This window comes from Theropithecus gelada, chromosome 11, assembly GCF_003255815.1.
Source record: "Theropithecus gelada isolate Dixy chromosome 11, Tgel_1.0, whole genome shotgun sequence".
Taxonomy (NCBI): domain Eukaryota; kingdom Metazoa; phylum Chordata; class Mammalia; order Primates; family Cercopithecidae; genus Theropithecus; species Theropithecus gelada.
This window is the reverse complement of record NC_037679.1, coordinates 125,789,209-125,861,297: the sequence shown is the minus strand read 5'-3', so window position 1 is coordinate 125,861,297 and position 72,089 is coordinate 125,789,209. Positions and strand designations below refer to the sequence as shown.

General features: G+C 43.3%; 1 protein-coding gene and 1 pseudogene across 2 annotated transcripts; both read right to left on the bottom strand.

The window, feature by feature from the left end:
* Nucleotides 1-28,972: 28,972 nt before the first annotated feature.
* KIAA1551 (KIAA1551 ortholog) lies at nucleotides 28,973-62,196 on the bottom strand. 2 transcript variants are annotated; one of them, XM_025403206.1, is made up of 6 exons: nucleotides 62,125-62,196; nucleotides 60,757-60,851; nucleotides 51,597-51,765; nucleotides 35,769-40,845; nucleotides 34,396-34,479; nucleotides 28,973-29,695 (listed from the first exon to the last, which is right to left on the bottom strand). In XM_025403206.1, exons 4-6 carry the CDS (start codon nucleotides 40,765-40,767, stop codon nucleotides 29,538-29,540), a joined length of 5,241 nt encoding a protein of 1,746 aa, XP_025258991.1. In that variant the 5' UTR covers nucleotides 40,768-40,845; nucleotides 51,597-51,765; nucleotides 60,757-60,851; nucleotides 62,125-62,196; the 3' UTR covers nucleotides 28,973-29,537. The 2 variants fall into 2 exon arrangements, with proteins under 2 accessions (XP_025258991.1, XP_025258992.1); XM_025403207.1 differs by lacking the exon at nucleotides 62,125-62,196 and adding an exon at nucleotides 61,720-61,957.
* A 9,171-nt stretch (nucleotides 62,197-71,367) lies between these two features.
* On the bottom strand, nucleotides 71,368-71,931 carry LOC112635287 (annotated as a pseudogene).
* Nucleotides 71,932-72,089: the final 158 nt, after the last annotated feature.

The following is a 72,089-nucleotide window of genomic DNA, read 5'->3' as shown; positions in this document are numbered from 1 at the left end:
TTCTGAGGCTACTTGACTAGTGGATTTTAATTGTTCAGCTATTTCTTTAACAGCATGTTTAGTATAGTTAATAAATTGCTGCTGGTTGTAATAAATGTAGTTTATTTAATCTGCATTTTTATTAATTGTTACTCACTAAAACAACATTGACTTAAACCTAGCAGCTATTTGATCTCTGGTTTTAAATTTATTTGGTACTCTGCGAGGAACTCTAATTGCATCTGAATAGACATGGGAATCAAAATATCTATGAGGGGCTGCTTCTTTTGAGGCTTCTCTTATTTGCTTATGTCATAATTTCTCTTTTTCTGATTGATGAAATGCCAGGGTAAAAGGGATAGCTAATTGAACTAGAGCGTGAGTACTGCTCTCATTATTTGGCAGAGTGTCTAGTAAAGGTTTTTTTACAATATTACTATGCATCTGCTTGGGGATGAATAACGGTGGACTGATGGGTTCGCTTTTGGAAGTGCCTGACCTCGCTGCATATTGTTAAGTTTTCAAGGTAGGCTAAATTTTCCTTTTATTGTTGGAGACACGAGGTAAAATTGGTCTTGGAAGATGGAGGCTGAATGGTCCTCAGGGGGCTGACCCACAGGGTACTGCACTTTAGGAAATAGTAGAGAGAGTTTGGCACAGTTTACTCTCTTAGGCTGTAGGATTTTGAAAAGGAGCTACCATGCAGTCCGTGTCTTGTCGATTAGAGGACTATCTGAGTGGAAAGGGGATAACTTGCACTTCTAGCCTACTGTGCGCACAAGCGTAACAATTGCTTTCATTTAGAGTGTGGACAGAATAGTTAATCTATTTTAGCTAGTCATTTACATCTTGATACTTCGTTTTAATTGTTGTGGTTTGCTTTAGATTTTTTTCCTTTTACTACAAAGACTTTGGTTTTGTCATTTGGTATGAGAGGAGTAATAACTAAACAGGTATTAAAAGTAATAATTTGAGGTGAGTGAGATTTCGTTACATTAATAAGATGTGGAGTAAAGGAAAGGAAAGAAAAAGAAAAGATAGATGAAGTTTTCTTAGCTTTAACTTGGTAGGACTTGACCCTGGAGCCTATGACTGATGGTGATGGCCTCCCAAAGTGCTGGGATTACAGGCATGAGCCACCGCGCCTGGCCCCAGATGTATACAAATCTTTCTAAAGCCTCTTGTAAATTTGTAAAACCCAGGAATGTCTTTCTCAAGGACTTGAGATCTCTTTGAAATATAAGCATCAAAAATGATAGTGCCCCTATCTACCAGTGATACAGCTCCGATGAGTGGAGGAACACCAGGGTTCTTGGTCCTCATGCTGGTTTAGATAAAACGACGCGGACACATGTGGAGTGGTTTTAAGGAGTGGAGAGCTTGAGAGCTTAATAGGCAAGAAGAGGCAAGAAGGAAGGGAGAAGGAAGAAGCTCCCCTGTAAGAGACAGAGGGAGGGAGGTTCCAAAGCTGAGAGAGAGGAACCCCACCTGCCACAGATACCAGCTAGGTATATATATACAGAGGCTGGAGGAGGCGGTGTCTGATTTGCATAGGGCTCAGGGGATTGGTTTGACTAGGCATGTCATTCACCTATCCTGCCAAAAAGCTGGCCCTCCTACCCTAGTCTTTTAATAGGCAAATACAGGGCACCTTGATGTTCTAACACACGTGGGGATACGCGGGTGCGCCATGTTTCCAGGAACATGTTGGGAAAGGGCAAGAAGGTAGGGGAATCACCATGTTTGGGTGGACCTAGTTTCTAATAGTTTCTAATGGCTTGTATTTGCATATCAAAGGTTGCCGGCCTGTTTCTAAGAGACGGGGCTATACAAGAAACTTTTCCCAAGATGCTTTAAAAAACGAAAACTTTCCGACAGGGTGCAGTGGCTCACGCCTGTAATCCCAGCACTTTGGAAGGTCCAGGCGGGCGGATCACGAGGTCAGGAGATCGAGACCATCCTAGCTAACACGGTGAAACCCCATCTCTACGAAAAAATACACAATCTCAGCTCACTGCAACCTCCGCCTCCCAAGTTCAAGCGATTCTCCTGCCTCACCCTCCCGAGGATCTGGGACTACAGATGCCCACCACCACGCCGGCTAAGTTTTCATATTTTTAGTGGAAACGGGGTTTCACCGTGCCCTGCTTAGTCACGGTTTTTTAGCCTGTGTGTGTGTGTGCAGACACAGTTCCCTCTTCTGAGACACAACTAAGATTCTGTTAAGGTGGTATTCTCCGTTGCTGCAGTGAATCTAAGTAAACACAGCTTTACTTGATCAACAGTTTAATTTTCTGATCTTCTTTCGGATTTGACAGTTAACACCAACAAGTGTCATTTCACTCGTACTAACAATTACCTAAATTATAAGAAACTTTTTTTCTTGGAGACAGGATCTCGCTGTCTCATCCAGGCTAGAGTACAGTGGTGCCCTCACAGCTCACTGCAGCTTCCATCTCCTGAGCTCAAGTGATCCTCCCACCTCAGCCTCCGGAGTCACTGACACTACAGGCACTTGGGCACCACTGGGTCTGGCTTTGGTTTTGGTTTTGTTGTTGTTGTTGTTGTTGTTTTGTTTGGTCTTAAACTTCTGGGCTCAAGCAATCTTCCCACCTCAGCCTCCAAAAGTGCTAGGATTACAGGTGTGAGCCATCAAGCCCCGCCATAAAACTTTTCTTAACAGCTTTATTGAGATAGGATTCACAGTCATTCAATTCGTCCATTTAAAGCATTCAATTCAATGGTTTTCAGTGTATTCATAGAATTGTGCATCCATCATCACAGTCAATTTTAGAATATTTTTATCATCTCCAAAAGAAACCACGTACTCTTTGGCTGTCACCCCCAATCCTTCCACCAACCCTCCCTGCCCTAAGCACTAGGAAACCACAAATCTACTTTCTGGGTCTATAGATTTGCCTATTCTGGGCATTTCATAGAAATGGAATCAGACGATATGTAACACTTTGTGACTGCTTTTTTCATTTACCATAATTAATGTTTTCAGGATTCGCCCAGGTTGTATAAGTACTTCATTTCTTCTCATTGTTGAATAATATTCTAATGCATGCATTTTCCACCTTTTGTTTATTTGCTCGCCAGCTGCTGGACATGTGCATTGTTCCTCATGTTCTTTATACATCAAGGCCCAGTCCTCTATGTGAGATGAGATTGCCTTTCAATTCTTTTTTTTTTTTTAATGTATTTAGTATATATATGTGTGTGTGTGTGTGTGTGTGTGTCTGTTTTGTTTTTGGTTTTGTTTTTGAGATGCAGTCTCACTCTGTTGCCCAGGCTGGAGTGCAATGCCACTATCTTGGCTCACTGCAACTTCTGCCTCCTAGGTTCAAGCAATTCTCCCACCTCAGTCTCCCAAGTAGCTGAGATTAAAGGCGGGAGCCACCATGCCCGGCTAATTTTTGTATTTTTAGTAGAGACGGGGTTTCACCATATTTGTCAGGCTGGTCTCGAACTCCTTACCTCAGGTGATCCACAAGCCTCGGCCTCCCAAAGTGCTGGGATTACAGGCATGAGCCACCATGCCCTGCCTATAATATATATTTTTAGAAGAGACAGGGTCTCACTATTTTGCCCAGGCTGGTCCCGAACTCCTGGGTTCAAGTGATCCTCTCACCTTGGCCTTCCAAAGTGCTGAGATTACAGGCATGCGCAGCGGCCCACCCCCTGGCATGGCTTTTAATTCTTAACCTTTTTTTTTTTTTTTTTTTTTGAGGAAGAGAGATATTTTTATCACAGCTCCAAATTATTTATTGATTTGCTCATGGAGGTAGTCCCTGCCAGAACACTATATTCTGAATGTTCATAACAAAATGAAATAATTTTTTCTGTTTTTATTTTTTGCAGTTAGTTTATAACACTGTCCGGAAGAAATGGTTCTGATTATACAGTTTTTCTGATTATACAGTTTCTGTTAAATTATATTGTAGGGGACCAGAATATGCCACCCCCAAATAAGGACTGTTTTGAGCTGAAGATGATTCAGGAAGAGCAGATGCAAAAAAAAGAGAGAGAAGGAAGGAAGGAAGGGAGGGAGGGAGGGAAGAAAAAGAAGGAAAGAAAGAAGAAAGAAAGAGGAAAGAAAGAGAAAAAGAAAGAAAGGAAAGAAAGAAAAGAAAGAGAGAAAGGAAGGAAAGAAAGAAAAGAAAGAGAAAGGAAGGAAAGAAAGAAAGAGAGAGAAAAGAAAAAGAAAGAAAGAAAGAGGAAGGAAGGAAGGAAGGAAGAAAGGAAGGAAGGACAGGAAAGCAGGCAGGCAAGCCCTACTCTTTCCTTCATTTGCTTAAAAAGACTTTAGTGAAAACTCTAGACTCTGTCCAGGAAGACTGAGAAGAATCTGCATAAGAAACCTTACTGAAACAACCCTGATCTTCCATTTGTTTCTTCCCAGTTTGCTATCCCTGGAAACCTTCACCTTCACCTTTGTCTCCTCACTTCTTTACAAATTTCTTGTTCTTTTGTTAAACACAAATTCTAACTGCTTCTTTGATGGTATTATTTATCACTGAATTTCCACATGTTTACTTGTCAATCTGGTTTTTGTCAGTTTAATTTGCAGCTCCCACCCCTAGGAGGGCAGAGGAAAAAGGGTTCTTTCCCTCCCCTACAAGATGAGTATAAGCTTTTGTTTTTTTTTTTTTGAGTCTTGCTCTTGTTGCCCAGGCTGGTGTGAAATGGTGTGATCTTGGCTCACTGCAACCTCCGCCTGCCGGGTTCAAGCAATTCTCCTGCCTCAACCTGCCGAGTAGCTGGGTCTACAGGCGCGTGCCACCATACCCAGCTAATTGTTATATTTTTAGTAGAGATGGGGTTTCACTATGTTGGCCAGGCTGGTCTCGAACTCCTGACCTCAGGTGATCCACCCACCTCGGCCTCCCAAAGCTCTGGGATTACAGGCGTGAGCCACCGTGCCTGGCCGAGTAAGATGTTTTTAACATCAAGAGTAAGTTGTCTTATGAGTGAGAAAAATAAAATAATCAAAAACCATCTTCAAATAAGAAGAAACATTTTTTAAGGAGACTTCAGGATGGGAGCATATGGAATTAGAACTGGGAACCCCCAAATCTGAGACAGGTCTCAGTCAATTTAGGAAGTTAAGGTCCTGTGTCCATGACACAGCCTCAGAAGGTTTGTTTTGTTTTGTTTTGTTTTGAGGAGTCTCACTCTGTCACCCAGGCTGGAGTGCAGTGGCGTGATCTCAGCTCACTGCAACCTCCACTTGAAGTCCTTCTGAGTTCAAGCTATTCTCCTGCTTCAACCTCCTGAGTAGCTGGTATTACAGGTGTGAGCCACTATGCCGGCTAATTTTCTTATTTTTAGTAGAGACAGGGTTTCATCATGTTGGCCAGGCTGTTCTGGAACTCCTGGCCGCAAGCGATCTGCCCACCTGGGCCTCCCAAAGTGCTGGAATTACAGGTGCACAGCCAGGAGGTCTGGATGACATATGCCCAAGGTGGTCAGAGCATAACTTGGTTTTATACATTTTAGGGAGATAGGCGACATCAATCAACATATGTAAGATGAACATTGGTTCCATCTGGAAAGGTGGGACAACTCGAAGGAAAACTGGGACAACAGGAAGAGGTAAGGGGGCTTCCAGGTCATGTAGATAAGAAACAGATGTTCCCATTCTTTTGCGTTTCTGACTATTCTCTCCAAAGGAGGCAATCAGATACACATTTATCTCAGTGAACAGAGGGATGACTTTGAATAGAATGGGAGGCAGGTTTGCCTTAAGCAGTTCCCAGCTTTACCTTTTTTTTTCCTTTTAGCTTAGTGATTTTGGGAGGCCAAGAATTATTTTCCTTTCACACAACCTTCTTACCCCCTTTTCAGTTCCTTCATCAATGTATGATTGCTGAAGAGTGAGTCAAAAGTTAATGAAGGCCGGGCACGGTGGCTCACACCTGTAATGCCAGCACTTTGAGAGGCTATGGTGGGCAGATCACAAGGTCAGGAGATCAAGACCATCCTGGCTAATAGCGTGAAACCCTGTCTCTACTAAAAATACAAAAAATTAGCCAGCTGTGGTGGCAGGCGACTGTAGTCCCAGCTACTCGGGAAGCTGAGGCAGGGGAATGGCTTGAACCCGGGAGGTGAAGGTTGCAGTGAGCCAAGACCGCACCATTGTACTCCAGCCCTCCAGCCTGGGTGACAGAGTGAGACTCCGTCTCAAAAAAAAAAAAAAAGAAAAAGAAACCCTAATGAAATTTAGGAGACACCCTTTCTTACTCTTAACTTCAAAATACACAAAATAGCAGTGTGAGGCAGTGTTATCTTCTTGCCTGTGTTTGTAATCTGACTCTGGCACTTGTCATCCATGTGTCTTTGGGCAAATTATTTTATGTATTTTTGTTTGTTTGTTTTTTGATTTTTGATTTTTTTGGTTGCAGGGTGGGGAGGGGGGCAGCCTGGGTCTTGCTCTGTTGCCTAGGCTGGAGTGCAGTGATGTGATCTCTGCTCACTGCAACCTCTACCTCCTAGGTTCAAGCGATTCTCCTGCCTCAGCCTCCCGAGTAACTGGGATTACAGGTGCGGGCCACCACGCCCAGCTAATTTGTTTATTTTGTATTTTTAGTAGAGATAGAGTTTCACCACCTTGCCCAGGATAGTCTCGAACCCCTGGCCTCAAGTGATACACCCTTTTCAGCCTCCCAAAGTGCTAGGATTACAGGCATGAGCCACCGCGCCTGGCCTGGGCAAATTATATAACCCTTCTTGGTCTCACTGTCTTCACCGAAAATAGGATTATAATACAGGCTTGTTGCGAGATTTGTATTATGCAATGTAATGTTTCACAACATGTGGGCATCAGTATAAGGAAAAGGCATGAAATCAAATGAGAAAGTATCTTTAAATTATTTTCAATTTCATGCAATTAAATCAAGAAGAGTCCTGGTCTGTGCTGATAAGATCATTCATTAATACCTCTCTCTAAAACATTCGAAAGACAGGGAGAGTGGGTAATCATCTGCCTAACTTTTTAAAATAATTCTGATTTAGCATTTATTAATTTGAATAAACTTACTCCACCCTCTCCAACCTCCTTACCCCTGAATTCTGTTCCACTGCCTAGGCTTTAGGTCAGGCTCAAGGACAAGTTACTTAGATTTTATTTCTATCTTCTGCCTTAAAAAAATAGATAAAATTGTCCTTGGCCTGAGGGGTAAACAAAATCAAGTTATAAAGTGAATATTGCTCTCCAGCCAGGGCGTCCCACTGTCTTAGCAAAAAAATTGGAAGGAAGGGAACAGATAAATGAATGGGAACTGTAAACAACCAAATATTTTTCATTTTCTAAAAGTGGGAAATCATCCAAAAGGTGCAAATATTTGGTTGGGTGTTTACATTTTCATCTCCATTGTTGACGTTGTGGAACTAGGAGCAAGCTAACACTAGGAAAAAGTTTTGGACACTAGGAAGAGTTTTGGACTGCAACAGCCAAAACTCTTGGCTTTCTGTGGCCGGGGTTATTTGCTCTTTCTTCCTTCCTCCTGCTCCTCCCCTGTAAGCCCCCCATCTTCCAGCTTTCCCAGTTGTTAAGGTAAACTGAGGCTGGAGCCGAACCGAGAACGAAGACACAAGGCAAATGGCAGTGAGAATAGCCTTTATTAGGACTGGCAGGCAAGGTTCCTTGGTCCAAAGGTGCCGGCGGAGGAAGTCGCCCGCCCAGGGAGGAGGGTAGGGGCTTTTTATAGCCGGAGAGGTAGGGAAGCTGGTTGTGCAAACAGGGCCTGGGGGGTCTTGAAACTACTAGGGCCGGAGTGGAGTAAGGGTCATGAGGAAGGGGTCTTTGGAAACTGTTAACCAAAACTGCTGTTTACCAGCTTGTGGAATGCAGGTGAGCTGCAGGTCATAGGGGAGTGTGGTTGCCCAGCCGGAACCTCTGAGGTATGCAAGTCTGCCGGTGTGTTCAAAGAGGAAGGGAAGTCTTGAACAAAGGGCCTGGTAGGACGGGTGGCGCCGCCATGTCGGGTCTAGATCGGTGCCTAACACCAGGGAAGTGCCCTCTCCTTAGGGCCTTACTTCTTAGAGAGTGAATGTGCTTCCCTCTTCACCATTATAGGGTGCACTCCAGGCAAAACTTGTCTTTTTTTTTTTTTTTTTTTTTTTGAGACTTTGTCTCGCTCTGTTGCCCAGGCTGGAGTGCAGCGGCGGGATCTCGGCATAGTCTCCGCCTCCCGGGTTCAAGCGATTCTCCTGCTTCAGCCTCCGGAGTAGCTGGGACTACAGGCGCGCACCACTAGGCCTGGCTAATTTTTTGTATTTTAGTAGAGAGGGAGTTTCACCATGTTGGCCAGGGTGGTCTGGAGCTCCTGACCTCATAATCAGCCTGTGTGGGCCTCCCAAAGTGCCGGGATTACAGGCGTGAGCCACCGCGCCCGGCCTTAAAATTATTTTTAAAAAATAGAGATGGGGTGGGGGGCCTTCTCACCATGTTTGCGTCTCGAACTCCTGGGTTCAAGCAATCCTCCCACCTCAGCCTCCCGAAGTGCTGGGATTATAGGTATGAGCCACCATGCTTGGCTGAAACATGTTTTAAACATGTTTTAAAAGTTTATCCTAAACTCTTGTGCAGATTTGCATTTGTTGGAACCGAACTGTCGATTCTTTCCTGGGCAGGGGTCCCCGCGAAGGATCACCTGACACGAGATTCACAGCAGAGAGCTATTTATTACTAGCGCGCTAGGGTCCTAAGCTCTAAGTTGGTCCTGGGACCCCGAGTGCTTGTCACAGGTTGTTTATATATGCAAACATAAGTTCAAACACAGCTTAGGGCGCGAAATTCAAAGCTTTAGGCGCGTGATGATTGGGTCTAGCTATAGCCTGAGCAAGGTGTCTTGTTCTGATTGGTTGGGGCGGGACCTTAGGAGGTTCTTTCCTGGAATTGCTGATTCCGGGAATATTGAGTCAGGGTGGGACCCCATGAGGTTATCAGGGTGGGACCCCATGAGTCAGGGTAGGACCTCATGAGGTTATCAGGGTGAGACCCCATGAGGCTATTTCCCGGAATTTTTGTTTGAGTTCGGGGAACATCGGGGGCTATTCATGGCCATCTGGGGTTATTAATTTAAGTTTCATGAGGCCGAGTTTTTTTAAGTTTTATGAGGCCTAGGAATTATGAGGCCTAGTTTCACATTCTGTTCTAACACATACTCCTGTTTGTTTCATTTTATTTTATTAATTATAAAAAATAGAGGGCCGGGGGCGGTGGCTTATGCCTGTAATCCTAACAGTTCGGGAGGCCGAGATGGGGGATCACCTGAGGTCAGGAGTTTGAGACCATCCTGACCAACATTGTGAAACCCCGTCTCTACCAAAAATACAAAATTAGCGAGGTGTGGTGGCACTTGCCTGTAGTCCCAGCTACTTGGGAGGCTGAGGCAGGAGAATCGCTTGAACCCGGGAGGCAGGGATTGCAGTGAGCTGAGATCAGGCCATTACACTCCATTCTGGGCAACAAGTGTGAAACTCCGTCTCAAAAAAATAAATAGGCCCGGAGTGATGGCTCATGCCTGTAATCCCAGCACTTTGGGGCGCTGAGGTGGGCGGATCACGAGGTCAGGAGATTGAGACCATCCTGGCTAACACGGTCAAACCCCGTCTCTACTAAATAAACAAAAAATTAGCCGGGCTTGGAGGCGGGCGCCTGTAGTGTCAGCTACTCAGGAGGCTGAGGCAGGAGAATCGCTTGAACCTGGGAGGCAGAGGTTGCATTGAGCCAAGATCACGCCACTGCACTGCAGCCTGGGCGACAGAGCGAGACTCTGTCTCATAAAAAATAAAAATAAATAAATAAATAATAGAGATGGGGTCTCCCTATATTGGACAGGTTGGTTGAACTCTAGACTTCAAATGATCCTCCCACCTTGACTTCCCAAAGTGCTAGGATTACAGGTGTAAGCCACCACACCTGGCCTCCTGTTTGTTTTCATTTTAAATTCATAAACTTTCAGGAAAATTTTTTCCCAGGTTTATTAAGGCGTAATTGACAAAAATTACATATATTTAAGCTGTACAACATCATAATTTGGTACACGTTGTGAAATGATTACCACAACCAAACTAATTGATATGTTCTTTACATCACACAGTTACCTTTTTTTTTTAAATGGTCTGCGTCTGGCTTGTTTTTTATTTTGTTTTGTTTTGTTTTGTTTTAGACAGAGTCTCAGAGTGCAGTGGCTCAATCTCAGCTCACTGTAATCTCTGTCTCCCAGGTTCAAACGATTCTCATGCCTCAGCCACCCAAGTAGCTGGGGTCACAGGCATGTGCCACCACACCCAGCTCATTTTTTGTATTTTTAGAAGAGATGGGTTTTTGCCATGTTGCCCAGGCTGGTCTCAAACTCCTGAGCTCTGGCAACCTGCCCACCTCAACCTCCCAAAGTACTAAGACTGCAGGCTTGAGCCACCGTACCTGGCTGCTTACCTCTTTTATAATAGCCATCCTAACAGGTGTAAGGTGATACCTCATTGTAGTTTTGATTTGCACTTCCCTGATAATTAGTAATGTTGAGCACCTTTTCATACACCCGTTGGCCATTTGTATATCTTCTATGGAAAAAGGTCTATGCAGGTCTTTGCCCATTTTTCAATTGGGTTATTTGGTTTTTTGCTATTGAGTTATATCAGTTTCTTACATAATATTTGAGATATTTGAGCTTGGAAGTGGACATAAAATAAAAATAAAGAAAAAAAGGAGAAAAAAAGAAAGAAAATAGTTGTGATATTAACCCCTTATCAGATATAGAGATTGTAAATATTTCTCCTATTCCATAGGTTGCCTTTTCATTTTGTTGATTGTTTCCTTTGCTGTGCAGAGGCTATTTACTTTGATGTAATCTCAGGGAAAAAAATGTAAACTTTTTTTTCAAATCTCTCAATCTAACAATTAATGCATTAGAAAGTTGCCATCTCCCACAATGGTTTGTGATCCAGACTTCAACAGAACTCAAGGAATACACTAGGATTTAAAGTTACAGAGCAGGCCAGGCGCGGTGGCTCATGCCTGTAATCCCAGCACTTTGGGAGGCCGAGGCAGGCGGATCACTTGAGGCCAGGAGTTCAAGACCAGCCCAGACAACATGGCAAAACCTCATCTCTACTGAAAACACAAAAATTAGTTAGGCATGGTGATGCGTGTCTGTGATCCCAGCTACTTGGGAGGCTGAGGCATAAGAATTGCTTAAACCCGGGATGTGAAGGTTGCAGTGAACTGAGATGGCACCACTGCACTCCAGCCTGGGTGACAGAGCAAGACTCCTTCTCAAAAAAAAAAAAAAAAAAAGTCAAGTCAACTCAGAGAGCAGTGATTACATCCTGACCTTCCTACTAGCTAATAGTCAAACCTTGTGTTAGTCATTGATACCTATAATTCAAAGATGCAATGTCTGCCTTGAAATCAAACACTAGTTAGAACTTGATCAAAGGAAGATCACACAAAACACTTTTTTATCCAACTAGCACTTATTAAGTACCTACTATGTGCCAGGCACTATTCTGTATAGTGTAGAATATGGTCAAAAGTACAAGCACTGGGCCAGGCACAGTGGTTCACACCTGTAATCCCAGCATTTTGGGAGGCCGAGGCATGGGATCACCTGAGGTCAGGAGTTCGAGACCAACCTAGCTAAGATGGTGAAACCCTGTCTCTACTAAAAAAAATACAAAAATTAGCCAGGTGTGGTGGTGCGTGCCTGTAATCCTAGCTACTCAGGGGGCTGAGGTCAGAGAATCACTTGAACCGGGGAGGCAGAGGTTGCAGGGAGCCAAGATCGCGCCATTGCACTCTAGCCTGGCAACAGAGTGAGACTCCATCTCAAAAAAAAAAAAAAGAAGAAGAAGAAGAGCACTTGAGGGCTGCAAAAAAGGCCAGTGTAACTGAAGTGAAGTAAACTTACACAAATGTCCACTGCATCCAAAAGAAGACACTTAGAGCTCTGGAAGGGGCCCTGGACACAAGCTATTTGAAATATAGGCAGATATTAATCATTGTTACTGCTACTGGATGGGATTTTAGATGATTTTTAATTTCTTTTGAACTTTCTACATCATCTTCTGAAGGCCTAATCCCTTTGGAATTAGGTGATACAACAAACTTTAAAAATTGTAGTGTGAAACTCTTCTTGTTTTTTTTTATAGGTGAAGTAACTGAAGGAAGAGAACTTACACTTCTAGATGTTGCAGAAGCTTAAATTCTGGTTGCCTGAGGCCTAGTCTAGGGGGTCATGGCAGCAGCAGGCTGAGACCGATAAGCCTCACCAGCCTCCTGAAGGTGCTTACTGATCATGTGCCAGGACACTCCTATCACCAACAGGCATGCGGCAACTGGAGGGCAGTGGTTAAAACAGCAGGTCGGCAACAGAGATAAGCCAAGACAGAAAAAGCTGGGGAAGAATCCTTCGGCCCACAGGAACTTTTGGAATTTTTTTTTTTAGATGGAGTCTTGCTTTGTTGCCCAGGCTGGAGTGCAGTGGCGCAATCTCGGCTCACTGCAACCTCTGCCTCCTGGGTTCAAGCGATTCTCTTGCCTCAGCCTCCCGAGTAGCTGGGATTACAGGTGCCTGCCACCACGCCCGCCTAATATATATATATATTTTTTGAGACAGAGTTTTGCTCTTGTTGCCCATGCTGGAATGCAATGGCATGATCTTGGTTCACTGCAACCTCCGCATCCCAGGTTCAAGCGATTCTCCTGCCTCAGCCTCCCGAGTAGCTGGGATTACAGGCATGCGCCACCATGCCTGGCTAATTTTTTGTATTTTTAGTAGAGATAGGGTTTTACCCTGTTGGCCAGGCTAGTCTCGAACTCCTGACCTTAGGTGATCCACCAACCTCGGCCTCCTAAAGTGCTGGGATTACAGGCATGAGCCACTGCACCCAGCCCAGCTTTTGGAATTTCATCTGGTATGAGAGGGTCAGAAAAGTGGGACTCCTCCAAGTCATTCTAATTAAGAGTAGTTGTAGCTAAGCCTCCTAAAAATGTATGTTAAAACTTGCCCATCAGGAGGAGGACTTCAGCATAGCAAAGGGAGTTTTTTTTTTTTTTTTTTTTTTTTTTTGAGAGGGAGTCTCGTGCTGTTGCCAGGCTGGAGTGCAATGGCACTATCTTGGCTCACTGCAACCTCTACCTCCTGAGTTCAAGTGATTCTCCTGCCTCAGCCTCCTGAGTAGCTGGGATTACAGGCATGTGCCACCATGCCTGGCTAATTTTGCATTTTTAGTAGAGATGGGGTTTCACCATGCTGGCCAGGCTGGTCTCGAACTCCTGACCTCAGGTGATCCACCCACCTTGGCCTCCCAAAGTGCTGAGATCACAGGCATTAGCCACCATGCCCGGCCAAAAGGAACAAAATATTGATACATGTTACAACACAGATAAGCCTTGAAAACATTATGCTAAATGAAAAGAGCCAGATGCAAAAGGTCATATATTACATGATTTTATTAATATAAAATGTCCAGAATATGTAAATCGATAGAGACAGAAAGTAACTTAGTGGTTGTCAGTTGCTAGGGATTGGGTGGTGTGAACGGAGAGCAAACTGCTAATGGATATGGAGTTTCTTTTGGAGATGACGGAAATCTGCTGAAATTAGAGTGTTGATGGTTGTACAACTTTATAAATATACTAAAAAAAAAATCACTGAATTGTATGCTTTATATATATGTTTGAATTATATTTCAATTCTTTTCTTTAAAAAGGGAAAATGTTGGCTGGGTGCAGTGGCACACACCTGTAATCCCAGCACTTTGGGAGGGCAAGGTGGGTGGATTGCTTGAACCCAGGAGTAGGAGACCAGTGGGGCAACATAGTGAGACCCCTTCTCTACTAAAACCACAAAAAATCAGCTGGGGGTGGTGGCGCACGTTTGTAGTCCCAGCTACTCGGGAGGCTGAGGTGGGAGGATCACTTGAACCTGGGAGGTGGAGTTTGCAGTAAGCTGTGCTCACACCACTGCACTCCAGCCTGGGCGACACAGCAACTCCTCAAATAAATCAATTAAAATAAAAAGGGAAAAAGTGAAAGGGGCCATTCCAAACCTCCACCCCTTGGTTCTTTGGTTCATGTGGTATTTGGCTATGCGGTGACATCACCAAATATTGGCTACTGGCTTAAATCATATATTCATTCTGTTAGACAGCCTTCTAATCCTGTAGGGTAATTTTCTCCAGCTAATGTAGTAACTAAGCTGTTAGCAGGCATTCTGCCATTTTGTCAAGTCAGATGCTCCTGGGTCCTTGGGGCTTGTGGTAGTGCTAGTAAATTGTATCAGTGTAATTCTCTCTCACTGTGTCCTTCACTGTAGACAGGCTGCTTAGTGATTTGTATGGAACATCATAGCAATGAATAGGCCTTCTGCTTAGTGTTGGGGTCCATGTGTTTCCTAAACAAAGGAATGAACACACAAGACAACACAGGACGAGACAAACATGGCGGCCGCCCCGAACGACACGCTCTGCTTTATTTTATACAGTCATTTGTGGAATGTTGCCAAGTCACAAGACACATTGTTGTTTTTCTGACCGTTCCCTTTCTGGATTTTCAAGATGTTTACACATAAATCAGCCCCCAGGGTCTGCTGTTTGCAGCTGGCTCCTTTGTCCTCCCTGTTTGCAGGGAAGGAACGCCCTGCTTCGTTTGCAAGAGCAGGACTTAGTGGGAACATCTCTTTGCGAGCACGTAGTCCTCTACAGCTTAGTGCTGGCAGGACCATGTCTGGCAGGCAAATTCATATTTGCAATATGTTTCTATTCCCAAAGGGACAAATTGCTTCTCCTTCCGTATAAAAAGGGTCCAATGTATCAATCTACCACCAAGTGGCTTATTGGTTCCCTGGAGAATAGTGTGATCAGTGAGGGGCCCGGCACAGCCTTGACTATTGGTGCATGGGCAGAGAAGCCTCAGTGAGAAGTCCATACAGACCTCCTTTCCTGTTGCCATGGCACTTTATAAATGGGCCTATTAAGCACCAGGGTGGCTGGGGAAAAAGGCTGACATCCATAGGACTAGCTATCTTACCCACCTGATTGAAAGCCTACTCTGCAGTAGATGCCAAACAGGGCATTTTCTACATATGTTCCAGTAGTTATTTACCATTGCTTTTTGCCTGTCTGCACTATGCCAGTTTGCAGATGCTATGAAGTACTATTTTTGCTTTTCATTTAATCATGCCCCAGAATTTGCTCTTGTAAAGGCTGTGGTGTATTATATCACAGTATAGATAACTCAAAAGCTATTTATTTATTTACTTAATTTATTGAGGCAGTGTCCTACTATGTTGTCCAGGCTGGTCTCAAGCTCCTGTGCTCAAGGGATCCTCCCACTTCACCCTCCTGAGTAGCTGAGATTTTAAAGCCTCTTAAAAGAATTACTCTCATCTGCTTCTGGTAGCAAGATGTGAGGTTGGCTTTATCACTGTCTTTTAGGGTCATCTCTAAGTGAGGCTATATAATACTTCCAGCTGGACTCAGCAGACTGTGCAGACCAATTCATAAACCAGGACCCTCCATTCTTGTTTTCGGTCAACTCTCATGAAGCCTTTTGTGTGGACTGAGGGAAAGCCAGAGAAGCAGAAGGAAGAGGTGTTATGGCACCCTGAGCAAGCTACTTGCTTGTATGTTTTAATTGTGTCCTCAGGAACTGCTTGGGCTAGTCTTATATATACTATTTTCATTTAACAATGAAATGCTGCCGCACAACTCAAATTTTATGGTTTTTGGAATCAGATAACATCAAATTCATGAATAGTTCAGGTTTTACAATTTGTGTTCAAATGGAATGTACTTGTCAGAAAACAGGACACGGTCATAGGGGGTTTACTAGGATTCTCCCAAAAGCAAGAGGTTTCATACAGAGTAGAAATTCCCTGTACCATTGGGCCTGCTGGGCCACTAGGCCTGAGGGGCAGGGCAGGTTGCATCACAGCCTGGTCCTGCTGTGGAGTCTTTGCTTGCTTGAGGCTTCACATAAAATTAGAGCTGTGTGGGCTGGGCGTGGTGGCTCACGCCTGTAATCCCAACACTTTGGGAGGCCGAGGCGGGCGGATCACGAGGTCAGGAGATCGAGACAATCCTGGCTAACATGGTGGAACCCTGTCTCTACTAAAAAATACAAAAAATTAGCTGGGTGTGGTGGCGTGCGCCTGTAGTCCCAGCTACTCAGGAGGCTGAGGCAGGAGAATGGTGTGAACCCGGGAGGTGGAGCTTGCAGTGAGCCGAGATCGCGCCACTACACTCCAGCCTGGGTGACACAATGAGACTCTGTCTCAAAAAAGAAAGAAAGAAAGAAAGAAAGAAAGGAAGGAAGGAAGGAAGGAAGGAAGGAAGGAAGGAAGGAAGGAAGGAAGGAAGGAAGGAAGGAAAGAGAGAGAGAGAGAGAGAGAAAGAAAGAAAGAAAGAAAGAAAGAAAAGGAAAGAAGGAAGGAAGGAAGGAAAGGAAGAAAGGAAGAAAGGAAGAAAGGAAGAAAGAAAGAAAGAAAGAAATTAGAGCTGTGTGAGTTACCTGATAAATTGCTTAGGGTGGCATGTCCATAGACGGTGTACGTTCCCTCCAAACTTCACACAGGCTCATCAAACATTCCTCTTTCTTTGTGGTAGATAGTACAATATACACAAGACTACAATCAGACCCTAAAAACTTCACGGATGTGGTCAATCATGAATTTTTATTCAAGATTTCCTTCCCATCCCCTGTCATGCATGTGTTTTATTAAGTCTTGTAGGATGTATATTATTTTCTGCTTGTCAGGTCCAATTAGCACATCATCAAAGAAATGGACCAATGTTGTGTGGGCTATCAAGATGACAAAATCCACTCTATTATAACAGAAAGCAGGATACGGCCAGGCATGGTGGCTTATGCCTGTAATCCAGCACTTTGGGAAGCTCACATGGGAGGATTGCTTGAGCCTGACCAGACTGGGCAACACAGGGAGACCTCATTTCTCCAAAAAATAAAAAATTATCCAAGGATGGTGGTGCACGCCTGCGGTCTCAGCTACTCGAGAGGCTGAGGTGGGAGGATCACTTGAGCCCAGGAAGTCAAGGCTGCAGGGAGCTGTGACCACACCATTGCACTTGAGTCTGGGTGGCAGAGCAAGACCATCTCCAAAAAATAAAAGCAACAACAAAAGAATCACTAGACATTTATATTTTATTTGAAAAAAAGTAGAATATTCAAAGACAAATATCTAAGCTTAAAGTAGCCACAGCCAAGTATACTAAATGTTAATGGTCCATGTCCTAGAGGTTGAAAGATTCATGATCAGGAGAATATAAGGCAACCAGGTGCTGAGTCAGCCCACAGGGGAATGCAGATAAGACCTCAGGCAGGCTTTAATAGGGTCTTAAAGATAAAATAACTATCCCGTCTAGGCACAAGCTTATAGGAATCCCAGTGACAGAGATATACATTTTCATTTTTTTGAGACAGAGTCTCACTCTGTCACCCAGGCTGGAGTGCAATGGCATGATCTGAGCTCACTGCAACCTCTGCCTCCTGGGTTCAAACCATTCTCCTGCCTCAGCCTCCCAAGTAGCTAGGATTACAGGCACATGCCACCATGCCTGGCTAATTATTTTGTATTTTTAGTAGAGATGGGGTTTCACCACATTGGCCAGGCTGGTCTCCAACTCCTGACCTCAAGTGATCTGCCTGCCTCGGCCTCCCAAAGTGCTGGGATTACAGGTGTGAGTCACCGTGCCAGAACCAGATATACATTTATGGAAATTATTCATCTATCCTATAAGACTGTGCTATCCAATAAGGTACCCATAGCCAAATAGCCAGAGGTAGCTATTTTTTTTTTTTTTTTTTTTTTGAGACGGAGTCTGGCTCTGTCTCCCAGGCTGGATGGAGTGCAGTGGCGCGATCTCGGCTCACTGCAAGCTCTGCCTCCCGGGTTCACGCCATTCTCCTGCCTCAGCCTCCCGAGTAGCTGGGACCACAGGCGCCCGCCACCTCGCCCGGCTAGTTTTTTGTATTTTTTAGTAGAGACGGGGTTTCACCGTGTTCGCCAGGATGGTCTCGATCTCCTGACCTCGTGATCCGCCCGTCTCGGCCTCCCAAAGTGCTGGGATTACAGGCTTGAGCCACCGCGCCCGGCCAGAGGTAGCTATTTAATTAAACTAATTAAAACTAAGGCCGGGCACGGTGGCTCATGCTTCTAATCCTAGCACTTTGGGAGGCCGAGGCGGGTGGATCACTTGAGGCCAGGAGTTCAAGACCACCCAGTCTGGCCAACATGGTGAAACCTGGTCTCTATTAAAAATACAAAAAGTTGATGGGCGTGGTGGCATGCACCTGTAATCCCAGCTACTTGGGAGGCCAAGGCTTGAATCCGGGAATCACCTGGATCTGGGAGGTGGAGGTTACAGTCAGCTGAGAGCATGCCACTGCACTCCAGCCTGGCAACAGAGCAAGAAAGATTCTGTCTACAACAAATAAAATAAAACTAATTTAGTTCTGCAGTAGTCACAAGTGCCCAGCAGTCACAGGGCTAAGACAGTGCAGATACAAAACTATCAGACAGTTTTGCCATAAAAACTCAGGGTGAAAGGAATAGCCCAGTGATATTCACCTAAATACCTAAGGGACAAGGTTCTTAAAGGCCCATCAAACCAGACAGGACATTCCCCGTGCATGTTCTGCCGGTTGTTTAATGTTAGCTTTTCCCTGTCTGCACTATGCTGGTTTGTAGAGATATAAATGTGAATGAACCTCAGCCTCCTGAGTAGCTGAGAGTACAGGCATCCATCACCAGGTCCAGCTAATTTTTTTTGTATTTTTAGTAGTGATGGGGTTCACCATGTTGGCCAGGCTGGTCTCGAACTCCAGACGTCAGACCTCAAATGATCTGCCCACCTCAACCTTGCAAAGTCTTGGGATTACAGGCGTGAGCCACTGCTCCCGGTCGGATTTCCACTTCACTTTTAATCACTCCCCAAAATTTGCTCAAGAAGGGCTATACAATACTGCAGAATAAGCAACTCAAAAGCTAGTATTCTCAGTTGTTCCTGGTGGCAGGATATAATCAGGTTGGCTGCAATATCAATTAATTCTTTTTTGGTCACATACCATAATATCACAAGTGTCTCTTAATGCTTATTTCCGTAATATCCCCAATCACTTCTGTATGTTTTCTGATATTTAGTTATATACTAACTGCTTCATATAGCGATAAATGATGGATTAGTTTTTTGGTAGGGCTTAAAATCCTTATTAATGTGCTAATTATCAACTTATCAGCTCGCCCATCTGTCCGTAGAGGAGGACATGAGAGCGCAGAGTTGGTCAGAGTGGGTTTGAATCCTGGTTCTGTCATGCACCTGGACAAGTTAACATTTTTAAGCCCAAATGTTCATTCCTCAGTAGTCATTCATTTACTTATAGAATAAATATTCATTAAGAACACAAGACAGGAATTGCGTACAATGGTGAATAAAACAGTTTTCTTTTTAACATTGGGGATAAAGATACCGGCACGTCAGGTTTGTGTGTGTATTAAATGAGATAACTATATACCAAGGATCAAGCAATAAATTGGCATAGCACTTGACAAATTCGCAAAAAATAAGCAACTCCCAGAACAGCGATTATCAAAAAGACAAAGAAAACTGTTGACAAGGATGCAGAGAAAGGAGAACTCTTACATACACTGTTGCTGGGAATGAAAATTAGTACAATCATTATGGACAACAGTATGGAGGTTCCTCAAAAAACTAAAAACAGCCAGGCAAGGTGGCTCACACCTGTAACCCCAACACTTTGAGAGGCCAAGCAGGGAGGATTGCTTGAGGCTAGGAGTTTGAGACCAGCCTGGGCAACACAGTGAGATTCGTCTACGAAAGAAAAATTAAAAAATTAGACAGGTGTGGTGATGTGTGCCTGTAGTCTCAGCTACTTGGGAGGCTGAGGTGAGACCACTTCTCACCTGGAATGCCACCACACTCCAGCCTGGACAACAGGACCAGACTGTCTCAAAAAACAAAAATAAGGCCAGGAGCGGTGCTCACGCCTATAATCCTAGCACTCTGGGAGGCCAAGGCGGGTGGATCACCTGAGGTCAGGAGTTTGAAACCTATCTGGCCAACATGGCAAAACCCCGTCTCTACTAAAAGTACAAAAATTAGCCAGGCGTGGTGGCAAGCACCTGTAATCCCAGCTACTCAGGAGGCTGAAACAGAACAATAGCTTGAGCTTGGGAGGCAGAGGTTGCAGTGAGCCAAGATTGCAGTACTGCACTCCACCCTGGGCGACAAGAGCAGGACTCCGTCTCAAAAAAAAGAACAATTACGTATGAATTAAAAACAACAGTTTAGTGCTTTGTGTGTAAAAAAAACCCAAAAAGTAAAATATTAAAAAACGAGCACCTTTTATGTGCTAGCCTGTGATGTCCATTTTTTTTTTTTTTTTTTCTTTTGAGACAGAGTCTTGCTCTATTGCTCAGGGTGGAGTGCAGTGGCATGATCTTGGCTTACTGTAACCTCCACTTCCTGGGTTCAAGCAATTCTGCCTCAGCCTCCAAGTAGCTGGGATTACAGGCATGTGACACCACACCAGGGTAATTTTTCTATCTTTAGTAATATTCTATCTTTAGTATTTGTATTTTTAGTAGAGACGGGTTTCACTATATTGGCCAGGCTGGTCTCAAGCTCCTGACCTCAAGTGATCTGCCTGCCTTGGCCTCCCAAAGTGCTGGGATTACAGGTATAAGCCACCATGCCTGGCCTGTGCTGTCCAACTTAATTGCTACTAGCCATGGAGGGATGGTTACTGAGCATTTGAAATGCTAATCTAAATTAGGATGTACATGTGTAATACATACCAGAACTCATTCTCAATATAAAGTGCATTTTAATAATTTTAAAATATTAATTACATGTTGTTTTAAATATATTGGGTTAAATTGTTGTATTTTTTATTGGTTTTTTTTTTAGACAGAGTTTCACTCTTGTAGCCCAGGCTGGAGTGCAATGGGGCAATCTCGGCTCACTGCAACCTCCATCTCCCAGGTTCAAGTGATTCTTCTGCCTCAGCCTCCCCAGTAGCTGGGATTTCAGGCTCATTCCACCATGCCCAGATAATTTTTGTATTTTTAGTAGAGATGTGGTTTCACCATGTTGGCCAGGCTGGTCTCAAACTCCTGACCTCAGATGATCTACCTGCCTCAGCCTCAGCCTCCCAAAGTGCTGGGATTACAGGCGTGAGCCACTGCACCTGCCTTTCTCTCTCTCTACATACATATATATACACACAGACACACAGACACACACACACACATATATATATATTTTATTTTATTTTATTTTGAGATGGAGTCTCACTCTGTTGACCAGGCTGGAGTGCAGTGGCACAATCTCGGCTCACCACAACCTCCGTCTCCCAGGTTCACGCCATTCTCCTGTCTCAGCCTCCCGAGTAGCTGGGACTACAGGCACCCCTCACCACGCCCAGCTAATTTTTTGTATTTTTAGCAGAGACAGCGTTTCACCGTGTTAGCCAGGATGGTCTCAATCTCCTGACCTCAGGTGATCTGCCCACCCTGGGCTCCCAAAGTGCTGGGATTACAGGTGTGAGCCACCGCACCCAGCCGTGCCTGGCTAATTTTTGTAATTTTAGTAGACACAAGGTTTCGCCATGTTGGCCAGGCTGGTCTCCAACTCCTGACTTCAGGTAATCTACCCACCTCAGCCTCCCAAAGTGCTGGGGTTACAGGCATGGCCATGGCACCCAGCCTCCAGAAACTTTTAAAAAGCACATTTCCTAATATTTATGCCCTTGGGTAAGTAACCCTCTTGAGTATGGGCTGGAATTCTGTGACTCACTTCCAGCAAATAGAAAGTAGCAAAATTGACAAAGATGCCATTTCTGAGATTAGGTTACAAAAAGACTGACTTTGAGACTGGGCATAACGACTCACACCTGTAATCGCAACACTTCGAGAGGCTAAGGTGGGCGGATTGCTTGAGCCCGGTTCACCATCCTGGGCAACATGGAGAAACCCCATTATCTACAAAAAAATCCCCAAAATACAAAAATTAGCAGGCCGGTGGCATGGGCCTGTGGTTCCAGGTACTTGTGTGGCTAGGGTGGGAGGACTGCCTGAGCCCAGGAGGTGGAGGTTGCAGTGAGCCGTGATCACGCCACTGCACCCCAGCCTGGGTGAGAGTGAGAGACCCTATCTCCCAAAAAAAAAAAAAAAAAAAAGTATTTATCTTTACAAGCTTAAAAACTGAAGACTACCAAGAAACATTTATCAGTATCTATTCCATGAGAACTTGAGACAAATTTTGAAGATACTTCATTTTAAAATGATGAACCCATTACATTTACATATATATATATTTTTTGAGACTGAGTCTCGCTCTGTCTCCCAGGCTGGAGTGCAGTGGCACGCAGTCTTGGCTCGCTGCAACCTCTGCCTCAGACTCCTGAGGAGCTGGGACTACAGGCGAGTGCCACCACATCTGTTTAACTTTTTTTTTTTTTTTTTTTTTTGAGACAGAGTCTTACTCTGGTGCCCAGACTGCAGTGCAGTGGCTTCATCTTGGCTCACTGCAACATTAGCCTCCCGGGTTCAAGCAATTCTCCTGCCTCAGCCTCCTGAGTAGCTGGGACTACAGGCACGAGCCACCACACCCAGCTAATTTTTGTATTTTTAGTAGAGGCGGGATTTCACCATGTTGGCCAGGCTGGTCTCGAACTCCTGACCTCGTGATTCATCTGCCTTGGCCTCCCAAAGCGTTGGGATTATAGGCGTGAACCACCAAGCCCACCAATGTTTGCATTTTTTAGAAGGGACGGTGTTTCACCATTTTGGCCAGGCTAGTCTCAAACTTCTGACCTTAGGTGATCCGCCCAGCTCGGCCTCCCAAAGTGCTCGGATTACAGGCATGAGCCACTGCACCCAGCCAAATGTTTACGAAAAATACTCACCAGGAGAATGAGGAAAGATGGGCAGTTGTACATTTTTGCAAATCTGATTTAAAAATATATATAGTACATAATATTTGACAGTGATAATGACTTAGTGGTTTGTGTTTAGTATATTATGCTTTTTATGTATGTTAATGTATTCCTACTTATCTTTTTTTGAGACGGAGTCTCACTCCATCGACAGGCTGGAGTGCAGTGGTGCGATCTCAGCTCACTGCAACCTCCGCCTCTGAGGTTCAAGCGATCCTCCTGCCTCAGCCTCCTGAGTAGCTGGGACTACAGGCGTGCCCTACCATGCCCAGCTAATTTTTTGTACTGATGGGGTTTTACCATGTTGGCCAGGATGGTCTCAATCTCTGGACCTCATGATTCGCCCACCTCGTCCTCTCAAAGTGCTGGGATTACAGGCGTGAGCCACCATGCCCAGTTTTCTACTTTTTAAAAAATTAAAAAATATTTTAAAAATTTAAATAAAATAAAAAATAGGCTGGGTGCGGTGGCTCACGCCTGTTGTCCCAGCTACTCGGGAGGCTGAGGCAGGAGAATGACCTGAACCTGGGAGGCGGAGGTTGCGGCAGAGCCAAGATCGTGCCACTGCACTCCAGCCTGTGCAACAAAGCTAGACTGTCTCAAAACAAACAAACAAAACCTATAAAACAGCCTCAGCCAGGTCCTTCAGGTGTTCCAGAAGGCATTGTTATCATAAGAGATGACAGCTACATGCGTGTTACTGCCCTTGGTGACCTTCCAATGGGGCAAGATGTAGAGGTGGAAGACAAGTGATACTGATGATCCTGACTACATGCAAGCCAAGGTTAATGTTTTTCTGGTTCTGTGTGTTTTTCGCAGGGGGACAGGACTGAAGTCATCCTCCCACCTCAGCCTCCCAAGTAGCTGGCATTACAGGTGCACACCACCAAACCCGGCTACTTTTTGTAGAGACAGGGTTTCAGCACGTTGTACTGGTCTTGAACTCTTATTCAAGCAATCTGTTTGCCTTGGCCTCCCAAAGTGCTGGGATTACAGGCGTGAGCCACCATGTCCGGCCCTGTTTTAGTTTTCAATTTGAAAAAAAGTTTAAATTAAAAAAACAAAAATTAGTAAAAAAGAGCTTATACAAAAAGTATAAAGAAAATTTTGAAAAGGCCAGGTGTCGTGGCTCACACCTGTAATCCCAGTACTCTGGGAGGCTGAGGCGGGCAGACCACCTGAGGTCAGGAGTTTGAGACCAGTCTGGCCAACCTGGTGAAACCTCATCTCTACTAAAAATACAAAAATTACCTGGGCAAGTGGTGGCAGGTGCCTGTAATCCCAGCTACTCAGGAGTCTGAGACAGGAGAATCACTTGAACCCAGGAAGTGGAGGTTGCAGTAAGCCAAGATCACACCAGTGCACTCCAGGCCTGGGAGAGACAGCAAGACTCGGTCTCAAAAAAAAAAAAAAAAAAAAAAAAAAAAAAAGATTTTGTATAGCTCTACAGTGTACTTGTGTTTTTTTTTTTTTTTTTTGAGACGGAGTCTCGCTCTGTCACCCAGGCTGGAGTGCAGTGGCCGGATCTCAGCTCACTGCAAGCTCCGCCTCCCGGGTTCACGCCATTCTCCTGCCTCAGCCTCCCGAGTAGCTGGGACTACAGGCGCCCGCCACCTCGCCCGGCTAAGTTTTTGTATTTTTAGTAGAGATGGGGTTTCACTGTGTTAGCCAGGATGGTCTCGATCTCCTGATCTCGTGATCCGCCCGTCTCGGCCTCCCAAAGTGCTGGGATTACAGGCTTGAGCCACTGCGCCCGGCCTGTACTTGTGTTTTAAGCTGTTATTACAAGTTAAAAAGCTAAGAATTTGGCGGACAGGCACAGTGGCTCACACCTGGAATCCCAGCACTTTATCGTGGGAGGCCCAGGCGGGAGGACTGCTTCAGCCCAGGAGTTCGAGACCAGTTCACAGCAAAACCCCGTCTCTACCAGAAATACAAAATTAGCAGTTTCATAACCCTGTCTCGAAATGAATTAAAAAACTAAAAATTAAAATTAATGGTCAGATGTGGTGGCTCACGCCTGTAATCCCAGCACTTTGGGAGGCCAAGGTAGGTGGATCACCTGAGGTCAGGAGTTCAAGACCAGCCTGGCCAACATGGTTGAAACTCTGTCTTCAGTTAAAATACAAAAATTAGCTGGGCGTGGTGGCACATACCTGTAATCGCAGCTACTCGGGAGGCTGAGGCAGGAGAACAGCTTGAGCCTGGGTGATGGAGGTTGCAGTGAGCTGAGATTGCACCACGGTACTCTAGCCAGTAAGGGGGAGAGAGCAATACTGCGTCTCAAAAAAAAAAAAAAAAAAATTAAGTTAAAAATTTAGAAAGTTTATATAGTTACCATAAGCTAAGTTCTACTGAAGTTTTAAATAAATTTAGTCACAAAAAATTAGCTGGGCATGCTGGGTTGTGCCTGTGTTCCCAGCTACCCTGGAGGCTGATGTGACAGGATTGCCTGAAACAGGGAGGCAGCGGTTTCAGCCAGCTGAGACTACAGCAGTGCATTCCAACCTGGGTGACAGAGTGAGACCCCGTTTCGTGATAAAAATTAAAAATAAATTTAGTGCAGCCTAAGTATACAGTGTTCATAAAGTTGATAGTAGTATACAATAATGTCTTAGGCCTTCACATTCACTTGCTCAGAACAATGCACTCACTTGCAAGCAACCTCTAGTCCTGCAAGCGCCATTTATGGTTCATATTAAGTGCCCAATACAGGTACATCATTCATTCTTTCATTGAGATGGAGTTTTGCTCATGTAGCCCAACCTGGAGTGCAGTGGCACAATGTTGGCTCACTGCAACCTCTACCTCCTAGGCTCAACTGATTCTCCTGCCTCAGCCTCCCAACTAGCTGGGATTACAGGCATGCACCACCACACGTAGCTGATTTTTCTGTTTTTAGTAGAGCCGAGGTTTCACCAAGTTGGCCAGGCTGGTCTCGAACTCCTGACTCAGGTGATCCACCCCCCTCGGCCTCCCAAAGTTCTGGGTTTACAAGTGTGAGCCACTGTGCCCTGCACCATTTATTTTTTATACTGTATTTTTACAGTAGCTTTTCTATGTTTAGACCCAAATACTTAACTACTGTTATAATTTCCTACAGCATTCAGTACAGTAACATGATGTCCATATTTGCGGCCTATAAGCAGTAAGATATACCATACAGATTAGGTATGCAGTAGGACATCTAGGTTGACTACACCTTATTAGAGATACTTGGGACAAAATATTTCAGATATTTTTGGATCTTGGAATATTTGCATTACACTTACCACCTAGGCATCCTTAATCCAAAGATACAAAAATCCAAAATGCTCAAATGAGCATTTTCTTTGAGTGTCACATTGGTATTCAAGAAGTTTCGGATTTTGGAACATTTTGGATTTTATTTTTTTTTTGAGACAGAGTTTTGCTTGTGTTGCCCAGGCTGGAGTGCAATGGCACAATCTCGGCTCACTGCAACCTCCGCCTCCAGGGTTCAACCAATTCTCTTGTGTCAGCCTCCCAAGTAGCTGGGATTACAGGCATCTGCCACCACACCCGGCTAAATTTTTGTATTTTTAGCAGAGGCGGGTTTTTTACTAGAGATGAGGTTTCGCCACGTTGGTCAGGCTGGTCTTGAAACTCCTGACCTCAGGTGGTCCACCCAACTCAGACTCCCAAAGTGCTGGGCTTACAGGCATGAGCCGTGCCCAGCTCTGGATTTTAGATTTAGGATATTCAACCTGTACCATCTAGGTTTACACAAACCTAGTACATTCTAGGATAGTCACACAAGACCAAAATTGGCCAGGTGCAGTGGCTCACACCTGTAATCCCAGCACTTTGGGAGGCCAAGGCAGGCAGATCACCTGAGGTGAATCAATCTCTTTTTTAGGCATTTAAGCATGATAATATTTACAGTTTTTAATTATTTAAAAAATGAAGTAGGCTGGGCGTGGTGGCTCACATCTGTAATCCTGGCACTTTGGGAGGCTGAGGCGGGCAGATCACTTGAGGTCAGGAGTCCAAGATCAGCCTGGCCAACATGATGAAACCCCATCTGTACTAAAAATACTTCAGCAAGGCGTTCTGGTGTGTGCCTGTAATCCCAGCTACTTGGGAGGCTGAAGCAGGAGAACTGCTGGAGCCCAGGAGGTGGAAGTTGCAGTGAGTGGAGATCATGCTACTGCACTCCAGCCTGGGCAAAAGAGTGAGACTCCATCTCAAAAAACAAACAACAACAATAAAAAAATCACCTAGAGATGTATTTCTCAGAACATATCCCTGTCATTAAATGATGCATGACCGCAGTTGTTTCCTAAAGGTTGGTTGTAATATGAAAGCTAAAAGCACAAGAAATTGCAATGTTTCATTAAAATCCATTGGTCTGCCTTGTACACAGTTTTTAAATGAAAATTATATATATATATATATATACAGCATTAAGATTTAATAAAAATAACCAACATGCTCTGGGCATGGTAGCTCACATCTGTAATCCCAGTATTTTGGGGGTCAAGGCCAAAGGATTGCTTGAGCCCAGGAGTTCAAGACCAGTCTGGACAACATGGTGGAATCTCATGTCTCCAAAAATGTATGTATTTTAAAATTACATGCTCAGGGCCGGGTGTGGTGGCTCACATCTGTAATCCCAGCACTTTTGGAGGCTTAGGCAGGCAGATTACGAGGTCAGGAGTTCAAGACCAGCCTGATGACCAACATGGTGACACCCCATCTCTACTAAAAATACAAAAATTAGCTGGGCGTGGTGGTGGGCGCCTGTGATCCCAGCTACTAGGCAGGAGAATCCCTGGAGGTTGCAATGAGCCAAGATGGCGTCACTGCACTCCAGCCTGGGCAACAGAGCGAGACTCTGTCTCAAAAAAACAAACAGGCAGGGAATGCTGGCTCAGGCCTGTAATCCCAGCACTTGGGAGGCTGAGGCGGGCGGATCACCTGAGGTCAGGAGCTCGAGACCAGCCTGGCCAACCTGGTGAAACCCCATCTCTACTAAAAATACAAAAATTAGCTGGGCATGGTGGCAGGCACCTGTAATCCCAGCTACTCTGGAGGCTGAGGCATGAGAATCACTTGAACCTGGGAGGCGGAGGGTGCAGTTAGCCAAGATCACGCCATTGCACTCCAACCTGGGCAATAGGGCGAGACTCGATCTCAAAAAACAAAGAAACAAAAAAACATAAAAAAATCCCAAAGATTAACAAACAACAACAACAAAAAAACCAAAAACAAAATTATGTGCTCACTTTGGCAGCATACACACTAAAACTGGAAGAATACAAAAATTAGCAAATTAAATAATTTAAAAAAAAAATTAGCCAGGTATGTTAGCACACTGTAGTCCCAGCTACTCAGGAGGCAGAGGTGGGAAGATTGTTTAAACCCAGGAGCAGTGATTGCAGTAAACCGTGATCACACCACAGTACTCCAGCCTTGACAACAGAGTGAGACCCTGTCTCAAAAGAAAAACTCCGACCCTTTTCTAGTAGATAAAGTAAAACTAGAAACAGTTAAATAGTTGTATCTTGCCTTCCACACTTTCTTGAAATTTCCTGAACCTAGTAAATTTTTTGTGTTCTCACGTGAATGCAATCTAAAAATATATACTGTCACAGCTGCTGTGGCATTTAAGCTTTTTTTTTTTTTTTTTGAGGAGTCTCATTCTGTCGCCCAGGCTGGAGTGTGGTGGTGCAATTTCGGCTCACCGCAAGTTCTGCCTCCCAGGTTCATGCCATTCTTCTGCCTCAGCCTCCTGAATAGCGGGGACTACAGGCGCCTGCCACCACGCCCGACTAATTTTTTGTATTTTCAGTAGAGACGGGGTTTCACTGTGTTAGCCAGGATGGTCTGGATCTCCTGACCTCGTGATCCGCCTGCCTCGGCCTCCTAAAGTGCTGGGATTACAGGCGTGAGCCACCTCGCATTTCAGCTTTTGAAAGCACTTTCCAAAATGCGTCCTTTTAAAGGTAGGAAACTAAAAAGAAACTGAGCTGTGAGGGTTTCAAATTAGTTTTTTAAAAAATAAATGTTTATTTCAAGTATGAAAAGTAATGTTTAAACGTTGTCCCAAAATTGTGTTCAGTTTCACAAGTATAAAATAAGACTTCCGAAAAACAGTTTACAATTAGTTATAAAACACTTAAGAATATATTTTGACATTCACATCACAGTGGGTATTTTTGAAAAATAAGTTTTGCTAATATAGCTTAAAAACCAAAACATATTTACAGTCCCATTTAAATAAACAAGTCCTTAACTGAGGAACAGTCCTCCCTCAGGATGGGTAGAATTTCAAATTGATTTGTATAAGCACTCCTTTTAAAATAATGGTAAACCTGGCTCAATAAAATAGAAATTCAAATACCTTATGGTTTCCTTGGTGAATACCACCCATTTCTTACACATGGCTACCCAAAGTTCTCAAGCCTTTTCAATTAAGCACTTTCAATGAAATACAAAGAAAATGGGAACCAAACTCTGAGAAATCTTTATCATGGCATTTCTCATTAGCAAAATATTTTGAACAGAAAAGGAAATTTCTCAGTGACAATTACAAAACCACATCTTATAATTATTTCACAGGACTGCTACCAAGGCTTCTGCTTCTCTTCTCCAGGTACATCTGTCTGTAGGTTTGAAACATTTCTTTCGAATCTCTTACTGGGTTTTGTAGCATCTCAAATCCATCTGCACTGAAGCTTCTCTTTGCGAGTCTTGAATTAACATTATCTAAGGGAAATAAAAATTTTACTTACTTTATTTCTCTTAATGTTAGCTGTGATCAATATATAATCAAAATTCAGAAGGAAAATATATATTGGTGGGATAAAAAATTAAGGCAAGGAGTTAAGCAAAAGTACCACAGCTCTTCACCTACAGAATTGTAAGTTACATATACATGACATCTCACCTTTCTTTTGAGGGCTGTTTTCTACTCCTACTTCCTTGCCCCATCTTCATTGCCCTGGGCTATTCTGTTCTACCTTACTCTTGGCTCAATAAAATGTATCATTGCATATCATTAATATGAATCATTAATATGAATGTGACTTTTTAAATGGCTATCTAAACTAGCAATACAAAGAGTACAAATACGAGTCAGTCCCAAACAGTACATGAAAAGGATAGGTTTCATATTTTGGTCTCACCATGCATTAGATATTCTAAAACATGTCTATAGTTTCCTGTTTCTTTAGATCATTTCAATGTTACATTAGCTTCAGTGTCCTTTTTTCATAATGACCCGTCACATCTATTGAAAATATGTTGAGGCTGGATGTGGTGGTTCATGCCTCTAATCCCAGCACTCTGGGAGGCCAAGGAAGGCAGATCACATGAAGCCAGTTCGAGACTAGCCTGGCCAATATGGCAAAACCCTTTTTTTCTAAAAATACAAAAATTAGCTGGGCAGAGGTTGCAGTGAGCCGATATCGCAACACTGCACTCCAGCCTGGGCGACACAGCGAGACTGTCTCAAAAAACAAACAAAACAAAACAAAACAAAAAAAGCTGAAAATATATGTAATGCATGTAACCTACTGAATATCATAGCCTAGCCTACCATAAACACACTCAGACCACTTATATCAGCCTACAATTGGGCAAAATCTAACACAAAGCCCATTTTGCAAAAATAAAAAAAAAAAAAAAAAAAAAAAAGGGTTCAATGTCCCGTGATTTATTTAATACTATAGTGAAATGAAAATTAATAATGAATAGCGAAAATGAAAACCAGAATTGCTGTATGGGTATGCGAAATACACTTTCTCCTGAATGTGTATCACTTTCATACCATCATAGTCAAGAAATCCTAAGTCAAATCACTGTAAGTCAGGGACTATCTGTACATTTCATTCCTGCTGCAGCTATTTCCTTCTGAATAATGGGGTCCTGTTTTGTCTTTTTCTATCTGTGTGAGTGGAATATTCTGTCCTGTTAGTTCTTTACAACTGCTGCAAAGTCTTCCACTTTCTTGTTTGTTTTCTTTCAGAATTAGTAACACTAGTAACATTAGAGGCCCAAGATGGGTCTCTTAAGTTGCTTTCCAAGAAATTCTTGTCATTTCCTCTTTATCTCTTTACTCTAACTTAGGACTTCAAGTCTGCTGCAACCTTTGCTACCGAATTTAGACATCTGTTTCTCCTGTGGGGTTTTTTTTTTTTTTTTTGAGACAGTGTCTTGCCTCTGTTGCCCAGGCTGTAGTGCAGTGCTGCATCAGAGCTTATTGCAGTTTCAACTCCTGGACTCCGGTGATCCTCCTTCTTCAGTCTGCCAAGCAGATGGGACCACAGGTGCACACCACTACACCAGGCTAATTTTTTAAAAAGTTATTTGGAGAGACGGGGACTCCTGATGTTGCCCAAGCTGGTCTCAAACTCCTGGGCTCAAGTCATCCTCCGGCCTTGGCTTCCCAAGTACTGGGATGACCCCCATGGGCCCCACACCAGGTCAGATGTATGTTTCTTTATAGCAGTTTGGGAGTTCGTGGCATTTTTCTCAGTTCATAGTTGGTTCACTGTTCTCCAGCCTCTTCGTCTAAGGTGTATAATTCACTATTTCCCAGAGATCCCTTCTCCAGAACCAGCTTCCTTCATCCCTAATACACATTTTAAAAATGCCCATGAGGCCAGGCGCAGTGGCTTATGCCTGTAATCCCAGCACTTTGGCAGGCCGAGGCCGGTGGATCACCTGAAGTTGGAGTTCAAGATCGGCCCCAACAACATGTGAAACTGTCTCTACTAAAAATACAAAAATCAGCCAGGTGTGGTGGTTCACGCTACTCAGGAGGCTGAGGCCGAGGCAGGAGAATCACCTGAACCCAGGAACCGGAGGTTGCAGTGAGCTGAGATTGCACCACTGCACTCCAGCCTAGGCGACACAGCGAGACTCTATCTAAAAAATAAAAAATAAATAAGTAAATAAAAATGCCCATGTAGCAGCACCTGAGATTTTTTTCTTCTCCCTTAGGTCTCACCTATTTGTGTCTTGTCATGCTATGACAGAGCTATATGACTTGTCTCCTGGATTGTCTCACCCAGCCTTGCCTTACTGTACTCGTGACTTGGCTTGTATTTTCTTTTCATCATGATTTTGAGTATTTCAGCCTTACATTCACCATGCATTGCTCATCCTGCTGTGCTGTCTGCACATGTCATTCAACTCATGCTTATCTCTGGTCAATCTGTGTATCTGTCTTTTGAGTGTTTTCAGCTTCAGATTCCAAACATGCCTCTCGCTTTCTCTTTGAGATAATAATCATGCCTCTCCTGTTTCCAAGCTTTTTTCTTACTCCAATCTTCGTGCCCATTTGTATCTTTCTCATTTTTGGCTTTCTGTCTTCCAACCCGAGAGGGGTATTGTTTCCCACTCTCAGGCCTCTCACTGCTCTTCATTCCCTCCTCTTTAGTTATTTGTCCTGTCCTGATTAAGAGTGCATTTCTTCGTTGATGCAAGTTTTTTCCCATATGCATGTTTCCATGCTGACTTTTTTTTTTGAGACGGAGTTTCGCTCTGTCGCCCAGGATGGAGTGCAGTGGTGCGATCTTAGCTCACTGGAACCTCTGCCTCCCGGGTTCAAGTGATTCTCCTGTCTCAGCCTCCTGAATAGCTGGGATTACAGGTGTGTCCGAACTCCCGACCTCATGCGATCTGCCTGCCTCAGCCTCTCAAAGTGCTGGGATTACAGGCATGAGCCACCTTGCCCAGCCTCTACTCAACTTTTACATGCCTGCTTCTGTGTATCTGTTTGAAGCTCTCTTCACAACCTTTGGCAATTCCTTTTATAAAATGTGCTGCTGCTTATTGTTTCTCTTGGTGAGATTCTGCTGCTCTCCATTTCTGAGGCTCTGAACCTCTCTTTGCCTATTTTTTTGAGACGGAGTCTCGCTCTGTCGCCCAGGCTGGAGTGCAGTGGCGACATTTCGGCTCACTGCAAGCTCCGCCTGCTGGGTTCACGCCATGCTCTTGCCTCAGCCTCCCAAATAACTGGGACTGCAGGCACCTGCCACCACGCTCGGCTGGATTTTTGTATTTTTAGTAGAGATGGGGTTTTACTGTGTTAGCCAGGATGGTCTCGATCTCCTAACCTCATGATTCGCCTGCCTCGGCCTCCCAAAAGTGCTGGGATTACAGGCGTGAGCCACCACGCCTGGCCTCCTCTTTGCCTGTGTAATGAACCAAAACTAAGACAAAACTCTTGAGCTCTAGCTTTTAGTTCTCAAAGTCAAACCCTAAAAACAAGGTACTAATTAAATCATATACTCAGCTGGACGCAGAGGCTCATGCCTGTAATCCCAGCATTTTGGGAGGCCGAGGTGGGTGGATTACCGAGTTCAGGAGTTTGAGACCAGCCTGGCCAACACAGTAAAAGAAACGCAGTCTCTACAGTTGTTATACTGTATTGCTTTTTAAGTATCTATTTTTATGGTTGTATTAATTTTTTTTCCCAAATATTTTTGATCCACAATTGTTTGAATCCACAGATATAGAACACACAGATGTGGAGGGCTGACTATACCTCACCCACAATTAATGGACTTTGAAGAGAGGGGACCAGATTCAAGTCCCTATTCAGTAACTAGCAATGAAACTTAAGTCAGATGATGTAACCTCTCATCTATAAAATGGAAATACCCTTGCCTAAATTGTATTTACGATAATTCAAATTAACATGTAAATAATTGAATCCAGGGTCTGGCAAACTAAGTCAAGCCTGCTGCCTATTTTGGTAGATAAAGTTTAATTAGAGGCCAGGCACGGTGGCTCATGTTTGTAATCCCAGCACTTTGGGAGGCCGAGGCAGGTGGACTACCTGATGTCAGGCTGAGACCAGCCTGGCCAACGTGGTGAAACCCCACCTCTATTAAAAATACAAAAATTAGCTGGGCATGGTGGTATGCACCTGCAGTCCCAGCTACTTGGGAAGCTGAGGGAGGAGAATCGCTTGAATCTGGGTGCAGTGAACCAAGATCACGCCACTGCACTCCAGCCTGGGTGACAGAGGGAGACTCTGTCTCAAAATAATAAATAAATAAATAAATGGTTAATCAGAACACAGCTGAAACTCATCTACATATTATCTGCAGCTATTTCCTTGAAACAACAGAGTCAGGGCAGACACCTTATGACCCAGAAAACCTAAAGTATTTGCTGTTTGGTCCTGTTAACAGGTAAAATATGCAAACCTCTTAGCTAACTCATTGTAATAAGAATTATTTTCCTGTTAAAAGAAAATAAATCTCAGCTTTTCATTCCACAGCATGACAACACAAAAAAGTGTCCTCCTACCACTCAAACACAAACACTGAATGACTGAACAAAAAAAAATGGATAAAATCATACTTTACAATCGTATCATAACTATAATCCAACTTCCATATATCACATAGGGAGATAAGTAGAATCAAGATTTAAAAAGATGATGACTTTACCTTTCTCTTGGCTGTCTTTCTGTGTTCTTTTCTTTGTAGCAACACATTTTAACCAGTCTTCTTTTGTACTTTTTATTCCTGAAACTATTTAAATATTCATTTTCAGAACTCTAGATATTGCTAATCATCTCCTTTAGTACTAAAACAAAGGAAAATCATGTAAGCTGAAAATAGATTTTGGAAGGCACTAGATACAACCATATATAACACAACCCAAAATAAAGGACTGGAAAAATGATTTCTCCTATTTGAAATGCTTATCTCAAAATTAAAAATGAGTTTATCTTTACTATGTAATTATGTTCCCCTCACATGGGCTGAACAGGTTAATACATCTCAAGATATTAAAGGACACGAGATAGAAAGTTACACTGCCCCGACCCACTTCCAATGTTCCGATTATATCCACAACTCAAGTTCTAAGGATCCAAATGAAAGGACCTACTGAAATCACCAATTTTTTTTACAAATGAATATATCCCTATCTCCTTTTCCAGGAAAATGTATCCTGTTTATGCTACTGTTTTATGAACCCCAAAAATATAGTCAGAAAAGCAGAGCAAAGGCTCCAGTTTCCATTCAAATCCTTCAATTTCCCAATCTGAGTTTCTCAGCACAATGCTTTATATATAATATCCACTACTTCTAAATGTTCCCTTAGTACCACAAATAACTAGTTACCAATTTTCTCCTTCCTTCCTGCACTACGTTGAGAAGTCTACCATTAAGCTACCTAATATTCGTAACTGCCAGCTTGGCTTTACAGATTTTAAAAAAATTCGAACACTGGACAATACTGCTTTCATGGTTCTTCTATCTTATGAGTAGCCTAGATGTTACCATTTTAACTATAGTGATAACGCAGTCATCAACTGTTTCAAAGAGGACAATTAGTTGACCCATTTCCAAATGAACAAAAAGACTTCAGTATTAATCATTATTTATCCTCTAACATTCAGAAGAAAATTTCAAGTTCACAGGGCTTTCAAATTACAAGTCCAAAGGAGAATTTACAAAACCAAGACTCTTAACATTATCAGCTACTTGACACTTTTCTGACATGCCCACAAGGAATGTGGAATGTTTTTCACAGTACAGCCTTCTTGGCACTAACTGAAATATTTCTATCTGGCAAGTTTCATATAGCTTGTCATGACTACCAATTTTCTACAATTTACAGTAAGGTGGCAATAAACATAAAACAAATATTGCCCAATGAAACACCGGTTTACCAGGCTAAACAAATACTAGGTAGCGGCATAACACATTGAAGTCTTTCCCAGCAGCCCAGACAGCATGAGAGGTGCTAGCCCAAATATTGACCTACGACTCTTTACAATGTTGTAGACACCACCAAGAAAATCATACTGGACCTTGCACAGTGGCTTGCTCCTTCCTGGGATGAGGCTTTACATCCTTCCGTTCCTCCACAGAGTTTGTACTCTTTAGTAAGATATCTGGACATAATTTAAACTCCAGCATGTTTGATTTTTCTGTGTCACCTCTCACAGGTAAAGGGGTCTTATGTTTATTTTCCTGTCTCTTCTCTTTATCTTTATGAAGCTTCCTGGGTGAACTTTCTAATTTGGTGAGACAAATGCTCTCACGTTCCGTGCATTTAAACGCAACTCTATTCAGATATAATTTATTTTGATCTTTTACTTGGGGAGGCATTTGGCTGAATTGAGCTTCATTGCTTATATTGGTTAATTTCTTGTCTAATTTAGTCTTATCAATCCATATTTTGTCAGGCTGCTTCCCACTAACTTTTTCTTTAACATTTCTTAGAATGTTGTATGTTTTAGACTCCTGAGAATGGTGGATTGTGAGGTTTTTACCATGGCTTGTCAAGCCATTTAATGATTCTTTAGAGGTCTGTACACCGCTGCTGTGTTTCTCATTTGATTTCCCACAACTTCCGACCTGCACAGCAAGTTTACTTGGTCTCATATGTTCAGAATCACATGGTACATTTTTCAAACAGATTTTCTTCGATGCTTTATTACTCATAGCTTCTTTATGCTTCTGCCTTTGTAAACACTCCTTAGGAATTAGAATTCTACTAAATTTAGATGAACTCGCTTTCGTGTCTACAGACTTAGTATTTGATACTATCTTTTCTTTAACAATGGCTCTTTCGTTTGGGTTTGACAAAGAGTCACCTAATTTGAATGTAGCTCCCACACTTCCTTTCTGTTCTTGTTTATCATGTTTCTTCTTCTTTACTTCCATATCTAATACATTCCCTTGGTCTAACTTCCGTTTTTGTTTGAAGCTAACTGATTTGAATTTCAATTTTATCTTTTCTGGTGATGACGACTGTCCCAAAGAACTATGCTTCTTATATAGATCTTTATTTGGCAAAAAAGTTGTTTTTGCTTTTAATGGACGTGAGTTCTGTGTTACATGTTTCTTCTGTCGGGTTTCTTGAGAAGCTTGTTCATAAGATGCTGTCATTTTATTACTAGAGTGAAAGGTTACCTCGTGAAACCTCAGTTTTTTTCTTTTGTGATTTTGCAAGGGATCTAGTTTATCACATTTAGATGAAAACTCACCAGCAGTTAATTCTTGTTCCGTCCTTGGCAAGCTTTTATGTTTTGTTTTGGATGTCTCTTTTCTATTGTTGTCTTGTAGTTCAGGAAAATGACTTTTCCCATCTGGAGAAGTTGGAGGAGTCTCTGGATTATTTACAAGGCTCTTAAATTGAACAACAGTGACATCTCTATCAGAGGTTCTCTCTCCTTGTTTACAACTGTTGGTCTCCAAAGAACACTGCTCTTTTTGTTTCTCTTCCTCTGAAGTTGAGTTCTTGATGGAATTACACTGACACTGGGGTACTCCTTCGTAAACCATGGAGAGCCATCCCAACGCACAACAGTGGATATCGTCTTTCTCTGAGTCCAGTACCACAGAATCACGACTTTCTCCTCCTGCAGGTGCCTGGGTAACTACTTCTGTGATGGGCTCATCTTTCTGAGGTTCTGTCAAGTCGTCTACTACATAGGCTTGATCATCCTGTTCAGGAAATATTTCTTTCATTTGCTCTGAGCTTAATACTGTAATTTGTATTTGATCTGCTGGGTCTTTGGAGTCAGAACTGGTTTTATCAGCAGTTTGATCTTCTGAGGTCTGGTATGCAGTTTGCTGGCCCACAGAACTTTCACGTGTATTCACAGCCTCAATACCATAAGGAAACTCTTTTAAAAGTTCTGACAGCTGGTCGTGTAGGTATAAGATAGGTGCCTTATCATTGTGAATTTCATTTCTTGCAGGATCTTGGGGAGTATAATTGCTGGATGCATCTATTTCCTGAGGGTAAATATCCTCCTGAATAGCAGCCAACGAGCATGTATCATTAGCTGTGCTTTTTTCAGTGGCATGCTCCACACTACTTTTCTCTAGAATTCCTCTGTTTGTTTCAAGATCGTTACAAGATGACTCTAAGGGTGGCTCTAACTTTGACTGATCACATATTTTATGTGAAACATCTGTGCACTGTACAGGTTTATCTTTTTGAAAACCAAAGTCTTTATTTTCAGCTGTATTATCTAATCGTTTTTCTGGTTCTCTGCTGCCATTCCCTTGCTGATTGGGTACAGAAGGTTTCTGTGGCTCAACCATTTTCAAAGGAAGAGAGCTGAATATCTTTGCTATTTGGGAATTGTAAGAGGTATCACCTTCAACCAGAGAACAAATATTGTCAATCTGTAATATATCACTACTCACAACAGTACTATTCCTTGATTCCTGTGAGGTCTGCTGATCGTTCATAGAATGGATAGCTGACTCTAATTTGTTATGCTTCCCTTGATTGACATTAGGTGTAACTTCTGAATTACCATTTGTTGACTCATTCTGCTTTTCCTTCTGAGTTAGTGGAAAAATCTTGGTTGATGTTGCTGTACTTGCTACTGGTCCACTAACGTCGACTTTCAAAGCAGCAGCTGCCTTTGCGTTTTCTGCCAATTGATTTTGTAGACTACAGACACTACCTTCTTTAATAACGGGATACACTGTTTCAGGTAATGCTGCAGGTGTTATTCCTTTGACAGACAATGTTTTGACCTCTGACAGAACTAACGGTGACACTACAGCAATCTGAAGTTCTGTTCCCTTTGTTATATTTATACCTGAAGACTCATAATTGTGCACTACCATCGATAAAGCTGTCTGCTGTGAGGGATTACTTATTTTATTCTGAGAATTTGAATTTCCCACAACCGAACAAGGACTCTTAACGTGGATGTTAGCAGGTTTTGAAATTCCAACTACTGTTGTATTTGTTCTGAGTTTATCACACTGCTTTTCTTTTGTAGTTTCTGAAGGTTGCTTTTTCCACAGGGAAAGACAGGTTGCTAGCACTTCCATGGAACAGCTGTCACTTTTAGCAGGCATTCCTTTTGTTGAGGATTCTTGTCCACTGCAAAAAGAGTTGTCCAAAACCTTGCCACTTACATTAGAAGTACTTGGAGTTTCCATGGTCTTCAAATTCAGTTGGTTACCAGTCATTTGGGTGTTTGGATTCATTTCACAACTGTCTAGTTTAGAATCCTGAATAGTTTGATTAGCATCTTTTAATACTGTCTTCTGAGTCTTATGTGCCTGTGAAAGCAAAGCGAGAAGTAGCATATTTTCATTTTGAATTTTTGATTTATATTCCTCAGTGGATATGGACTTAGGAACAGAAATTGTTTCACAAACTGCTGGTGAATTCTGCTCAACTTTGGTAACATTTTCTGATGAAAGCCGAGTATTCAATACTGCCTGGGTCATCTCAACAGTTGATGTCTTCGAAGTGAGAACTTTCACATCATGAGACGGGTCTGGCATTGGCCGCTTTTCAGTATAGACAGGATTTGGTAAAACAGAATCAACTTGGTTAAACCTTCTGCAATTGACTTCCTGAATGTCAGAATTCATCATACATTGAGTCTTATTTGTTTCTGTAGATTCCACTACTGTTGGTGGTTGTCTCTCTGCATTCTCTGGCATTACTGGAGTTACCTGGGGTCCAGACTGGATTTTGGTAGTTTGTTTTAGAGACAATTGAGTATTCTGAGCTGGTTTACTGTAAGAAGTATTAGTCATTTTAATACAACCTGCTGCCATCAAAAGATCTTTATTGATTTTAATTTTCCTTGCAAGTTCTGAAAACTTCTGTTTTATTTCTACTAATGTTTTAATATCCCTTACTAGCTTTTCTTTTGTGACATTTGTGTCCAGTACTTGATTTGAAGTTGGATTACAAGAATCCGTTATTTTCTCTTCATTAGTTTGAGCAAGAGTCTGAATACCATCCACAGAAGATCTAATGGGATCATTAACAGGTTGTTTGCTGCTGGTATTTACTTTCAAGTTAGTGAAATTTCCAATTGTGCTGACATTTTCATTAGGGTTTTGCCACTGCTGTTGAAAGCTGGTCCTTATTTCAGATGAGAGCATTTCTCGACTCTGAGGAACTTCCATAGACAAGTGTTTAGTAACATGCTGAGTACTTTGCAAAGGCTGGCTTATGTACCTACAGTTGTAAGGAGGAGGAGGAGGTCTTTTGTCAGTTTGCGTGGCATACTGCTGTGATGGTACAGCTGCAGTCTGCTTTGATGGTAAAGTTAGTACAGAATTTGGAAGCTGACTGTTTTTAACTTGTAATGATGTACGTGGCATAAAGTTTTGTTTTTGAATGGTAGAATCTTGTAAAAAGCTTTGTGGTGAGTAACGGTACAGCTTTGGAGGTGGTCTGTAATCTGGATAAGTCAGTCCCTTAGATATACACTGTTGTGTCCAATCAACCTGTTGCTCTGAAAAAGACTGGTTTAGTCCCTGATTTCCTTGGTAAGCTACAGGAAGTCGTGTAGGATTAGAAGGGATCATTTGCATTTGCATAGAATAGGTATCTGATGTTACCAGTTGACTCTGTAGTGCAGGCATATTGGGTGCATTAGTTCCAAAATCAGTTTGATGAGATACAGTTGCCCCTATATGAGAATGCACAGGATTCCTCATTGGTGAGTTCAACCATACATTTTGTGTAACTCCTGACGACATCTGCAAATTGTGAGTTAGTTGTTTGGGTCCGTTAACATTTGCATATGTTATTCTTTCTACTGAAGTGTGCGAGGCCACAACTGTCCCGTTATGCATATCAGAAACAGAGATTTCTTGAGGATAATTTTGGATATTCAGCAGTGGCTGTGAAATTGGATTTGAATTACTGGGATACATGCATGCTTCTTGATTACTTCCAGGATAGCTGAAAGAACTTTGAGGTGTTGCGGTAATTTGGTTTATCAAAGACTGATGCAAAAAAGGTGGCTGGCTTTTAGGATACAGTGGTGGTAATGTAGCACTCTTTGGTTTTTCATTCCAATTCATTGTCGGTTTGATATAGTAGCAGTGTATTACAAGTCAGTTATAAGTCAGTTACAAGTCAGTTGTTTGTATGTCAGGAATCTGTAAGAAATAAAGATATTTTATTAAAATGCTGTTTTGCCTAGATAGAATATCTAAGAAAATTAGTAACTGACTGTCCATCCTAATTACTGAATCTTCAGAGCAGCCTCATCTTTAATTTGGGAAGTGGTAGAGCAATAGATACAACAATAAATAAGGCAAGTGTCAATGAAATTTCTAAAGTGTTTAACAGAAATTCATTCCACAAAATAACAGCTAGCTTTCTGTTACATTTAAATGCCAATCACCTTCTGTTTTTAATTTTTTTTTTTTTAATTTTTCTTTTTTTTTTGAGATGGAGTCTCACTGTTGCCCAGGCTGGAGTGCAGTGGCGCAATCTTGGCTCACTGCAAGCTCCGCCTCCCGGGTTCACGTCATTCTCCTGCCTCAGCCTCCCCAGCAGCTGGGACAACAGGTGCACACCGCCACGCCTGGCTAATTTTTTGTATTTTTAGTAGAGACGGGGTTTCACCATGTTGTTAGCCAGGATGGTCTCAATCTCCTGACCTTGTGATCCACCCACCTCGGCCTCCCAAGGTGCTGGGATTACAGGCGTGAGCCGCCACGCCCGGTCTGTTTTTACTTATTTTTAACAGACTCTCTTCTAAGTAATCCATGCTAACTGTATTTTTTTAAAAAGCTAAGATGACAGTAAGAATGAGAATTTTTTAAAAAATTCAAACATATGGCTAAAAAACATTCTCACTGTTCATTCGCAAAGTCTAAACTCCTCAGGGCTATTCAAGGTTACTTTAATGAACTCAGTCAATTTCCGGCATAAGGACGGGTGCTGCGGTTCATGCCTGTAATCCTAGCACTTTGGGAGGCAGAGGCAGGTGGATTGCCTAAGGTCAACAGTTTGAGACTAGTCTGGCTAACATGCCAAACCCCATCTTTATTAAAAATACAAAAAATTAGCTGGGTGTGGTGGTGCACACCTGTAATCACAGCTACTCAGGAGGCTGATGCACAAGAATCACTTGAACCTGGGAGGTGGAGGATGCAGTAAGCTGAGATCATACCACTGCACTCTAGCCGGGGTGACAGAGTGAAGATTCTGTTTCAAAAAAAAAAAGGAAAAGAAAATTTCTGGCACAAGCAAACACTAATTCATAAATATCTTGTTATTCATAATGAACTGTTTGCACACACCTGAGTCTATGCTACTGAGGTGGCTTAAAGTGGGGGCCCCTAGATACCATCAGGATAGAGCTGAGAGTCACCAGGAATACCAAGTATTAGAGGGTTGGAACTTTTAGTTCTAACCACTGACCTCCATAAAGCTGGTTGGGGGAGCTGGAGATTGCACTCTATAAAAACTCTCAACTGGGTGTGGTGGCTCATGCCTGTAAATCCCAGCAGTCCGTGAAGTTGAGGCAGGAGGATCTCCTGAGCCCAGGAGTTCAAGATCAGCCTGGGAAACATAGTGAAACCCTGTCTCTACTGAAAATTTAAAAATTAAAAAAAAAAAAAAAAAAAAAAAAAGCCCGTCATGGTAGTGCATGCCCATAGTCCCAGCCACCCACTCAAAACAGAAGGCAGTATGGGAGGATCATCTGATCCTGGGGGTCGAGGCTGCAGTAAGCCATGGTAGCACCACTCCACTCCAGCCTGGGTGACAGAGTAAGACTGTTTTTTTAAAAAACAAAACAAAACTCTTGAACATTGAGATTTGATGAACCGAGCTTCTGGGTTGGTGAACAGAACACACTGAAGTGCTGGGAAGGTAGTGACCTCAGAGAAAGCATACCTTATTTGCTTTATAGCCAGTTGGTCAGAAGTACGAGCCTGGACTTGTGACTGGCTTCAAGTGGGGGCAGTCTTGTAGGACTGAGCCCTTTAATTTGTGGGTTCTGATGGTAATGTCAGGTAGACAGTGTCAGAATTGAATCGAATCACAAACCACCCAGTTGGTATGTGGAAAGAACTGGTCAGTTGGGAAAAAATTCCCACACATCTAGTGTCAGAAACATTGTGGGGCCGGGTGTGGTGGCTCATGCCTATAATCCCAGCTACTCGGGAGGCTGCGGCAGGAGAATTGCTTGAACCTGGGAGGCTGCAGTGAGCCGAGATTGCGCCACTGCACTCCAGCCTGGTGACACAGCGAGAGCCCATCTAAAAAAAATCAAATCCCTACATAATTAAAAAATTATAAAGGATAGAAATTTCTTTTGAAGTAGGTGAAGCAATTAAATAGTAACATAGAAGATGCCACTATCACTCCTATTAATCATTTTACTGGAGATCCCAGCTGCTATAAAGAAAAAAATATTAGGAAGTATAAGAAGCAGAGAGGAAAACACAAAACTGAGTATCAGATATTATATAGAAAATCCAAAACTATGTAGAGATTTATTTTTTTGTTCTACTGTTTATTACAATCCCTGAAAATAAGGTCAATATGTAGGAATATTATCAGCAGTAATTTTTAGAAATACCATAAAAAAACAAATACTTCAAAAATGAAGGATGTGTCACATCTCTAACAAACAGCTGAGTGTAAAGATATGCCATGTTCAAGTTTTTGAAGGCAGCATTAAAGATGCCAATGATCTCAAAATTTAGGTCAAGCGCAGTGGCTCTTGCCTATAATCCCAGCACTTTGGGAGGCAGAGCTGGGCGACTGCTTGAGGTCAGGAGTTCAAGACCAGCCTGAACAACATGGTGAAACCCTGTCTCTACCAAAAATACAAAAAAAAATTAGCCAGGTGTGCACATCTGTTGTACCCGCTACTTGGGAGGCTGAGGTGGGAGGATTACTTGAGCCCAGGAGGTGGAGGTTGCAGTGAGCTGAGATTGCACCATTTGCACTCCAGCCTGGGAAACAGAATGAGATCTTGTCTCAAAAAAAAAAAAAAGAAAAAGAAAAAGTAATAAAGAGTCAATGCAATTCCAATAATCCCACTGGATTTTTTGGTGTAAATTTATAAGCTTGATTATAAACTTTCCATAGAAATGCAAAACAAGCATGAATAGTGAAGACATATATACACTTTCATATATACAGACACTTGTTTTATGACAAAGTTAGGAAAAAGTTCTTTTCAATACATGAAGCTAGGTCAATTGGTTATCTATATGCCACAAATGAAAATAAGCCTTATCCAATTATACACCCAGAGACATACACAAACAAATCAATCCCAGGTAGATTATCGTTTTGAAGTTTCCAGAAACAGGCTGGGCATGGTGGCTCACGCCTGTAAATCCCAGCACTTTGGGAGGCCGAGGCAGGCAGATCACCTGAGGTCAGAAGTTTGAGACCAATCTGACCAACGTGGTGAAGCCCCGTCTCTACTAAAAACGCAAAAATCAGCTGGGCATGGTGGCACATGCCTGTAATCCCAGCTATTCATGAGGCTGAGGCAGGATAATCGCTTGAACCAGGGAGGCGGAGGTTGCAGTGAGCCAAGGTCGCAGTGAGTTGAGGTCGCACCACCGCACTCAAGCCTGGGCAACAAAAGCGAAACTCCATCTCAAAAACAGAAGAGAATATCTTTATGCCCTCGGGATAGGGGAAGGTTTGTAAAACAGAACACAATGAACAATAAGAAAAAAGGTCCATAAAATGGACTGCATCAAAATTAATCACCCCTGTTTATCAAAAAACACCATTAAGGAAGTGAAAAAGTAAAGTCACTCTCTAGAAGAGTACACTTACAATACATACCAAAGAGCTCATATCCAGCCTGTATAGGGAATTACGTAAAAAGAAAAATGTAGACAACTCAATAAAAAATAAGCATGAAGCTTAATTAAATACCATGTGATAGACACTACAGTTGATCCTTGAATGTGGCTTTGAAGTGCGTGGGTCCACTTATATGTGGATTTTCTTTTGTCTCTGCCACCCTGGAGACAGCAATACCAACCCCTTCTCTTCCTCCTCCTCTGCCTAGTCAAGATAAATGTGATGAGGATAAAGACCTTTATGATGATCCATTTCCACGCAATGAATAGTAAATATATCCTCCTCTTCCTTATGATTTTCATTTTTTTTTTTTTTTTTTTGAGATGAGTCTCGCTCTGCTGCCTAGGCTGGAGTGCAGTGACATGATCTCGGCTCACTGCAACCTCTGCCTCCTAGGTTCAAGCGATTCTCCTGCCTCAGCCTCCCGAGTAGCTGGGATTACAGGGTCCCGTCACCATGCCAGGCTAATTTTTGTATTTTTAGTCAAGACAGGGTTTCACCATGCTGGCCAGGCTGGTCTCGAACTCCCGACCTTGTGATCCACCCGCCTTGGGATTACAGGCGTGAGCTGTAAAGTGCTGGGATTACAAGGCGTGAGCCACCGCACCCGACCCCTTATGATTTTCTTAATAAAATTTCCTTTTCTCGAGCTTATTCTAAGACTACGGCATATAATACATGTAACATAGAAAATGTGCGTTTATCAACTATTTATGTTATTGGTAAGGCTTCCACTAAACAGCAGGCTATTAGTGATTAAGTTTTGGTGGAGTCAAATGTGGTCATTTGACTGCACAAAGGTCAGTTATCCTAATTCCTATGTTATTCAAGGGTCAACTATATTTAAATGGCAAAATTTTTGGTTAGGTGCTAAATCCATTATTAATATCAGAAATGTAAATGAAAACCATAAGGTGGTAATACTATACTCTCACAATGGCTAGAATTTTTTCAACTCTCAATACTAAATGTTGGCAAGAAAGTGGAACAAATGGAACTCTCATACAATGGTGACAGGAGTATATAATGACCCTTAAATTGACCAACACTTTAGAAAGATGTATGGCATCATCTACCAAGGGTTAATAAACGCAAGCCCTGAGACCTAGAAGTTTCATTCCTAGGTTATGTACCAAACAGAAATGCATAATTATAACACTGCCAGCAGCATTAGGTGCAGTAAGCAAAAACTGGAAACAAACAAAACAGAAATGTATTCATATTAATGAAACACTATAGTAACAAAAATTAATAAACTCAGCTATATGCAACAACATGAATTAATCGAACAAACACACTACTGAGTGAAAAAGGCCAGAGACGAAAGAATAAACCATGATTCCATTTATATAAAGATTGAAACACAGACAAAACCAATCATCTAGGGACTGTAGTGGTACTTTTTACAAGGTGTGATGGAAGAGCAATTGGTAGTAAGTAGCATGAAGACAGCTTTTGACCAGGGTGGTGCTTACACACAAGTATGTTCCCTACATAACCCACTGGGTTATACACTTACCATTTTTACCCTTTCTTAGGTATGTTTTGATTTCATAAAGTTATTTTTTAAAACTCTTATAATAGTAGATGCACAGTATTATGCATTTATCAAAACCCGTAAGACCCACAAGATACAGAGAAAACTCTAAAGTTAGTGAGGGACTTTAATAACAACATATCAATATCACTAATCCAAGTTGCTAATAGTAAAACCTTAGAGTTGTGGAGATGGGAGGTTCCTATAAAGCTCATATATGGGAATGCTCTGTACTATAAGCTCTATTTTCTTTTTCTTTTTTTCTTAGACAGGAGTCTCGCTCTGGCGCCCAGGCTGGAGTGCAGTGGCACAATCTGGGCTCAGTGCAACCTGCACCTCCCAGGTTCAAGCGATTCTCTTGCCTCAGCCTCCTGAGTAGCTGGGACTATAGGCATGAGCCACCATGCCCAGCTCATTTTTTGCATTTTTGGTAGAGATGTGGTTTCACCATGTTGGCCAGGATGGTCTCAAAGTCCCTCCAGACCTCATGATCCACCTGCCTCGGCCTCCCAAAGGGCTGGGATTACACGCGTGAACCATCATGCCCGAGCTCAATTTTCTTTAAACCTAAAACTCCTCTAGAAAAGAAAGTCTATCTTTAAAAAAAAAAAAAAAAAAAAAAGGCAGCCACCATATACTGACACTCATGTTGCCATTCTCACACGTTAGGACTTTGTTCCTCACTGGTTTGACTAGTCTACAAGGCTGGAAGCAGAATGGGTCACAGTGTTCACTGACAGCAGAAAAGCAGTACTTCTAAGGAGAATTAATGATGCCTAATAACTGCCCCTGACCCCCTCAGTGTCCCCTGGCTTTTACGTCCACTTGGAGGAGGGAATCTCATCAACTGAATTGTACCCTCCCCAAAATTCACACATGAAAGCCCTAAGTCCCAGTGTATTTGGAGATAGGGCCTTTAGGGAGGTAATTGGTTAAGTGAGGTCATTCGAGTGGGGCTTTAATCCGAATAGTATCCCCCATAGGAAGAGGGACGCCAGCGACATTGGCCTGCAGAGGAAGGACTATGTTAGGACACAGCAAGAAGACAGTCACCTGCAAGCCACTGAGAGAGAAGCTTCAGGAGAACAGAAATCAAACATACTGACCCTGGACTTCCAGCCTCCAGAACTGGGAGAAATAAATTTCTGTTGTTTACACCACCCAGTCTGTGGCATTACTGTCATAGTAGCCCACAATAAGAAATACATACTTGGTCTCTGCCCAGGATTCCAGACACAGGACACCTAAAACTCTTGTAGACCGGGGTATACAATCTTTTGCACTAATACGTGGTCTTTGAACTAGGTTCCTGACACAGATCTCCTGAGACCTCTATAATCTCCTAGGAGTGTCTGGTAACATCGAGGTGACCATAGGGTGGACAGGGCATGGAAGCGCTCACATATGCATTCCCCCATGCATCTCTTCCACCTGGCTCTTCATCTAATAGCCTTTATAATAAGTAAACTGTTTCCCTGAGTTCTGTGAGCTCTAGCAAATTAATCAAATCCACAGAGGGAGTCTTGACAATCCCCTCTTTGTAACAGGTTGGTCAAAAGTACAGGTCACAACCCGGGACCCGGGACTGGCGAACTCAGGGGCAGTCTTGTGGGACTGAGTCCTCAACCTGTGGGCTCTGATGCTTTCTCCAGGTAGATGGTGCCAACATGTAATTGAATTGTAGGATACCCAGTTGTTGTCAGCTGGAAAACAGTTTGCGGATGGGGAGAAATCCAAATACAGTTTGGTGACCAGAGGTGAAGTGGTCAATTGTGTGAAGAAGTTTCAGTTTTCCTATCTCAAACATAGCCCTAGCAAATTAATACAGAGCATATGGGTAGGAAGGGAAACCGTCTTTATCTTAACTTGGGTTTTTCTTTCTCCATCCCTCTCCTTTACTGGCATAGAAGAAAACTGAAAACTGGAAAAGCACTCCTGAACGACCTAAATTGATGTTGCATTCTTCGGAAGATTGCCTCTAGCTACACAAATAGATTGTGAAAGGAAAATACAATCGACCCTTACACAACACAGGGATTACGACTTAGGGTGGCAGATGCAGAAGAAACTCCACGTATAGCCAGACAAGGTAGTGTGTGGATGCAGTCCCAGCTACTCAGGAGGCAGAGATGGGAGGACTGCTTGAGCCCAGATGTTTGAGGCTGTAATGAGCTATGACTGTATGCTGCACTCCAGCCTGGGCAATAGAGAGTGACCTCATCTCTCCAAAAAAAAAAAAAAAAAGTCAAATCCATGCGTATGTGGATCCACATGGTTCAAACTCAAGTTGTTCAATGGTCAGCTGCAGTCATAATCTGCTGGGGTGGATATAATGTATTCTCAGAACTTTTGAGAATATACTGTAACACAGATTACCACAGATAAGGTTTCCATAGTCCATCATTACCATTTCTCTGAGAAAATAAATTCTTGCCCCAAGTTCTCTGCCAGCCTCCATCACTGATACTTTAAAATAAAAAATACTTTTAAAAAGAATTTGTGCTTCCATGAAGTAACAATAAATACAGTGAAAATATTGTTAAAGAAATTAAAAACATGAGGTGGCTCACACCTGTAATCCCAGAACTTTGGGAGGCCGAGGCGGACGGATCACAAGGTCAGGAGATCGAGACCATCCTGGCTAACACAGTGAAACCCCATCTCTACTAAAAATGCAAAAAATTAGCTGGGCGTGGTGGTGGGCACCTGTAGTCCCAGCTACTCGGGAGGCTGAGGCAGGAGAATGGCGTGAACCCGGGAGGTGGAGCTTGCAGTGAGCCGAGATCACATCACTGCACTCCAGCCTGAGGAACAGAGCAAGACTCCGTCTCAAAAAAGAAATTAAAAACAAAAAAGCAAAAAAAGAAATTAAAATGCTACATTAGAAAATACTCAGTTATGCAAAATAAATCCCACTAAGAAATAAAAAAGGAATAAAAAGAAATGAGACATAAAAACAAAAACAGAGGTAAATGTAATTATATTAAAAAATCACATTTTTATATAAACAATTCTGAGAATATAAGACTAAAGCTTCCCACACTTCTGACACCAGATGTGTGGGTGTCTCACCCCACGTAACAAGCAATCAGTTCTGCAGTGTACACACCAGGTGGGTGTCCCAATTCATTTTAATTCCGAGACCATCTATATGAAGATAGTGTCAGATCTCATAAGTTTAGGGCTCAGTCCCACAAGACTGCCCCCTTTTTATTTTTATTTTTATTTATTTTTTTTCTTGAGAATGAGCCTCACTCTGTCGCCCAGGCTAGAGTGCAGTGATGCGATCTCTGCTCACTGCAAGCTCTGCCTCCCAGGTTCACGCCATTCTCCTGCCTCAGCCTCCCGAGCAGCTGGGACCACAGGCGCCCACCACCATGCCTGGCTAATTTTTTGTATATTTAGTAGAGACAGGGTTTCACTGTGTTAGCCAGGATGGTCTCGATCTCCTGATCTCATGATCCACCCACCTCGGCCTCCCAAAGTGCTGGGATTACAGGCGTGAGCCACCGTGCCCAGCCAAGACTGTCCCCACTTCTGATGCCAACACCAAGCCCCAGGTTATTTTACCTGTGCTTCTGACCAACCAACTGTAAACTGGGGTTCCCATGATCCGCTCCTTTGGTTTGACTAATGTGTTAGAGCAGCTCACAGAACCCAGGGAACACCTGATCAGTTTATTTATAAAGTGCATTACCAAGGATATAGATCAAGAGATGTAGAAGGCAAGGTCACATGAGAAGGGGCACATAATTTCCATGCCCTCTCTGGGTGCGCCCCCCTCTAGGAACCTCCACTTGCTCAGCAATCTGAAAAGCCTTCCAAACTCTATCCTTTCCAGTCTTATGGAGGCTTCATTGCACAGGTTTGATTAATTAAACCATTGGCTACTGGTGATCAACTTAACCTCACCCCCTCCCCCTCAACCAGGTGTACCATTTTCAACACTAGAGTTCACAGGTGTAAGAAATAAATTCCTTTTCTTCATAAAGGCCCCTGTTTCAGTTACTCTGCTATAAGTAACAGAAAATGGACTAAGATCGACAATTGGTACCAGGAATTAGGAGGAGGGCTGAAAAGTCCCAATCCTTTAATCGGGCCTTGGTCTTTCAGGTGACCAGCCCTCCATTCTGAAACTAGGGGATGCCAGCCATAAGTCAACTTATTAGCATACAAAAAAACCCAAACAAACATTTATCACTTTGGAGATTGCACGAATTTTAGGACTTGTATGCCTGAAAACAGGGATAAAGACCAGAGATATATTTCATAATATCACAATCCAAAAGACAGAGAATGTCAGTCTGGATTTTAAAAACTATCCAACTATACGCTATTGTCTCCAGGAGATACACTTTAGATCCAAAAACACAGACTGAAAGTAAAACAATGAAAAAATATCACACAAATAGCTCCAAGAAAGCTGGAATGCAGGCCAAGTGCGGTGGCTCACACCTATAACCCCAGAACTTTGGGAGGCCAAGGTGGGTGGATCACCTGAGGTCAGGAATTCAAGATCAGCCTGACCAACCTGGTGAAACCCCGTCTCCACCATATACAAAAAATTAGCCGGGCATAGTGGTACATGCCTGTAATCCCTGCTACTTGGGAGGTTGAGGCAGAAGAATCACTTGAACCTGGGAGGCAGAGGCTGCAATGAGCTGAGATTGTGCCACTGCACTCTAGCCTGGGCAACAAGAGTGAAACTCCGTCTCAACAAAAGAAAGCTGGAAAGCCTATACTAGTGTCAGACAAAACAGGCTAAAACAAAAAATGTTGATAAAAAGATGCATTCTATAATGATAAAAGGATCAACCCACCAAGATAACAATTACAAACATAGGTGCACTGTTGTCTAAAACGAAGGTTGTTGAGGTAGAAATAATCTGATAGAAGTTTACTGGAGGCCAGATGTGAGGATCAATCTGAGAAGACATACCAACAGAGTTTGAAGTGTTCTGGAGTCCGCTACAAGTTGGAAGGCTTTTATAGGAAACTTTAGGAGAAGGGAGGGGGACTCCTAATACTCAAATTGTTGTTTTTCGTTGGAGGATACAATACTGAGGTTATAATTATTGGCTACTGATTGCAACATATAGGCTAAAATGTCTAAGTGCAAGAAAACTTGCATCAATAAAACCTGATGATTTACAAATAAAAGCAGCACCCTTTTGAGCGTTAGGTTATGTATTGATCAGTATATCAATTTGAGGAATGCATAAGATTCTTTACTCAAGGACAGGATGTCACCACCTTGTATCACAAGACCTCCCCAAAGCAGGTTAATCTGGAAGCCTGTTTACTTAAAACTGCCAAATGTGATCTGTAGGTTATTAATACCTAAGAGAGCATCAAAATACAAAAAGCAAAAACCACAATTCACCAATAAGAGTGGAAGACTTCAATTCCCTACTTTCAATAATGAATAGAACAAATAGGCGGAAAATCAACAAGGAAGTAGATGTCTCAAATTCCCACCCACAATCCTTTCCAGTGAGGGTGAAAGAAAAAGGCCCAAAATACCTCAACATGTAGGTGGGTGACTAACTGTCCATTAGTTGACTTCTAGGTATAATTCTGCTTCTCTTCTTCTGCAGATTACTGCGGATTGAATCCAACAGGACAAGTATTCTTGGAAGTTGTGAATTGCAAAAATTAATTTGTGAATCAGGAAATAATTAGAAGTAAACAGCTGCAAGAAAGCATAAATTTAATTATGGATGTGGATTTTCATATCAAAGATCTCACTAAGATTAACGATATCTGTGAAAATTTAAAAATACTCTATATCCACACAATGCAAATAACTGAAAAGCTGTTAACCCAGCAGCTTCCTTTATTTGTAAACTGGGCTTACTACAGAAAATTACAAAGCAAAAAGTAATCTAAAATAATACCTATAAGGAATAACCATATACTATCCATGTTAAACATACATGCACAAGCACACATACACATGAATAGAAAGAACTATAAGAAAATAGACCCAGGCTGGGCACAGTGGCTCACGCCTGTAATCCCAAAGCTTTGGGAGGCCAAGGCAGGCAGATCACTTGAGCTCAAGTTCGAGACTGGCCTGGGCAACATTGTGGTAGTGCAAGCCTGTATTCTCAGCTACTTGGGGGGCTGAGGCATTGGTTGAACCCAGGAGGTTGAGGCTGTGGTGAGCGGGAATCATGCTACCGTACTCCAGACCGTGCGACAGAGCAAGAAATGTCTCAAAAACAAAAGAAAACCAACCAAACCAGAAAATGAACCTAACACTGTGCATATGGCATGGTGGCCAGGTCTGCTGTAGGTCAGATAAAATAGCAAAAAATAGAATATGGAAGTATAAACTGAGTCACAGCAAGAATTTGTTTTTTTTTTTTTTTTGAGACAGGGTCTCACTATGTCACCCAGGCTAGAGTGTAGTGGCGTGATCTCAGCTCACTGCAACTCCGACTCCTTGGCTCAAACAACTCTCTCACCACAGCTTCCCAAGTAGCTGGGACTACAGGTGAATGCCACCGTGCGGCTAATTTTTTTTTGTGTTGTAGAGATGAGGTTTCGCCATGTTGCCTAGGCTGGTCTTGAACTCCTGAACTCAAGCGATCCACCCACCTCAGCCTAAGAATTGTTTTATATATAGGGGTTACCACTGGCCAGGTGTGGTGGCTCACACCTATAATCTCAGCATGCTGAGAGGCTGAGGCAGAGTCCAGCAGTTCAAAACCAGCATGGGCAACACAGTAAGACCCAGTCTCTACAAAAAAATAAAAACAAAAATCGAAACATTAGCTAGGTGTGGCGGTGCATGCCTATAGTCCCAGCTACGTGGGAGGCTGAGGTGGAAGGATCACTTGAGCATGGGAAGTTGAGAGTGCAGTGGGCTATGATAGTGTCACTGTACTCCAGCCTGGATGACACAGCAAGATCTGTCTCAAAAAAGGAAAAGTGGGTTGACAATTTATTAAAGGTAAGAGCAACATTATTGGAGTAAATCAAAGTACTATTAACAGCCAATACAACAGGCATAAAAAAGTCTTTCAGGCCAACCCAAAAGACACACGCCATCTAGATAATGTCTAGCAGGTTTCAGTGTTTTCTGAATAAACAAACATTATCTGAACACCACATTAAAGAGAAGTCCTAATGTAAACTTCTAAATGGGAAAAAGTCCTGACCCCTTCTGTTTCCTTTTCTATCTATGCCAACCACAGACACAGCATGATTTCATCTGTAAGCATTTCAGTACCTAAAACACATAGGACTTAAGAAATATATAATATACATTGAAATACTATTCTCAATACCTAAAATATGTAAATTTGCTCTGGTATTTTAAATTGAAAATTTCCCTTATGGCTTTGTAAGTTCCATCTCTTATGTTCCACAAAGCAAAGTTTATCTGAAGAGTATCCACTGACATGGTTAAATTGAGAAAAGTCTATTTTCCATTGAAAACCTGATTTGCAATATAAGCATTAGAAAAATTAGAGATACCTCTAGAAAGTTAACAAAACCACCACTACTAACCATTCAGTGTAAAAAGCCACTTTTCAGGAATTCCAAATGTAACACAATTTATTCAACCTGTACTAGCTCTGGCTTTCTGTATCCTTAGTCACAGAAAAAATTAGCCTATCAGTCCTTAAATAGGCTTTCTAGAATCCATTTTTCTAAGCCCAGATGGTCCTGGACCACAATGCAATGGTATGACTTAATAATTTTGACTTTACAATGATGCAAAAGTGATACAGGCATTCAGCAGAAATTGTACTTTGAATTTCTATCTTTTCCCAGGCCTGTGATAGGCAGTATGATATTCTTCCACGCTGAGTGGTGGCAGCAAGCCACAGCAGCCAGTCACGTGATCACGAGCATTAACAATCAATACAAAAAAAAATCCCTCCTGCAGAGGCACGCTGGTGTTTCGGTGGGGCGGGGGGCGGGGGCTGCCCCTCCCACAGTGCGTTAAAACAAAACAAAACAAAAACGATCAATGGTGTACTGTGCTAGCTAAGGTTTTTTGGATGTTGTGTTTTCCCATCCCATCGTGTCTATAAAACCCCATTTTTGACTTTATTTTCTACTTAATATGGGTTATTGAGATGTAACTCCATCATAAGCTGAGGTACATCTGTACTATTATAAACAACTAACTTTTGAACATCTGTATGTAAAGAACTATGTGGAATGCTTTATATACTTTATCTCATTTAAATGTTACAACAAATTAACAAAGACTTGCAATCGTCCCTCTACAGCACAGTGGTTAGAAGGGGCAGAACAGTTCTCTACACTTCTGTAAGTGCAGTCAGCAAAAGGCCAAATGGATTCATGTATTACTAAGTCCAACAGCAAAATCAAGATCAGTATCCTCAGCCCCACAGGATGACACCAAGTCAGATGAGAACACCAAACTGTGGCCATTTTATAGCCAGCAACTATACCTCCCAAGGTGGTAAAGTCCTATGCTCAATTGAAACCAAGGAGGCAGATGAGAAATAGCTTTGTGACTGTTTCTCACGGGGCTGCTTTTCTCTCACTTTGTTCTTGGAGGACCTGCAGGGTGTCCGGCCAGAATATGGGTCAGCCTGTGATTAAGCCTAAGCTTTGCCTCCATGGTCTATGAGAAGAGCAAGTCATCAGGGCACCATGGTGAAGCTGTTCACCTACAACTCTGCCTTCCCATCTTTCATGTATCCAGCTATAAACTCTATTCAGAACCACAGGCCATCTGATCAGATACCCTAATCCATTGTACTTTGTCTTAAGCAACAATGGATTAAAAAGTGCCTGCAATGGTGATTCCCAGCAGGATGATCACACCTACTGTGGAGGATATACCGCAAGGTTCCCCATGCAGAGACAACTAAATATATCCCAACTACAAAGCTTCACCAGTGAGAGTGACAGGGCTTTCTCCCTTAAAAAGGAAGAAATAAATTGCTCTACTTTTTCTGACTCATTAACACAGGTACAGCAAGAAGTGCTCGCAATCACATCTATCTTGACTGGCCAGCAGGAAGTTTAGACCAATGCAACAGACTATCGTCATTCAGGCTAGCATACTGACACTAGTCTGTTGTGCCTTCAGAGCAGAGATGCCACAGACAAATTTTAGACCATGTTTTATATTGTATTATTCCCTAAAATGGGAATTAAAGACAATAGAGAATACATGAAGTGGAAGCCACTTACCCTACCAGAATTCTGCCAAGTAATTCATTTTGGAGCCCTCTGGATACCCACCTCAAGGAAACATCTACTAGATCAAGCTTGTCCACTCTGCAGCCCAAGATGGCTTTGAATGAGGCCCAACACAGATTTATAAACAGTCTTAAAACATAGAGAATTTTTTTTTGCAATTTTTTTTAAAGCTCATCATCTATTGTTAGTGTATTTTATGTGCGGCTCCAAACAATTCCTCTTCCGAAGTGGCCTAGGGAAGCCAAAAGATTGGACACACAGTGTACTAGAGGTCTGGTGATCTTAAATATCTGAAAAGCGCTGACAAGTACCCCCAAGTACACATGACACATCAGTGTGTGGCAGGCGGGTACAAACCGTATTAAGACAATACTGTGTTGAGGTGAAAACCGTATTCGAAGTATAAGTATCGCTTCCTTTTTTTATTTTTATTTTTTTTTTGAGACAAAGTATCGTTCTGTCACCAGGCTAGAGTGCAGTGGCGTGATCTTGGCTCACTGCAACCTCCAGCTCCTGGCTTTAAGCGATTCTCCTGCCTCAACCTCCCCAGTAGCTGGGATTACAGATAGCGCCACCACACCCAGCTAATTTTTGTATTTTTAGTAGAGATGGTGTTTCACCATGTTGGCTAGGAAGTATTGCTTCTTATAATAGAAGTAAGCCAATTTTCGGCCACTGGAGATAGACAAAAGGCCTTCAGTGGAACAGAAGAGTTCCTCTAAAGCATGCAGTTGAGGGTAGTTGTCCAGGTTCTTGGCATCTTAACGAAGAACTGAACAAACTACACAAGCAAGGCAGCCAAAGCAGAGATTTATTTTAAAGTAGAGTGCACTCCACAAGGTGGGAACAGATGCAGCAAGTGGCTCAAGACAGTCAGTTACAGAATTTTCTGCGGTTTAAATACTCTCTAGAGGTTTCCCATTGATTCACTTTATGTAAGTGAAGTAGTGGCCAGCCACTAGCCTGATTGGTTGTGGGAGGGGACCAATCAGAGGTACTTTCATTTTCTGACTGCCACTCAACAACTTCCACGCAGAAAGAGGAGGGGTTGAAAAGGGAGTAGCCGGCAGGGAGCAATGGCTCACGCCTATAATTCCAGCGCTTTGAGAAGCAGAGGCACGCTCATCACTTGAGGTCAGGAGTTCGAGACCAGCCTGGCCAACATGGTGAAACCTCGCCTCTACCATAAATACAAAAATTAGCGCGGCGTGGTAGCGGGTGCCTGTAATCCTAGCTACTTTGGAGGCTGAGGCAGAAGAATCGGAGGCGGGGGTTGCAGTGAGCCAAGATCACACCACTGCACTCCATCCTGGGCAACAGGGTGAGACTCCGTCTTAAAAACAAACAAAAAAACAAAACGACAAAACTACAATAGATAAAACCATATAGTACTGACACAGGACAGGCATCAATCAATAGAATAGAACCTAGAACCCAGAGATAAACCTTCACACTTATGGTCCCTAGTAAGGAATGAGAAGAATCCAGGATATCTTAAAAACTTACAACCTGACAATCCAAAGACAACACAAATTTAAGGCCAAAGGTTTTGAATAGATACTTCTCCAAAGAAATCAATATGCACATACAAAGATACTTAACGTCACTAATCATCAGGGAAATGCAAATCACAATCACAATGAGCGACCACTTCAGGCTCACTTTAATGGCTATAAAAGTTAACTATGGATGTAGACAAATGAGGACTCTAAAACACTGCTTTATAAAATGGTGCATGTCTATTCACAATAGCAAAGACCCGGAATCAACCTAAACGCCCATCAATGGTAAACTGGATAAAGAAAACAGTACACATACACTAGGGAATACTATTCAGTCATAAAAAAAGAATGAGATCATGTCCTTTGTAGGTGCTTGGAGCTGGAGGACATTATCCTTAGCAAACTAACACAGGAAACCAAATATTGCATGCTTTCACATAAGTGGGAGCTAAATGATAAGAACACATGGACATGTAGAGGGAACTAACACACTGGGACCTACAGGCGGGTGAAGGGTGGGAGAAGGGGGAGGATTCAAAAAAAACAACCAATTGGGTACTAGGCTTAATACCTGGGTGATGAAATAATCTGTACAACAAACTCCCATGACACAATTTTACCTATATAATAAACCTACACACGTATCCCCAAACGTAAAACAGAAGTTAAATAAAAAATAAAAATAAAACAGTAAATCTACTTTGGATAACAGTCTGGCAGTTCCTGAAAATGTTAAACAGTTATCATAACCAAGGAATTTCACTCCTAGGTATTTACCCAAAAGAACTGAAAACACACATCTACATAAATATATGAATGATCATAGCTGCACTATTCATAGTAGCCAATAGTGAAAACATGTCAAAGGTCTGTTAACTGACAAAGAATAAGCAAAAGTGGTATATCCATACAATGGAATATTTGGCAATAAAAACGAATGAAGTAACATACATGTGTTAACATAAATGAGCCTTGAAAACACGCTGGGGGAAACCACATCACACTACATATTATGACTTTAGTTACGTGAAATGTTCAGAATACGCAAACTTACAGAAATAGATTAATGGTTACCTGGGGAAAGGTGCATTGGAGAAAATGGGGAGTTACCACTATTGAATATGGAGGTATTTTAGGGGTCAATAAAATGTTCTTAAATTGATAGTGGTGATGGGTACACAAATCTGAATATACTAAAAACCACTGAAACTGTACACTGGGTGTAAATGGGTGAATCAATGGCTTATAAATTTTATCTCTAACTATAGTTACAAAAGGTATGCTCTGAACAACTTGAAGCTGCTTGCATATATATCTGGAGATGTCAGGGCTGCCCAGTGGAGAAATGGTCTGCCTGAGAACCAAGGCAGAGGACAGCAGAGCTCAAAGATACAGTGTCCCAAATCTTTAAAACTTTCCTTCAGATTTAGATCCTGGATCTATCAAAACCCAAAGGTTCTGATCCATGAACTTTTTTTTTTTTTTTTTTTTTTTTGAGACACAGTCTCGCTCTGTCACCCAGGCTGGAGTGCAGTGGTGTGATCTCAGCTCACTGCAACCTCTCCCTCCTGGGTTCAAGTGATTCTCCTGTCTCAGCCTCCTGAGTAGCTGGGACTATAGGCACATGCCACCATACCGAGCTAATTTTGGGATTTCACCTTGTTAGCCAGGGTGGTCTCAATTTCCTGACGTCATGATCCACCTGCCTTGGCCTCCCAAAGTGCTAGGATTACAGGCATGAGCCACTACGACTGGCCCATGAACTTTATTTTCTGAGACAGAGTCTCACTCTGTCACCCGAGCTAGGGTATAGTGGTGTGATCTTGGCTTACTGCAACCTCTGCCTCCCGGGTAGCTGGGATTACAGGCATGTGCCATCACACCAAGCTAATTTTTTGTACTTTTAGTAGAGACGGGGTTTCACCATGTTGGCCAGGCTGGTCTCCAACTCCTGACCTCAGGTGATCTGCCCACCTTGGCATCCCAAAGTGCTGGGATTACAGGTGTGAGCCACCACGCCCGGCCCTGCTCCATGAACTTTAAAAGTATGTCATCTAATGAATTCTCCTCTGGGGCTTGGAAAATAATAATCTCCTTATGGTTTCTGTTTCTTGAAACTTAACTGGACAATACAACTTCTTTTAATACACTTTGTCATTTTAATCACAAGACTTTATTTACAAATGAAACATTGTAATTTGATACATCAAAAGAATCTAAGTTACTGTCATTAAATCTTTGCGATCATGAAAACCAGGAGCATAAAATGTATAGTTCCAATCTCACTTGAGATATTTACCTCAACAGCCTCCAACTTTGCTCTTCACGTACAAGTACACTTAAGGTATTAGGAATAGTATAAGTATTGCATAGTTGCCACCCAACAAAGCATTTAGAATTCCTCAAGGTCCAAGATTCTTTCTTCACAACCTCCTTCCAAAGTGAATGTTAACTTGCGTATCTATAGCCAGGGTTAGTCGACTATTCTCCTGGACTTATCTCAAAATGAATACACTCCCTGTCTGTTTTACATAATAGAGTGTGCCTCTAATGGGGAAGGGAGGGAGGCCTGATTAGATTCTTGAAATTCACCTTCATAAATACCTTTTTTTTTTTAAAAAGACAGAGTCTTGCTCTGTTGCCCAGGCCCACAGTGCGATGGGGTGACCTCAGGTTACTGCAACCTCTGCCTCCCGGGTTCAGCCACTCGAGTAGCTAGGATTACAGGCGTGTGCCACCACGCCTGACTCATTTTTGTATTATTAGTAGAGACAGGGTTTCGCCATGTTGGCCAACTTGAGTCCAGGGCTGGTCTCGAACTCCTGCCCTCAAGTGATCTGCCCGCCCCAGCCTCTTAAAGTGCTGGCATTGTAGACATGAGCCACCACACCTGGCCTACAAATAAGTTTTAAGCAACATTAAATCAATTCCCTAAGCATTTGAGCTCCAACTATCTCCAAGACACTGATAATCTAGGAGGGAAGAGAGATTCCTGTACAATCACAGAGATAATGTAGAAGAACAAAGCTTTGGGGCAAGTTTGTCCTGCCTAGGAATTCAGTGGAGGCATTTTTTTATTTCAAACAACACTGCAGGTAAATCCAGATGTGGACCAGTAGTGACGGATACTTTCTAACAAAACAGGACCTACAAAAAAGAGAATCTAAGAGGATCTACAGTGATGGGTTTAATCAACAAAAAGCTCATGAAGTTAGAGCTTAAATGAACCAGCTGAATTTCTGCTAAGACAGCATTACATGTCCCAGGCCACAAAATCTATTTCCTCTAACATGACAATAGCTAACATTTATTGGGCACTCACCATGTTTCAAGAGCTGTTTAACTGTGATATGCATGAAACTCCTGTAACTCTACCATAACAATCCTATGACATTAGTACTTTTCCCCATTTTATAGATGAGAAAACAGGCAGAGGTTTATTTTTCCAGGGTTGTACAGATACTGCTGAGTGCTACAGCTAAGATTTAAACCAAAGCAGTGTGGTTACAGGGACCATGATCTTTATCATTAGGTGAGACTTCCTAAGACATTTTGTGGTTACAGATGAAAGCCCTGGACATGCCCACTTTGGCTGTACAGGATGCATCCTTCAGAGTGGTGCTCTGTGCCACATTCCCCTATGTGCCACCAACAGTAAGAAAATATAATAAAAACAATCACATAAGAAACACAGCACAGACAGAACCAGACCTCTGCCCAGGTAACTTCCACTACAATTACCTTACCACAGACCTCTTTCCCATTTTGCTAAGATTAACAACTGATTTTTCAGTACTATGCCGACAACATTTCGTCTTCTCAAGCTTTGTTGTCAAATCCATTGAGTCCCACAGTTTAATTTTTAACCAATGTTGATTCACTGAGCTAGTAATTTTAATTCGGTAACAGGTAAATTACTCCATAGTTACGTGTGAATAACTGCCTGGTTAAATCAGGGTGGGTTTCTTAGAGGTGATAATACTTACCGTTAAGCACAACTTTAGTCTTTAATTATCGTGTATGTTCCCATTTCACTCCAAACACATCAGTCCCCCTCCATACAGTATTTACTTCTTTGGTCCTAGGGACAACAAGAAACGTTTTATAATAAAAGAGGACATGCTAATGTGTTTACTAGATATGACACTGCTGTGCAAAACTGTTTTCTTTTAAGGCTGCACAGAAAGCATGCGAACTTTACTGAATTCTTATTAAGTGTCCTAAGTAACAGAAATAGAAACTAGGTCTGGCCTGAAAACACCATTCACTTAAGTCAGAATCTATGTGCGCTCCTCTAGGTCGGCTATTGTAGTATCATTGCAAAACAGTAACACTTTATCTCTGCACTTGTCTTTATTGGATTAATGTTAAATAGAAAAAAATCCGACTGCAGAGGGGAAAAAAACCTAAAACCTTAACACACATGCACATTAACAATGAATGAAACATGATTAAAGCTAACACATTTAGCAGAAAAATACAATCTCCAAACAAGCTCTGCGGCCCGCCTACTGAGATGCACCGGCCCCCCACAAAACGAAAACGCGCCTCAAGCTCATACACATCCTTGTCTTAAGACGGTTATGCACTCGATGTACTACAAATTGTTTCCACGGAAATTATTCCCCGAAAGTTTGCTGCTAAACTCAGGACCCTAAGGACGTTTGCTTAGGGAATCCGTGTCCCTCGAGAACACCTAAGATGGGTATGCGTTTGTGCATTTAAAAATGCCTCAAGAACTATTGCCGAAGAACAGAAAGCATAGCCGGCGCAGAAGCGTTCGCGGACCACTTGGAGACAGATGCCAGTACAGCAATTCCGTTCCAGGAGGCTTCGACTTAAGAGGGCAGGGGAGGAGGAGAACGCTCGGGAAATAGGAAAACAAAGATTTTTTTTTTCCACTCCAGTGACAGCAAAGCCTTAAAAACATAAGCAGCTCTCATACCCACCCGCCTCACCAGCCGCGCCTCGCAGTTCAACAAAACGCGTCCTCGCCCTCGCCACTCGCGACCTCTACCGCGCAGCGCCAGGCAATGAGGGAAAACAGCCAGCGAGGCCCGCCCTCCGGTCCAAGGCTCGGCGTCCGCGGAGGCCCAGGGCCGTCCCCAGTACGGCGGGCAGAAGAGAGCGCGTCGGCGGAGCCCAGCTTCGGGCGGCGGACTGCGGGACGCGCGAGCCGGCGGGGCCCGAGGCCCGGGTTCCGGGGCCGCCCGCGACTGCGTTCTCGCCGCAGAACAAAAGCGCTCCGCGCCGCGCGCCAGCCCCGGCCGTAAGCGCCTCTGGCTCCCGGCCCCCGCCCCGCCCGCACCCCGGAAGGCGAAGGAGGGACCTCGGGGTGCTCGCCTCACACTTACCGACAAGGGAAGAGGACCACCCCAGCAAGCAGGGGTAAAGCCGGCGGCCTCCCGGGCCCCAGAGTTTAAGTCAAGTGGGGTCCGCCTCCAGGGGCGGGTCGAGGAGCCAGGCCCAGGATCCAGGAACAGCTAGACTCCGCCTCACGCCCGAGGCGGTGTCTACGAGGGCCGCGCCGCCGCGGTCCTAGTGCCACCCGAGAAGCAGCGGAACGGGCCAGCGGATCGCACCAGGGCTTGCAGAGCGCTTTCATCTGCCCGACGCGGAAATCTCCCGCAGCGATCTTCTACCTTTAACGGGCATCCGCAGCACCCAGAGGGCATGTTAAAGAGAGATTGAGAACCGCCAGCAAAACTACTGATTCAGTAGGTTTGGGGTGGGGGCTGAAAATGTGCATTTCTAACAAGTTCCTGAGACCCACTGTTGTTGCTGGCCTCAGGACCAATTTTTTCTATAAAGCGCATGGGAGTCAGAGTGCACCCAAGAGACTGTTAACCCTTAAAAAAAAGAAAAAAAATCAACAGGTTAGAGGCAAATAAGTGTGAAAGACAGTGGATAATCTATTTGGGGCTTCTGAAAGTCCCTGAGGAAAGTTGACTTTGGAGACCAGATCATGAAGCACGACCTCTTAATTGCCAACCTTTTGTTATAGATTAACTCCCTTATTTTCTTGTTCCCAGCTCAGACCAGATGGCATCTGAGATAAAATACGCCTTGAATAAGATAAATGACCCCTTGACTATTACATCCTTAATGTGGAATGTTAAATAGACCCTTCCCAAAAAGAAACACTGCCTAGAACCAATTAAATTGCTATACGTTAACCTTCTATGGAAAATGTTGATATCCTGTTAAGCTTCCCAGACCCTGCCTGTATAAACGACCCTCAGACTTCTCGCTTTCGAAGCACTGACCCCCATCTTTTGGAGTCTGTGGCCTATCAGGTCGCCATCCTCAAAATTTGCACTCAAACCAATATTTAATCATATTGCTCGAATCTCATTATTAAGGTTTACATAAGCGTTTACTTAGTAATGAAGGTTGCAACCAGGATAGCAAATCAGAGATTGTGCCACTGGAGAGGAGCAAGGGAGCTTATGTTTATAGGAATTTATTTGTTACATAAATTGTCAGATTATTTCATTGGTGGATTAAACGAAGAAGTCTTTAATCATTAGTAGAAGGGTGCATTTGCGTCTGTCAGAAACAAAACAAAAAAAAACTATATACAGAATATTTTGTGTGTGTGTGTGTGTGAGACAGAGTCTCGCTCTGTCGCTCAGGCTGGAGTGCAGTGGCACGGTCTCGGCTCACTGCAAGCTCCGCCTCCCGGGTTGACGCCATTCTCCTGCCTCAGCCTCCCCAGTAGCTGGGACTACAGTCGCCCACCAGCACGGCCAGCTAATTTTTTGTATTTTAGTAGAGACGGGGTTTCACCGTGTTAGCCAGGATGGTCTCGATCCCTGACCTCGTGATCCGCCCGCCTCAGCCTTCCAAAGTGCTGGGATCACAGGCGTGAGCCACCATGCCTGGCCAGAATTTTTTTTTTTTTTTTTTTTTTGAGAGGGAGTTTCGCTCTGTCACCCAGGCTGGAGTGCAGTGGATCTCAGCTCACTGCAAGCTCCGCTTCCCGGGTTTACGCCATTCTCCTGCCTCAGCCTCCCCAGTAGCTGGGACTACAGGCGCCCGCCACCTCGCCCGGCTAGTTTTTTGGTATTTTTTTTTAGTAGAGACGGGGTTTCACCGTATTAGCCAGGATAGTCTCGATCTCCTGACCTCGTGATCCGCCCGTCTCGGCCTCCCAAAGTGCTGGGATTACAGGCTTGAGCCACCGCGACCGGCCTAGAATATTGTTAAAGATTGGGGGTGGCCAGGCGCCGTGGCTCAGGCCTGTAATCCCAGCACTTTGTATCCCGTGCCTCCGTGTGAAGAGACCACCAAACAGGCTTTGTGTGAGCAACAAGGCTGTTTATTTCACCTGGATGCAGGCGGGCGGAGTTAGAAAACAGTCAGCAAAGGGTGGTGGGATTATCTTTAGTTCTTACACTTTTTGAGATAGGCGGTGAAGTTGGGAGCAATGCTTTGCGGGCAGCGGGTGGATCTCACAAAGTACATTCTCAACGATGGGGAGAATTACAAAGAACCTTCTTAAGGGTGGGGGAGATTACAAAGTACTTTGATCAGTTAGGGTGGGGCAGAAACAAATCACAATGGTGGAAGGTCATCAGTTAAGGCTATTTTCACTTCTTTTGTGGATCTTCAGTTGCTTCAGGCCATCTGGATGTATACTGCAGGTCACAGGGGATATGATGGCTTAGCTAGGTCTCAGAGGCCTGACAATTTGGGAGGCTGAGGCGGGTGAATCACTTGAAACCAGGAGTTTGAGACCAACCTGGCCAACATAGTGAAACCCTGTCTCTACTAAAAATACAAAAATTAGCCAGGTGTAGTGGTGGGCACCTGTAATTCTCAGCTACTCCGGAGGCTGAGGCGGGAGAATTGCTTAAACCTATGAAGCAGAGGTTGCAGTGGCCATGATGTTATGCCCAGACCGTTTGTTCCCCAAAGAAGACCACCAGAGTCCAGAGTCAAAGCCAAGCGGCAAGGATCTTTTACTGCAAGTTCGAACTTGGTCCCTCCATTCCACAGCATACAAGAGGGCCCCGAACAATGCGAGTGCTTGCCTTTTTATAGCCTGATGTAAACAGGATATGTAAAGTTACAGAGGAACAAGGGAATTCTTTTGGTTACAGCACTATAATTGGTTAACACTATACATTTAGCATTTTTTATTGATTCCCGCTGTGTCCTTATCGGAGATTTCCCAGGTGTTGTTTTTCTAAAGTTGAGAGACATATGGAGGAATGTGTTTGTGCTGGGCTCAGGGAGTTGGGAGATATATGGAGGAATGTGTTTGTGCTGGGCTCAGGGAGTTGGGAGATATATAGAGGAATGTGTGCTGGGCTCAGGGAGTTGGGAGATATATGGAGGAATGTGTGTGTGCTGGGCTCAGGGAGTTGGGAGATATATGGAGGAATGTGTTTGTGCTGGGCTCAGGGAGTTGGGAGATATATAGAGGAATGTGTGCTGGGCTCAGGGAGTTGGGAGATATATGGAGGAATGTGTTTGTGCTGGGCTCAGGGAGTTGGGAGATATATGGAGGAATGTGCCTGGTTTCTTTCAATTGCACTCCAGTGTGGGCCACAGAGAGAGTCTGTCTCACGAAACAAAACAAACAAACAAAAAAAGATTGGGGATTGGGCGTGATGGCTTATGCCTGTAATCCCAGCACTTTGGGGTGGATCACTTGAGTCCAGGAGTTCGAGACCAGCCTGGCCAACATGGTGAACCTCATCTCTACAAAAAATATACAAAAAACAAACAAAATTAGCCAGGAGTGGTGGCATGAGCCTGTAGTCTCAGCTACTTGGGAGGCTGAGATGGGGGGATCACTTGAGCTTGGGAGGCAGAGGTTGCAATGAGTCAAGATTGAACCATTGAACTGTAGCCTGGATGACAAAGTAAGAGCCTGTTGCAGAAAAACAATAATAATAATATTGAGACCAGCTTTCTTGGGTTGTGTGTTGAGAAAACGGTTGTGTTAGATATGAATTCTAAATTTCTGTTCAAAGAATCTATATGTCAGTATGTTCAGTTCTTTGCCTTCTACTTTTAAACTTCCTCGTAAAGCAACCTTTTTCGATCACCTGCTCCACCCTGACTCATTTCAGTCACCTGCTCCACCTTGACTCATTCTGATTACATGCCCCACCCTGACTCATTCCGATTTCCTGCGCTGCCTTAACCATTTTTCTTGCCAAACCACTCACCCCATCACTCTCTTTAAATTAGCCCATCAGAATTAGTTTAGCTTGCGCAGTCTAGCCCTAGCCAACAGGGGAATGACAGAGCAGCAGGGGCCACGTGCATCAGGAATAAGAACCCTTTCACCTCCCTTGCCCAGGTGTGCGCTCACCATTGCTCCATCTGTGAAGGCACACCCTTCTATAGAAGTACATTGCCGCTGGGTACAGTGGCTCATGCCTATAATCCCAGCACTTTGGGAGGCCGAGGCGGGCGGATCACGAGGTCAGGAGATCGAGACCATCCTGGCTAACACGGTGAAACCCCGTCTCTACTAAAAAATACAAAAAATTAGCTGGGCGTGGTGCCTGTGGTCCCAGCTACTCACGAGGCCGAGGTAGGAGAATGGAGTGAACTCGGGAGGCGGAGCTTGCAGTGAGCCGGGATTGCGCCACTGCACTCCAACCTGGATGACAGAGCAAGACTCCGTCTCAAAAAAGAAAAAAAAAAATGTACATTGCCTTGCTGATAATTAAGAATATTTTATATTCGAGTGCTATTTCTTTTGCAGTGCCGAAGCTTTATTTATAATAGTTGTTTGTGAAGGAAATATTTTTCACAGTTCCTTTGTGGCCCTCAAAGTTTAGCAGCAGCTCAGCCTGGAGTCAGTAGCCTGAGATGGAGTCACTGATACCAAGCCTGGAAAATTGCTAAGCTGCATGAGGAGACTTTTTTTTTCTCATGCTATTGCAGTAAGGACAACATGCATTAATGCAGAGGAATCTTTTCAAAGAAAAGGAAATAGACTTAGGGATTTTATAGGAGGAAGTAAACAAGGAAATCTCGTCTGAATGATTAAGGAATGAGAAAGGGCAGAAGTGGTTAGTTAGTGCTTGTGATATAAGAGGGCAGACTATTCCTTTGCCCTTGAGCTTTGTTGATTTGGGTTTTTAATTTTTGTAGTCTTCAATATCTGTGGTATCCACCACCATCACCACCTCCTCTATATGGATCTCCATAATCTTTCCCACCATAATCTCCCCTTCCGCCATCATCTCCTCTGCCTTGGAAACCTCCTCTACTCTACCACTTCCACCCCACCTCCTCCTCACTACCCTTCTCCCTCTCCCCCACCATTTCCGCATCTTCCTCCACCCCAGCCACCTCTTCCACTTTCACCCCCACAGCCTCTTCTACTACCACCTCCACCTCCACCACCACCACCACCCCAACCACCCACCACTACCTTGTATCTTTTGTCAAGGGGGCATTTCAGAGGGTGGTGGTTCAATTCCACCTTCTTGCTGTGTCGCCCAGACTGGAGTGCAGTGGTAAAATCTCAACTTATTGCAACATCCACCTCCCAGGTTAAGCAGTTCTCTGCCTCAGCCTCCCAAGTAGCTGGGATTACAGGCACCTGCCACCAGGCCCAGCTAATTTTTTCGTATTTTTAGTAGAGATGGGATTTCACTATCTTGGCCAGGCTTGTCTTGAACTGCTGACCTTGTGATCCGCCTCACTTGGCCCATCTTGGCCTCCCAAAGTGCTGGGGTTACAGGTGTGAGCCACCGCAACCGGCCAAGGCTTGTTAACTCTTAAACTTATAAAATATGTTTTAGAACATGTTTTAATGACATCTTTAATATATCTATAGTAAAAATTATGTTGGTTTGCAAAAAAAATGCCTAAGTTGTAAATGAGGTCATTAGTTCTTTTTCTTTTCTTGATTGCTCACTATAATCTGTTTCCCCTTATTCTTCTTTTTTTTTTTGAGATGGAGCCTCACTCTTTCATCCAGGCTGGAGTGCAGTGGCATGATCTTGGCTCACTCCAACCTCCGCCTCCCAGCTTCAAGCGATTGTCCTGCCTCAGCCTCCCAAGTAGCAGGGATTACAGGACTGCACCACTACACCTGGCTAATTTTTGTATTTTTAGTAGAGATGGGGTTTCACCATGTTGTTCAGGCAGGTCTAGAATTCCTGACCTCAAGTGATCCGTTTGCCTCAGCCTCCCAAAGTTCTGGGATTACAGGTGTGAGCCACTGTGCCAGGCCTCCCCTTCGTTGTTTGTTTCCCCTTCCTGTTAGTAAAAGTTAGTTGGGTACAAAGTCACTTTGTATGTAGTCTCGTGGAATGTAAGTAGAGATTACATTCCCCTAAGTCTCTCTTGCAGCTAGATGTTTTCAAGTTTCAGTTCTCACAGTGACATATAAGCAGAAATGTTATATGCAACTTCTGTCTAAAGGAATGGCTTACTGTGAAACTTCTTACATTTACTTGGATTGGAATGTGGAAATGGCAGTAATTTAATTTCAACCTTGCAAAAAAAAAAAAAGATAACTCCTGAAGGCAGGAACTCGTCTCTGTTTTTTTGACCATAAGCCTCTTTGGTAGTTTGGTAGAGCCCATGGACACCTTCTTAGAATAATCTTTTTTTTTTTTTTTTTTGAGAAGGAGTCTTGCTCTGTCGCCCAGGCTGGAGTGCAGTGGCGCAATCTCAGCTCACTACAACCCCTGCCTCCCAGGTTCAAGCAATTCTCGTGCCTCAGCCTCCCCGAGTAGCTGGGATTACAGGCATGGGCCACCGTGCCCGGCTCATTAGAGGCAGGGTTTCACCATGTTGGCCAGGCTGGTCAGAAACTCCTGACCTCAAGTGATCTGCCTGTCTCGGTCTCCTAAAGTGCTAGGATTATAGGCGTGAGCCACCATCCCGACCAGAATAATCTTTTGAATGCATAAAATAAAATATGTGAGATTACAAAGGAAATTAATTCAAAATGAAAGTTATCAAATATTTTTAAAAAATCAAATGTGTAAGCTGTGGTAAGGCTCTGTTTCCCCACCCAAATCTCATCTTGAATTATAATCCCTATAATCCCCATGTGTCAAGAGAGAGACCAGGTGGAGGGAATTGGATTATGGGAGTGGTTCCCCCATGCTGTTCTCGTGATATTGAGTGAGTTATCTTGAGATTTGATGGTTTTATAAGGCACTCTTCCCCCCTTGCTCAGCATGTCTTCCTGCCACCTTGTGAAGAAGGTGCCTTGCTTCCCCTTCTTCTGCTGTGATTGTAAGTTTCCTGAAGCCTCCCCAGCCATGTGGAACTGTGAGTCAATTAAATCTCTTTTCTTTATAAATTACCCAGTCTCGGGCAGTTCTTTATAGCAGTGTGAAAACAGACTAATACAGTATTTATACATTTCTTTAAAGGGGAGAAGGCATGTGGGATGGAGGGGGTAGGGTGGTGAGGCAAATGGTTATACTTTTGTGGGACTATTAATTAATTAGAGCTCAGTAAATCTACATTTTATACAAGATAAGGTGAATATTCAGAGAAAAAGGGAGTAGAGGAAGAATCAATTATGCAAACGTCTCAGGGTAGGTGGAGGAATGATTTGTTCTGCACCTGGGAAGATAAGCTTGTAATTGACATCATCAGTGTGACTCTAGCAAACTTTAGTTTTAGGAGCTAGACTTAGATGGTACACCTAAAGTTACAATGGACATGTTCTTATTTTATGGGAGGATGTACATCTTGAAAGGTTTTGAGGCCAGCAAAGAGTTTACTTGGGAAAAATTTATGAGGGCCATCATCTGGAGATGTATGAGGCCTTCTGCCTTTCTGTGAGGGTCTGGGTAATGTGTGATGCTTTGATACCAGGTCGTAAAGTAATAGCTCTCTATTTGGGAAAAGGATAGCAGTGCTGCATGACCCAGTCTCTAGGCATAACTTTCCCTTTGCATAACAAGTTTGGGGGTCCTAAGATGTTTTTATTTCTCCTTTACAAGTCACAAGGACTGCTCAGCTGAATGAGCCCTGCTTCCAACCGTCTCTCAACTTTGAATCATCACTTCAGCCTTGTTTGTTTGTTTGTTTGTTTGTTTGTTTGTTTTAATTCAGGTGAGGTCTCACTCTGTTGCCAGGCTGGAGTGCAGTGGTAAAATTACGCCTCACTGCAGCCTCAATCTCCCAGGCCCAAGAGATCCTCCCACCTCACCCTCCAGGGTAGCTGGGACCACAGGTGTGTGCTAGCACACCTGGCTAATTTTTGTATTTTTTTGTAGAGATGTGGTTTTACCATGTTACCCAGATTGGTCTTGAACTCCTGGGCTGAAGTGATCCACCCACCTCAGCCTCTAAAAGTGCTATGATTACAGGTGTGAGCTACTGTGCCTCGCCCACTTAAGCCTTTTTTTTTTTTTTTTTTTTTGAGACAGAGTCTCACTCTGTTGCCCAGGCTGGAGTGCACTGGCACAGTCTCAGCTCACTGCAGCCTCCGCCTCCCGGGTTCAAGCTGTTCTCCTGCCTCAGTCTCCTGAGTAGCTGGGACTACAGGTCTGGGCAACCACGCCTGGCTAATTTTTGCATTTTTAGTAGAGACAGGGTCTCACCGTATTGGTCAGGCTGGTCTCGAACTCCTGGCCTCAGGTGATCTGCCCTCCCAAAGTGCTGGGATTACAGGTGTGGGCCACCATGCCCAGCCCCACTTAAGCCTTTGTTATCTTTGTTGTCCTTGATATAAACCTCTGGATGTGATTTGTTTTTACTACTCAAGGTTCTCACAGATGACCTGGGCTCATAGTTCCAAGAGATTTTTGGGGCCTGTATATTTATTTCTTCTTTGTTCTTTTTATTTCAATATGAGCTCAATATTGTGGGGCAAATAGAATTAAACAGTGGATGCTGTGGCAGAATCTTACTAAGGACATTCTAGAACTTTAGTGGCTGTTCTGGTGAACTTTGGATGTGAATAAGCTAATCCATTTTTGGCACCTTACAATCACTGGTTAAAAGTTTCCAGATATTCAATAGTTAGTGTTTTTAAATGACCAGGAAGAGCCCTCCCAAAGGAAAATTCTAAAATAGCTTCTATTAAGGACTTATTAGAAAAGGCCAATAAAAATGCAGAGAACCTAAAAGCCAACCTTGAAATCTCTTCTCTGTCTCTTGCCTAACCCGGGATTAACTTACATCCTAGACCCCTGGCCCTCAACTTCCTCCTGCCTTTCTATTGGGGGAACCTGCCTCCAATATTTCAATGTAGGTTCTTTCTATTTTCCATAAGTGTCATCTGGCTGAGAAATAAAGAGAGACAGTACAAAGAGAGGAATTTTATAGCTGGGCCACTGGGGTGACATCACTTATTGGTAGGACTGTGATGGCCGCCTGAGTCTCAGACCAGCACGTTTTTATTAAGGATTTCAAAAGGGGAGGGAGTGTAAGAACAGAGAGTAGGTACAAAGATCACATGCTTCAAAGAGTGAAAAGCAGAACCACTGATAAGAGTCTAACAAAGATCACATGCTTCTGAGGGAACAGGGCAAAGGGCAAAAGCAGAACCACTGATTAGGGTCCAACAAAGATCACAGGGCAAAGGGCAAAAGCAGAACCACTGATAAGGGTCTATGTTCAGCGGTGTATGTATTGTCTTGATAAACATCTTTTTTTTTTTCTAGTTGTCAAATGATCCTTTATTGTAATATTTTCCTTTGTGCTTAACTGGCTGGGCATTCCACAGCACCACTGTTGATGTCATCTATCATGTCATGAGGGTGGCGGCCATCAACATTACAGCCCACAGACTGGGCAGTCCCCAGGATCTCTTTAATGGTTCCAGAGAGTTCTCTGGCTAAGGATAGGTGCTGCATCTGTTGAGCAATGTCGATGATCTCATCTTAAGTGATATTCCTACTGTGTTTAATGTTTTTCTGTTTCTTTCTGTCTCTTGGTGATTCCTTGAGGGCTTTGATGGTCAGGGCAGAGGCAGAAGGCACCACCTCAATCTGGGCCTGTCTGTTCTGAATGCTCAGTTTCACTGTAATCCTCAGGACCTTCCGATCACCTGTTGCCTTGGCAATGTCATCACCAGCCTTTTTTGGAGAGAGACCCAGGGGGCCGATCTTGGGGGCCAGCATAGAAGTGGCACCGACTTCACCTCCAGTGCACCTCAGGTATACTTTGATCTCATTGGGGTTGAACTTCGGCAGCATGGTAGAGGCGGCTGGTGTCGGATGAACCCGGATTTGGGATGACTGAAGAAAGTTGCACCTTGGCCTCCTCCGAGCCGAAAGCTGAGGGCGATAAACAAAACAACAGAAAACAGGGTTTGAGAGCAGAGAACCAATCTAACCACAAGTTTACCAGGGCTGAGTTTTCCCAACCC

Bases quoted from the DNA above. Each gene is read 5' to 3' on its own strand.
- KIAA1551 (XM_025403206.1), bottom strand. From the start codon at position 40,767: ATGAATTGGAATGAAAAACCAAAGAGTGCTACATTACCACCACTGTAT. The intron at 34,480-35,768 runs GTCCAGTATGAT...ATATTTAAATAG, and splicing joins GGAGCAAGCCACTGTGCAAG to TTTCAGGAATAAAAAGTACA. The intron at 29,696-34,395 runs GTAAAGTCATCA...TATTTCCCTTAG, and splicing joins GAAAGACAGCCAAGAGAAAG to ATAATGTTAATTCAAGACTC.